Source organism: Primulina tabacum, chromosome 5 (genome assembly GCF_025594145.1).
Source record: "Primulina tabacum isolate GXHZ01 chromosome 5, ASM2559414v2, whole genome shotgun sequence".
NCBI lineage: Eukaryota > Viridiplantae > Streptophyta > Magnoliopsida > Lamiales > Gesneriaceae > Primulina > Primulina tabacum.
Genome location: NC_134554.1, coordinates 39,246,306 through 39,318,394, shown reverse-complemented (window position 1 = coordinate 39,318,394; position 72,089 = coordinate 39,246,306). Strand labels below are relative to the sequence as shown.

Sequence of the window (72,089 nt, the reverse complement as noted above, 5' to 3'; positions counted from 1 at the left end):
AGAACTAGTTATTACTCAAAGACATTCTTACACCGCTTTAAAGACAACAAATTCTTACATCAGTTCCAAGATTGATCTACATTTGATTATCTTTACCATCTTTACCAGAAAAAGAAAGACCAAGCATAGACATATAGTTCTGCTGCCCAAAACAGTTTCCTTAAAAGGAACTCCTCAAGAAAAGCAATTCAGAACGATGCTGTGCAAAAGGAATATTAAATGCGTCTATCAAAGATCATTTAATGCTCAACATATCGATGGCAACACGTCTGTACAGAGGATCAGGTTAACGTTGTTATGTCCTTTCCGACCGTTAAAGAAATCGTTTATATTAACGGAAGAATATGCAAGCAGAAAAGATAGAGATTATCAGCTGCATTATTACAACTCGCTTGCTACTCAAAAAGATCTCAGAGCGCTCTTACAAGTTCATATACTCCATCGCTCAATCAGCACGCACTCAAGAGAAATTTATCTGCTCATCTAAAGGATCATTTTCGTGCTACTAAATCAAAACCATTTATTCATATCATTAACCCTTTGGTTATTTGATTCAGTTGTGTTGTCTGGTGAACTAAGTGTTCTTAAATATCCAGAAGTGTAAAGTGATCACTAAAAGTTCCAAAACAGGCAGAGTGATAAGTCCTGATTGGACCGGGTTGTTGCAAGAAGTTTGTAAAGCCAAAGTCATTTAGTGGAATCCTTCCTAAGGAGGAAGAAGGGGTGACGTAGGAGTTGTTAATCTCCGAACATCCATAACAAACCTGTGTCACTTTACTCTCAGCAATTACTTATCTGTCTGAGTCTCTACTCATTGTTTTAGCCTGTTATTGTTTTTTTAGCTGCATCAAAGATTGTGAACCGTTTTCCGCACTTAATAGTAGTTCACATTCTCAACCGTTTGAGAAGACGTTTTCAACCACCTAAAAACGGTTGAAATCAGTGTTACATGAGAAAATTTTAAAAGAGTTCATTCACCCCCCCCTCTAAACACTTTCCTGATCCTAACAGAGCATGTGTGGAGGTTAACATGATTATGAAAGGAAGAAGTATGTGACTTTGTCCTGGGGAGGTGTAAGAGGAGCAGAGAGGAAAGTTGGAGGATGCGCATGGTAAGGCTTCAAAGAGACCCTGAAATGCTTACCACCTAAAAAAATATTACTCTTGAATTTATTGTTGATGTGTTTCGTTTCTGAATTTTTCCTACAGAATCGGTTGAAATTTAATAAAATCAAGTTCTTTTCAGTTCATTAATGTTGTTGTATTATGAAAGTGAGAAAACTTTATTTTCCTGCTAAGGCGTCGCCTAGCAGAGGAGTTAGAAGGTAATGGTGGAGAATCTTTATTTTCCTGCTAAGGCTTCGCCTAGCAGAGGAGTTAGAGGGTGATGGTGGAGAATCTTTATTTTTCTATTAAAGCGTCGCTTAGCAGAGGAGTTAGAGGGTGATGGTGGAGAATCTTTATTTTCATGCTAAGGTATCGCCTAGCAGAGGAGTCAGAGGGTGACGATGTGAAATTTTGATTTTCCTGCTAAGGCGTCGCCTAGTAGAGGAGTTAGAGGGTGAGGGTGGAGAATTTTATTTTCCTGCTAAGGCGTCGCCTAGCAGAGGAGTCAGAGGGTGAGGAGTTGGAATTAAGTTTTTATCCTGTTGAGGCATCACCTAGTAGAGGAGTCACGGGGTGAGGAGGTGGAAGGTTTATTTTCCTGCTCAGACATCGCCTAGCGGAGGAAGTCAGAGGGTGAGGTGGTTTAAGTTTTATTTTTTCTGCTAAGGCCCGGCTTAGCAGAGGAGTTTTGAGATGATGATGTGAGAGTTTGATTTTTCTTGCTAAGGCCCGGCTTAGCAGAGGAGTTACGAAATGATGAGATGAGAGTTTTATTTTCTTGCTAAGGTATCACCTAGCAGTGGAGTTAGAGGGTGAGGAGGTTGAAGTTTTATTTTTCCTGCTAAGGACTATTTTAGCAGGAGAGTGAAGGGCGCAGGGAAGTGGAAATTATTTTCTTTCAAAAGCTTAGTAGAGGACCTTGAAGATGGGGGCGACGAGGGCATACCGTGTTAGAAAAATTTATTTGGTTTGTCGATAACGAACGATGTTTGCCGCTGCGAAAATTACGGGGATCGACCAGCCCGATCAGATCGTGGGGGTTGCCCCCAAAAGCTCTTCAGAAAGCAAGGGGCGTGCTGGGCGAGCGTGCGAAGGGGCAGGATGTATGGGCACTGGGCGAGGCGAGGGTGATGGCGCGGTTGCACGGGCGAGGCGAAGGGTGATGGCGTAGGGCGAGGCGAGGAGGGGCTGTGGGCGAGGCTGGAACATGGGGCGAGCGTGCACTCGGCAGAGGGCGAGGGTGGACGCGCGCTGGGGCGGACTCGCGAGCATAGCTGGGCGAAGGGTGAGAGCTTGGCAGAGGCGAGGGTGGGCACTCGACGAGCATGCGAAGGGGCAAGGGCGGAAGGCGAGGCGAGCGTGCACTTAGCAGGGTGAGCAGGCGAAGGGAGCGGGGCGAGCACGTGGCAGGTGTTGTGCTGGGCGAGCGTGCATTGGCTGTTCGCGCTGGGCGAGGGCAAAGAGGGTGCTTGGGGCGTGGATGCGGCGTGATGGCAGGCGAGCGTCGAGAGGGTGAGGGGCGAGGGTGAAGCGCGGCAGGTGAGGGCGAGAGCGACTAGGCGGGGCGAGGCGTGCTTGGGCGAGGGCGAGGGCAAGGGCGTGGGAAGGCGTGCAGGCGAGGGTGGTTTAGGCGAGACGAAGCTGGTGTTGGCGGGGGTGGATAGGGCGACGGTGCATGATAGCATGCTCGGGCGAGGGCGAAGGTGCATTCGTGCAGGGGCGTGCTTGGGAAGGGCGGTTGGCGAGGGCTTGACGAGGTCGGCGTGGGTGATGGCGCGAAGTTTTTGGGGACTAACGTGCAGCAGGAAGAAAATGCACAACTCGCACCCGGTGAACCGAGGACAGACCAATTAATCGAACTTTGAATCTACGATTCAGATCGACTCGGGAGGGGGAGACTGGTGATACCACATGGATGGGCCCACTACCCTTGGTCCATCCCTAGTCCAAATGGAAGACAAGCCCATCAAGGACTCATGTATTCTTCTATAAATATCAGGTTTGAGTGTTCAGTTAATGGATTCACTATATTGTTTTCAGCAGCATTCCTTAGCTACTCTTCACTCATATCCTCAGTCACTGATTTGAGTGTCGGAGGGGCTACGTCATGATACCCTCCTGGTCCTCTTCTAACGGTCTTATTCGTGATTTCATGCTCGGGACAATTTTGAAACTTGCGTCTGTACTAGTGACACTTGCTGGAATCGGACCCTAAATTTCCCGTGATTATCAAATATGAATGTTATATGTTATTTTTTCTATTATTATTATTATTATTATTGTTTTACTTTATATATTACGATAATAATAATTTTAGATTTAATGTAATTTTGTATATATTTTGTTTCAAATTTAATTTTAAATACTATTTTTTAAAAATGTAAGTCACGTAGTTTTTTAAAAAAATAAAAATAAAATGTCACGTTTTTTTTACTTGATTTTTAAATATTTTTTAAAAAATACATTATTTGCCTTATTCGCAGTATAATTATGATCTACAATAATGATATATATGTTTTTGTTATTATTAATTTTATATAATTATATGTTACAATAATAATAATTTTAAGTATAATATGATTTTATATGTGTATTTTTGTTAAGTTGTCTTTCTTTAAAAAAACGCGCGACTTATTTTAGTTTTTTTAAAATAATTATAAGATTTCACGTCTTAAATATTTTTAAAAATAAATTCTTGGTCTCACCCAAGTTTTCTATAGATACTAACTACAATAATGTTAAAATAATTTAATTGTTTGAGATAAATTGGAAAATTTATTTCTACTTGTTAAGTGACGTCTTAAAAAGGGTGACTTGATTAACCTTTTTTTAAAAAAATAAACTAAAGTCATTTCATTTGAGAATGCGTTATTATGTATTTGTTATTATTATTATTTGTGTAGATCTTCAAATTATTATTTATATCATTAAATAGAATAATTATTTTATTCGATTTTATTTATTTTGTCAAGCCAACATCCACTTTTGATGAACGGATCTATTTCTGAAAGTATAAATAGAAGAAGAGTTGAATTCAGATAGTGACCATCATTTTTCACTATCAAGATTAAGCATTCAAAATCCTTAATATACATGAGCAAAAGTGAATCAGTTCAGCACACCTTAAAAGAATTATATTTGATCGTTTAAGGATCACTTTGTGCTAAGTTAGTTTCATTGTGTATTACATGTGTAATAGCAGTTTGTAGATTGTTTATTAATCAGTTGAGATACTAGGAGTTTCAGTTTGGTAATGTTTAAGACCAGAAACATATATGTCCTATTTACATTTGAGCGTACCCTTTCCTATGCATTATGTGATTTGTTCAAATATGTTATTCTAGCTTCTTTCCACACTCATATGTAGGGGTGGGTAAAGGTCGGTTTGGTCCGGTTTTACTCTACAACGGTTCGATTTTTCGGTTTTCGATTTTGAATATCTCTAGTCCAAAACCAAACCATTTTATTACGGTTCGGTTCGGTTTTTTGTAATACGGTTCGGTTTATACGATTAGCTAAAATTTTGTAAAGCAATAAAATTCTACGACACTTTATGCCTCTAAAGACTAAATCATAATATTTGTCAAACATTTAATTTATATATATATATATATATATATAACTAATTAAGATACGTAATCCGACCATGATAATTGGTGCCAAGTCGAGAGAAAACTAATGTCCCAAAGCATTGACAATTGACATGCTAAAAAACCATAATCTATTGAAACAAGGAGGGAAGATACAGTTAAAAAACGACTAGGCCTATATCCACAGAAATAGTGGTTCATTCACTTTGCAGGGCCATCTCTTTTAAAATATTTGAACTTCCAATTCTCAAACTCTAAAATCCTGTCAAGCAAAAAAAAAAAAAAAAACAAAGACATTAAATTCATTACAATTATAAAGTTATTATGAATCACAATTTTGAAGTAATAACTTAACTTAATGAAACTAATTGCAAAGATCTTTCACAAAGTCATATAAAAAAATCCAATTTTTATGGAAAAATAATAAATTCATTACAACTAGTAACAATAAGTGAAAATGCTTAAACTTAACTAGTTAACTTACAATATTTCATTATATTGGTTGTGTAAGAATCTCTTCCAATGCAAGAATCCCTTCCAATATTGATCAAATCTAAAAAAATAATAAAATTATTACCAACATTAAATAACAAAATAATTCTAAAATAAAACAGAAAAAATACACAAATTTCTTACCAGATTCAATTTCTTCAAGATGATCTGAGTCTTCTTATACTTTAATGGGAGAAGATTCTTTTCGGAACCAATCTTGAAGGCAAATGAGAGCTTGCACTAATCGAGGTGTTAATGAACTTCTAAATGAATGTAGGACACGTCCCCCGGTGCTAAAAGCACTTTCCGATGCCACAGTAGAAATAGGAATCGCTAACACGTCACGATTCATCTCAGCCAGAGTAGGAAATCTGGAAGAGTTAACTTTCCACCAAAGCAAAATATCAAAATGTTCATTTGCAACCTCAACATCTTCATCGAGATACTTATCTAACTCAGTCTTAGCATCCATCTTTCCACTTTCAGCCTTATATCTCAAGTATTCTTGTTGTATTAGTGTTCTTTTATGAATATTTCCTGTGTTTATACATAATGGCTCAACTTTACTAGTAGATGATCCTTGAGACATTTTTGAAGTGACCTTCCTATCTTCTTCAAACAAAGAAGTCATATACAACTTTATTTCAACTCTTAATTGCTCCCCTTTCTCTTGCCCATACATCTTCAAAAGCACAAAAGCCACATAATCAAATTTGAAACGAGGATCAAGCACACATGCAATAAAAATCATCTTATTCATTTTTTTCTGGAGCACCCCAATATTTTTCAAATTTAGATTTCATCCTTTTTGCCATCATAGCCAAAACACTGTCATCACTCTCTACTAACAACTTTAAAGCACAAGAAAGCTCGCCAATTTCATGAAAGTGGATATTTGAAGTAACGTATAACGAACCTGAAACTCTCAAGGTAAGATTATAAAAAGTTTCAAGAAACTTCTCCATTTTTCTCACATTTTCCCAATCACCACTTGTCAATGCACCTACATCCTTTCCATCTTCACAAACATGGGTAAGAAGATGATCCAACAATCCAGGATCATCAATACCAGAACTTACAAAAGCATTTTCAAATTCCAAAGCATTTTCAACATCAAGTAAGTAGAATTCCACCTAGTAACAACATCCAAACACAAGGACTTCTTACTTGTTATCTTTTCAATTTCACAACAATCTTTGAATCTTTTAATCCTTGCAGGAGATTGTCTAATATATCTTATAGCTTGTCTAACTCGTCTCACAGAATCTCCAGCTTCTTTCAAGCCATCTTAAACAATGAGGTTGATTATATGAGCCACACACCTCACATGAAGGTGTTTACCATCCATCAAATTACTTCCCCATTTATTGAATTGGTTTGACATCTCTTTCACTGTAGTATCATTCGAATTAGCATTATCGATTGTGATAGTGAAGACCTTATCCAAACCCCAATCAAGCAAACATTTAGTGATAAAAATTGCCATATCATCACCTTTATGACTAGATATCGGAGAAAAATTTAATATTCTTTTTTGCAAATTCCAGTTTTTGTCAATGAAATGAGCAGTAAGACACATATAATTAATTCTCTGTATTGAAGTCCATGTGTCTGTTGTGAGGCAAACTCTTAGATGTGTCTCCTTGAAAAAGAGTTTAAGATTTTTCTTTTCTTCCAAAAAAAGTTCAAAACAATCCCTTGTGATAGTCCTACGAGATGGAATTCTAAATAATGGTTGTATCACATTTATAAAGTGTCTAAATCCTTCCATTTCCACAAAACTAAAAGGTAATTCATCGAAAAGTATCATCTTGGCCAAAGCTTTCCCGCAACCTTCTTGATCAAATCTCCAAGCATTGATTGTTATTTGATCTTTTGAAATGTTTTGAAAGGCTATTTTTGCTTGTTTAGTTTCCAAATTACATGGATATTTTTTAAACTTTTTCAAACGAGCACCCAAAGATGAAGTAATATTTAAACTTGAATCGGCAGCATAACTTGAACCACAATAATTACATTTTGCTCTAGGTGTCCCATTAGAATCCTCATATTTCTCAAAATGTTCCCAAACAAGAGATCTAGATCTTACAGATTTCCGATTTTTCCCAACATCAACTGAATCTGCAGATGAAGAATTAGGTGCGTTAGCATTTGAACTCTTGCTTTCATCGATCATACCATCCTTTTCTGCCATCTATAAAAAAATGAAACAAATAACTTGTCAAGAAACAATAATGATAAATATGATGACAATAAAAGGCAAAATGGAACTGTTAGGCAAAACAAAACAAAAAAAGCAGGATAAAAAATTGAAGCAAAATCCAAATCATTTGTGATCAATGCTTAGAATCAGAAAAGATAACTGTACAAAAAGACGAATTCCACACGCCAGCAACACATACATCTTATCTTAACAAAGAAAAAAACCAGATTCAACGAATTGAACGGATGGCTCAAGACAATGAGCTGAAATCTAGGAAACAATCTATTCATCATTAATGCATGATAATGGCATGAATTAACTTAAAAATTTTCAAGAAAACTCAACTCACAGCTCGTACTTCACACACACAAAATCACGAGAATCACAGATAGTCAAAAAGTTCGAAGAAAAATCGAATAAAACCACCTCAATAAAGCCATGTACTACACGAACTGGCACCGGTAATCCAATAATTAAAAAGAAATAAAAAATTACACATCACCCGTGGACAAAAACGAAAAGAAAGAATCATCAGTAGTTTGTACATAAAGAATCTCTCACCCCAGATGTCAAAACCAACAAGAAAATACTCAAACAAGAAAGATTCAAAAAATCACGAACCTTTTAGTCTATATTCTAAGCTCTGCGCGATGGAAAGTGAAGAAATCAAGAAAGAAAAAGTATCGTCAACTACTCAACTCCGATTCCTAATAGGCCCATTACACATAAAAAATCTTATATTTAATAATAATATGGCCCATTATACATAAAACTCTATATTTAACAATAATACGTCCGGTTCGGTTATTTGGTTTTTTAGGTGAATAAAACCGAAAACCGAATTTCATAAATTTTAAAACCGTAACCGACCGAAAAACCGATAAAACCGAACCATTTAAACCGAATTATTCGATTCGGTAGGTTTTTTACGATTTTATGCCCACCCCTACTCATATGTTAGCAAACTGACATATGCACTCGAGAATAATCAGTATAGTTGCCAATCTATCTAAACTAATTGAAGAAACTCACATATTGTGTTTAACTATTTAGTCAACCCCCTTCTAAATACCTAATCAATCCTACAACGAGTGTGAATTTGAGATATTTCTCAATTAAATATTCATCCAAATCTTTAACTTGAATCAAAGAGTTATTTAACATTTTATAGTTGTACTTTCTTATATTTAATAGAATTTAATGGAGAATTGACATTTTAAATATCTTTAAACTTTTGTAAAATATATAAATGTCAAATTTAAATATCACATGATTTTTTAAAATTTTACATTAAATACAATTATTTTTTTATTAAATACTAGTCACCGAGGCACACGCGTTGTGTGTGTCATGAAAATATTGGATTAATATTACAACACCATGACACCAAAATATTTTGTATTTGAATCATGAAAGATGATTGATTCCAAAGCTTAAATAAATATGACAAACTCAATTTGTTACCTTACATGATATAAGTTTTGATCATAAAAAATAATATTCTTTTGAAGTCGCAATATCATCTCATATGGAATAATGATAAACTTCAATGTAAAAGAAATAAACAAATAGTCAAATGATTTTCCAAAAAATATCATAATATCATCAAACTAAAATTTGTTGAATATAAAAACCTCAAATTTGTCTTCTAAATTCAGCTAATAAATTGATCAAAAAACAACTAAAGCTGTATTTATCTTTAGGTATTGTATTGCACAAGTTAAACCCTTTCTGTTCTAACATAATAATAAAATATTCATTTTATCGAATCATACCCAAGTACAACACAAACATACAAAATAAATAGAGCAATCTATTAAAGTGTGAGATAACAATTTGATATGACATGACAAAATGTGAACTACTGCAGTGATTTCTCTAAATACATGAAAAATAAAGTACATATTGGCAAACTCCTTTAATTTTCCAAAAAACCAAAATATTGTAAGTAGATCACTTGCAAAGATGAAGAATACAAATTCTATCAATAGTGACAAAATTAAATCATTTCTGGAATACACATACTATGTTTTGCTTAAGTTGAAATAGAAATCAACAAATTAAGTAGATAGAACAATGAAAATAATAAATTTGCAAATCCATGATAAAGTCAAGTTTATTATTGTAATACAAAGAATTTTAAAAACATACGGCGTTGGCTATTTATGGACATTATTGATCGGATTCTGGCCTCCATCATCCACATTTTTCATGTATGAATCGTTAGATTTAAATACGTATGCAACAAAAATTCAAATATGCCAGATCAGTAAAGATGCAAACGTGCCAGATAAAAGTTAAGATTTTGATACGGTACTCTGCCAGAATAGGTGTCACATTTGAACAAAGTGTCCACCAATTTTTACCTTTTGTTCCTGTATTAATACCAAATTCAAAATTATGTAAGAATTGAATGGAGAAAAGAATTGAATGGAGAAAACAAAACCATACAGGCATACACTAAGGGGACACGATACAATGAAAAACAGTTCAAAACAACTATCTTGAAACGTAACCCGAATCATCATTTATAAATCATTCACATACTATATATTGAAGGACCAAATAACACACCATATTGTTAAGTTGATATGAATGATAGAATGAAATAACATCAAAATATATCATGTTCCACACCTTCGTCCAATAGAAAAAATAACATCAAAAGATAGAGACATACATTTGAGAATATTCAATTCTTGAATGTTCTATCCAAGAATGTTGATAACACATGAATCATCCAACCATAGACAATCCATAGTCAAACCGAATGCCCATTCCCAGTTACGTATATTTTTAATAATAAAAATGAAGTATAATAACAGCAAGGATAGAAGAAGGTTTTGACACATAAAAATTTGAGTAAATTCAAGCATTTAATTTTTTGTTTATTGTTTATTAGCTGTAGAAATTGTAAGATGAATGAATGTTGTGCTGTAGAGGTGGTGGAATTCGAGCCATTGTGCAGGATTCTATTGAGCCTAATTAAACACTTTTAGCTTTGCTACGATTTGTATAATCAATAAATAAAATATTTGAAATATTTTATTTACTGCTTTTTAATGACCAAGAATGATGGCCTTTTTCATCAAAACAACTATAAGTAAGAAAGCATGCCATTAAATCCTATCGAGATATAGTACAAAAAACACTTCAACATTACACCTCAGATCATAAAACCAGTTCTGAACAACATTTAAAACTTGAAGAAGCTGATCACAGACATTTATATTTTAAAAGTATTATTTTTCATTTTAAATATGAATCGGGTTGACTCGTCTTACAGAAATAAATTCGTGAGATCAAATTAAAATATATCAAATTTTGAATTAAATAATTGGAAAGATTAATAAACACCATACTAAAAATAAAAACATAGAACATAAAGCATATATATTCCGTTGGTTGTTTATTTCTAGCGAGAAAATATAGAAAACTTTTTTAAGGCTAAAAATAAAAATGTGAAAAACTTAAGAATGTTGTGAAAAGTAAAAATTTATGGTAAAAAGTAAAAATCTCAAACTCTCAAAATTTACCAAACTACACACTTTATAATATTTTTCTCTCTACTCAATTGTGAATTTCTTCACAAATGGTAAGGCTATTTATAGAATTTTTTTACAAATAATCCAAAAATAAAATACATTATTACCTACATCATCACACACAAATTTTCAATATTTACAAATCTTATTTTCAACATTCAAATATTCAATACACACATTTTAAATATTATTTTTCAACATTTAAATATATTATTTTCAACACTCCCCCTTGTGATGATGATCATGATACGATGATGTCTTCATTACGTGTTTTTGTACTGCCTCGTTAAAAACCTTACTAGGAAAAACCCATTGGGATAAAAACCATAGTAAGGGAAAAAGAGTGCAGTCACGTAAACTCCCCCTCATGTTGACACGAACAATTCTTCACAAATTTCGTAGATTGCGCATCCCAATATTATATATGTGCTTCTGAATATTGACGTAGGAAGTGCCTTTGTGAAGAGATCTGATGAGTTTTCACTTGATTGAATGTGACGAACATCAATACATTTATTCTTCTCTAGCTCTTTGGTGAATGCGAAGAACTTAGGAGGAATATGTTTAGTTCTGTCGCTTTTTATGTATCCCTCTTTCATTTGAGCAACACATGCAGCATTATCTTCATATAGTATCACAGGCTTCTCGTCGAATGATAATCCGCATGAGATTTGGATATGTTGGGTCATTGATTTTAACCACACACATTCACGGCTTGCTTCATGTAGTGCAATAATCTCGGCATGGTTTGATGAAGTTGTTACGAGTGTTTGTTTCTGTGAACGCCAAGAAATTGCAGTGCCTCCACGAGTAAATACATATCCAGTTTGGGAACGTGCCTTGTGTGGATCAGATAAGTATCCAGCATCAGCATAACCAATTATACTTGGATTAGCATCTTTTGAATACAAAAGTCCCAAGTCTGTCGTTCCTCGTAGATAACGGAATATATGTTTAATTCCGTTCCAATGTCTCTTTGTTGGATATGTGCTAAATCTTGCCGACAAATTTACGGCAAAAGATATATCAGGCCTTGTACAATTTGTAAGATACATAAGGGCACCGATAGCACTTAGATATGGTACTTCTGGACCAAGAATATCTTCATCATCTTCACATGAACGGAATGGATCCTTTTCTATGTTTAATGATCTAACAACCATTGGAGTACTTAAAGGATTTGATTTATCCATATTAAAACGTTTAAGGATCTTTTCTGTATAATTTGTCTGGTGAACAAACATTCCACATTCTTTTTGTTCAATTTGTAAACCCAGACAATACTTGGTTTTTCCAAGATCCTTCATTTCAAATTCTTCCTTCAAGTATGACACAACTTCTTGAATTTCCTTATTCGTTCCAATGATGTTTAAATCATCAACATATACAACAATAATTACGCATCCGGATGTTGTTTTCTTAATGAAAACACAAGGGCATATTGAATTATTTACATATCCCTTTTTCATCAAGTGATCACTTAGTCGATTATACCACATTCGACCGGATTGCTTTAACCCATATAATGATCTTTGTAATTTCACAAAATAACATTCTCTTGTTTTGAACTTTGTGCTTCAGGCATCTTAAATCCTTCAGGGATTTTCATATATATATTACTATCAAGTGATCCATATAAGTAAGCTGTAACAACATCCATAAGACGCATTTCTAAATTTTCAGATACCGCCAAGCTAATCAAATACCGAAACGTAATTGCATCCATCAGGGGAGAATACGTTTCTTCATAATCAATTTCAGGCCTTTGAGAAAAACCTTGTGCAACAAGTCGAGCTTTATATCTTACTATTTCATTTTTCTCATTTCGCTTTCTAATAAAAACCCATTTGTATCCAACAGGTTTTACACCTTCAGGTGTAAGGATTATAGGTCCAAAAACATTACGTTTATTTAGCGAATCCAATTCAACCTGGATGGCTTCTTTCCATTTTATCCAATCCTGCCGATTTTTACATTCACCAAAAGATTTTGGTTCATGATCTTCATTATCATTTATGATGTCGATTGCCACATTATAAGAAAATATATCATAAATTTCTTCTATATCTTTTCGGTTCCATATTTTTCCAGTATTAATATAATTGATAGAGATTTCATGATTCTCGTCAGTTTGTGGTTCTGACAGAACATTTTCATCATCATGTGTTTCTTCAGGAACACCATTCTCTATTTTGTGATCATCATGTGTTTCTTCAGGAACATCATCTTTATTTTGTGATCATCGTGTTTCTATATGAATTTTCTTTTTCGAGGATTTTTATCCTTGGAACCGACTGGCCTTCAACGCTTCAGGTGTTTAATGACATCATGAGTATTTTCAATTTGTTTCTTCGGAATTTCAATTCGAGCAGGGGCATTTGCAGCATGTATATATGATTTAGTTACCCCTTTTGTGTCTGCAAATACATCTGGTATTTGATTTGCTATTCTTTGCAAGTGCACAATTTGCTATACATCTTTTTCACATTGTTTTGTTCTTGGATCCAGATGTAACAATGATGATACATACCATGTAATTTCCTTTTCGGTATGTTTTTGTTCTCCCCCTAACATTGGGAAGATTTCCTCATTAAAATGACAGTCAGCAAAACGTGCTGTGAACACGTCGTCTGTCTGAGGTTCAAGATATCGAATGATTGATGGACTATCATAACCGATATAAATTCCAACCTTTCTTTGAGGTCCCATTTTCTTTCGTTGCGGTGGTGCAATAGGCACATACACCATACATTCAAAAATTTTCAGATGAGAAATGTCTGGTTCTTTACCAAATGCAAGCTGCAATGGGGAGTATTTATGATATGCACTTGGTCTGATGCGAATTAATGAAGCATCATGTAAAATTGCATGTCCCCATATAGAAATATGGAGCTTTGTTTTCATAATCATTGGTCTAGCAATCATATGCAGACGTTTAATCAATGATTCAGCTAATCCATTCTGTGTATGTACATGAGCAACATGATGCTCAACAATGATTCCCATAGACATACAATAATCATTGAAAGTCTGGGAAGTAAATTCACCAGCATTATCAAGTTTAATTTTCTTGATTGTATAATCGGGAAATTGATTCCTCAATTTTATTATTTGAGCAAGTAATCTTGCAAATACAACATTTCGAGTTGACAATAAACATACATGTGACCATCTGCTGGAGCCATCAATCAATACCATAAAGTATCTGAATGGTCCACATGGTGGATGGATTGGTCCACAAATATCACCCTGAATACGTTCAAGAAACATTGGTGATTCAGTTTGGATTTTGGCTGGTGATGGTCTTATAATAAGTTTTCCAAGAGAACATGTTTTACATTGAAACTTATTATTTTGAAAGATCTTCTGGTCTTTCAGCAGATGACCATGTGTATTTTCTATAATTCTTCGCATCATTGTTGAACCAGGATGTCCCAATCGATCATGCCAATTGGTTAATATTGAAAAATTATCAACTACCATGTTTGATTCAATCGGACTTATATGTGTATAATGCAATCCAGTAGGGAGCATTGCTAGTTTTTCAATCACATATTTCTTTCTTGATTTATATGTGATAAGACACATATATTTCTTATTCCCTTCATTCATTGTTTGAGTATCATACCCATGGGAATATATATCATTAAAACTCAACAAATTTCTTTTCGATTGTGGTGAATATAAAGCATCATTGATCAAAAATTTTGTACCATTAGGTAACAAAAATTGTGTTTTACCACATCCTTCAATCAAGTCTACAGAACCTGATATTGTATTCACCGTTGTTTTTGTTGGTTTTAGTTCCAAGAAATATTTTTTATCTCGGAGGATAGTGTGCGTTGTACCACTATCGGGTATGCAAACTTCAGCTTTGCTCATAGCATTTTCCATATTTGAACTTCAAAAAAAATATGCAATGAAATAAGATTACTGACAATACATATGTAAATATAACACATATCATAATTGTACAATAAAACATTATTATATGAATACATGAAAAATAAATTATTGTACATTTATATTCTACCATTATATTGTTCATTCTCAGAAAAATCATTGAGAAAATCAGTAGCATCAATATTGTTCATTTCTACCCCACCAACATATTGATTATTTCCAGAGAAATCATTTATAAAATTAGCAGCATCAAAATGAGTTGAATCACTCAAACAGTCACTGCGTTCAGTGAAGTTGGTCTCTTTTTCTTTCCCCTTTATCGATTCTTTATAGAGCTTGCAAAGGTGCTCAGGGGCTCAACAAATACGAGACCAATGTCCTGGAGTGCCGCATCTGAAACAAGAACTTTCAAATCTTTTCGAGTGATTTTCATTAACACTCATGTTCTCATGATGCCTTTTCTGTGGGTGGTTTGTGACGCCCTTTTGAGATGAGTTATAAAAATAACTATCTCTATTGTTTTCAAAACCACGGCCTCGACCACGACCACGACCAATTCCACGTCCACATCCACGTCCACGACCTCGACCAAAACCTTGTCTTTGAATTTGATTTTGGTTTCCAGGTTTAAATTCATTTTTAGTTACAGCATTTACTTCTGGAAATGCTGTTGATCCAGTGGGTCGGGACTGATGATTTCTCATTAACAGCTCGTTGTTCTTTTCCGCCACAAGAAGACAGGCGATGAGTTCAGAATATCTCGCAAATCCACGCACTCTATATTGTTGCTGTAAAGTTATATTTGATGCGTGAAACGTGAAAAATGTTTTTTCAAGCATTTCCGATTCTGTAACCTCATGTCCACAAAATTTTAGCTGCGAGATTATTCGATACACCGCTGAATTATAATCACTGACTTTCTTAAAATCTTGGAATCTTAACATATTCCATTCATCACGGGCGGTCGGAAGTATAACTTCCCTTATATGTTCAAATCTTTCTTTCAATCCTTTCCACAGAGCCATGAGATCTTTTTCGATGAGATATTCACATTTTAAACCTTCATCGAGATGTCGACGCAAAAATATTATAGCTTTTGCTTTTTCTTGTGATGAAGATATACCATTTTCTTTAATGGTCTCGCTTAGACCCAATGACTCAAGATGCATTTCTACATCGAGAGTCCATGTCATATAATTTTTTCCTGTGATGTCGAGCGCAACAAATTCGAGCTTTGTCAAATTTGACATGGTGGTACTAAAAAAATTACGATGCATTTTATTAGTTAATGAATATTGCAATACAAAGTAATGGATAAACAACAAGTACAAGCATTTGTAAAAATAAAGAAAACACACGAGGATGATATTCTCCGATAAATAAAAGACTCGTGAGTATGATAACCAAAATAATTAAAAATAACCTTGAGAAAGTCATCTTCTTTTTTCTTCGAAAAATTTGATGAAGAATAATTTTTAGAGAATAGGAGAAAGTTGGAGTGATTGAAAGAGTTTGTGATATCATATTTATAGGGCAAAAATTAGCCGTTTTGTTACCGTTTATGACAGTTGGTGTACAAAAAAATAAATGTATATATATGTATAATTTTATGGTAATAATATGGTGTATATAATATTAATCATGTTTAAATAATTATGTATATCATATCACATTATTATAATGATGTGTCATAAGTTATTTTGTTTAAAAATCTTATAGGCTTTTATACTTGTCGTATCCTTACCGGGAGTGTGGGTTGTCGTCTTAACATCCTCCCAGGATTTATAACAAGTTTTTGAAAAATTTATTTTTATTATTTCTAATAATAACATTATATTATATATTAAATATATACACAATAAATAAATAACAGTAAAATAAATATTATTACTTTTGTTACTTTTTTCTTATGTTTGGAGCTTGGAAAAGTACGGAGGACTTTTAGAGCTTCGTGCTGATAACGTGTTGTGAAAAGTAAAAATTTATGGTAAAAAGTAAAAATCTCAAACTCTCAAAATTTACCAAACTACACACTTTATAATATTTTTCTCTCTACTCAATTGTGAATTTATTCACAAATGGTGAGGCTATTTATAGAATTTCTTTACAAATAATCCAAAAATAAAATACATCATTACATACATCATCACACACTAATTTTCAATATTTACAACTCTTATTTTCAACATTCAAATATTCAATACACACATTTTAAATATTATTTTTCAATATTTAAATATATTATTTTCAACAAAGAAATCCATATATACACATTTTTAATTGAGAATAAAGTTGTGACAAATCTAAGAATCAATACACTTAAATTTCTTTTGGTTTGATCTATACGCCAACCGAACAACACCGTAACCTAGGCACTTTGCCGTTGCTCCAAGAAACCCGAACGATCTTTGTCAAAACCCCCTCAGATCTCTACGGCGGATTCCCGATAAAAATCTGTTAGATGGCGGCCGCGGCGACGATGGTGAGTTCTGCCGGAGGGCTTCTGGCGATGCTGAACGAGAGCCATCCGGCTCTTAAGCTGCACGCACTCTCCAACCTCAACTCCTTCGTGGACTATTTCTGGCCGGAGATCTCGACCTCCGTTCCGATTATGTAATATTTTTTTTTTATTTGCCAAATACGTGAATTAGGGTGGTTTTCAAGCTCGACGTATGGTTAGGGTTTTTTCATACGAATGGGGGTTTTGGTGAAATGGGTTTGAGTGGATTTCCCCTGTTTGGGTGCAAAGCTGAGTTTTTTGTGTGAGATGGAGTTTTGGGGTGCCATGATATATATTTATATTTGATCCCCATGTTTCAATTTTTGTTGCCTGATATTGATGATTAGCTATTTTGAAGCAGGGAAAGATTGTGAATTAGTCTTTGTTAGAAATGTGTTGTTGCTGCTGCAGTGTTTTTATTCTTAGCGTCATTAGAAGCTTGAGGTGGCAAGGATTTTGTTTTATGCCGTGGGAGTGGACAATGTAGTGTTTCAATATGAGAATATTGGGTGATCTCACTTTTTGCTTATGATTGATTATTGCTCACCACCTCTAGTTGATATCTTGGTTTAAGCTTTGGTCAGCTTTGCCTTTCTTTTTGGTTTTGTCTTCTTCCAAATGTGGTGTACTCATCAATTCACTTTTTCTATATTTCCTGTGCCATTGTGGTATTTTTCTTACTTTCCAAGTGTCTTATTATATATGTTTGCTATTTGGTTGCAGAGAAAGTTTATATGAAGATGAAGAGTTTGATCAAAGGCAACTTGCTGCCTTGCTTGTTTCAAAGGTGAAACCATGTTTCTCACAAAGTTTTTTTATTCGTCCATATTTTTTGGGAGTTGTTTATGCTGTATTAGTTACTCTGATAAATTTATTAATTCCTATAAAACTCAGCTAAGTGAGGGAAATCATGTTCAGAAAAGTAAAATTGGTGTTGTTTTGATTTGTTCTTTTTTTTTGAACTTCCTCTTGGTCACACTTAATGGAAAGATGAACCGAAATTCTTGATTCCATCATGTGTCTATTCTATTCACTTTTTAATTCTTCACAAGTTTTGGTGTTTTTGGGTCAGGTTTTCTATTATCTAGGTGAACTTAATGACTCGTTATCCTATGCTCTGGGAGCTGGCCCTCTATTTGATGTGTCAGAAGATTCGGACTATGTTCATACTATTCTTGGTAAGAGTTCATTTCGTGCTTTTCTCTTCACAAATTGTCTGAGACTAATAGTAATAGCTCCCAAGATGGATCCTGATGTGAAGCGTATGTAACTTGATTGAAATAAGCGTGATCTGTGGATGGGACACAGGAAATGCTTGTTAAGAACTAAATGAGTGTCACTGAAGTTTTTGCTACTGCTTCGTGTAATTAAAGCTTCTTATAGTTTTCATCTTGCTATTATTTCACGTAGCCAAAGCAATCGATGAATATGCTAGTCTCAAGACTAAGGCAGCTGAGACAAAGGTTGAATCCACGAAGGTTGACTCTAGACTGGAGGCGATCGTTGAGAGAATGCTTGATAAGTATGTTAAGTTGTCCGTGTTGCTATAGGCAGTTCATGTGGCGTCTTCTTACTAGCTCATGTCTTGATTACCCTTTTTGCCAGATGTATAGTTGATGGGAAAAACCAACAAGCTATAGGAATGGCCATTGAATGCAGACGATTGGATAAACTTGAGGAAGCAGTTATAAAGAGTGATAATATTCATGCTACTATCAATTATTGCATCGATGTCTCGCATTCGTTTGTGAATCGAAGAGAATATCGCCGTGAGGTGAAATCATTTAGTGCATACCCGAGTGATGTTTCTATCGCCTTTTCTCTTACAATAATTGTTAAGCTCATACGGTTAATATTGTTTTGCACTTTGGTAGAAGGCAAATTTGAAGTATGAGGAAGCTATTGCTCTTTACACTAACATAGACATGTATAGTAAACTAACTTGACGTGTCTAATGCATTGTTAATCTATAGTTGCTCTAGGTTGTAATGGTCTATATGAAGTGATGAATTTCACACTTTATTTATTTTGACATGTAGAGCACAATGAAATGCATCCATGTAGTTTTGTGAGTTATTTTATATGTCAATTCAATGAGCTTTACTTTTATCAACACCTTACTTCCTTACTATTTTTTAGTTATTCTAGATGTCAATTCAATTTGGATGCCATGAGCTCTAGTTTTATCAACACCTTACTTCCTGACAATTTTTTGTATCATATGATTATGAAAATATCTGCTGGAGAAGAAACTTGGTCTTCTCGAACCTATTAAGTTTCTAAGCTTTTGTCCGATATACTCTAGGCCATCTTGCTGCCTCAAAAAAGTAAATAAACTTAATGCTCCGATCCTTGTAATTCGTGTGCAGGTACTCCGCCTGCTTGTCAAAGTATATCAGCAGTTGCCTTCTCCTGATTATTTGAGCATTTGTCAGCGCCTAATGTTTTTAGATGAGCCTGAGGGTGTAGCGATTATATTAGAGAAACTTTTAAGATCAGAAGTTGAGGATGATGCACTTTTGGCATTTCAAATAGCATTTGATCTTGTGGAGAATGAGCACCAGGCTTTCCTTTTGAGAGTGCGAGATCAACTTCCAAGTCCTAAGCCCCAGCTTTCAGCCACCACACAGTCGGGGTCTAATCAACCTGATTCTGCTCAGAGTGGAAGTGCAGTCCCATTACAGGATGTTCAAATGACAGATGATACTCAAGAAAGTAGTAGTTCCTTAAATCTAGATCAGCACGATGAAGTTTATGCAGAGAGGTTGGCAAAAATAAGAGGAATTTTGTCTGGGGAGACTTCAATACAGCTGACTATGCAATTCTTGTACAGTCATAACAAGTAAGTTTTCTTACTATCAGATTAACTCTCGGCCAAATTTTCTGTTACATGTTTAAATTATGTGATTCAAATTGTGATGGGCATTTGGTTGCTTATCTACTTACAGATCAGATCTTCTCATTCTTAAGACCATAAAGCAATCTGTTGAGGTGAGAAACAGTGTTTGCCATAGTGCAACTATATATGCTAATGCTATTATGCATGCGGGAACAACCGTGGACACATTTCTTCGCGAGAATCTGGTAATCTACTGATTATTCTCTGGTTTCCATTTACTGTTTAAAATTATTTTGATGTTGTCTCTGATCGACTTGTTCTGCCAATTGACAGGACTGGTTAAGCAGGGCTACAAATTGGGCAAAATTTAGTGCCACAGCAGGTCTTGGTGTTATCCACAGAGGTCATCTGCAACAAGGAAGATCTCTAATGGCTCCATACTTGCCGCAGGGTGGAACTGGCGGCGGTGGCGGTAGTCCATATTCTGAAGGTGGAGCTTTATATGCTCTGGGTTTAATTCATGCAAACCATGGGGAGGGAATCAAACAGTTTCTTCGTGATAGCTTGCGGACTACTAATGTTGAGGTTTAACCTTTGTTTTACCTAATGATATTATTCTGTTGTCACCATGTTTCTCCACCAAGTTTTAGCTAAACTCTGGGAAATATTTCATTGTGCAGGTTATTCAACATGGTGCCTGCCTAGGTCTTGGTTTGGCAGCCTTGGGCACTGCTGATGATGACATCTTTGAAGACATAAAAAATGTGCTGTATACAGACAGTGCCGTTGCCGGTGAAGCTGCTGGCATTAGTCTGGGTTTACTGATGGTTGGAACTGCAAGCGAGAAAGCCAGTGAATTGCTTGCATATGCACACGAGACCCAGCACGAGAAGATAATTAGGTAATATTGAATTTTGCATTGTACTGGGACAGGTATGTTCTTTATTCATCTTTCTTGTTACTATCTCGTTGTGTATGGCTTGCCAGGGGTTTGGCATTGGGGATAGCACTTACAGTCTATGGGAGAGAAGAAGAAGCCGATACACTCATTGAGCAAATGACTCGCGATCAAGACCCTATATTGCGCTATGGAGGCATGTATGCATTGGCTTTGGCATACAGGGGAACAGCAAACAATAAGGCAATACGTCAATTGTTGCACTTCGCTGTGTCTGATGTGAGCGATGACGTCCGGCGAACTGCTGTTCTTGCCCTTGGTTTTGTTTTATATTCTGATCCTGAACAGGTAGGTACCTTTTTATTTCGTCGAGGCTTGTTTTTTGAAGATTTCTAAGTTTTTGAATCCCATCTATTATTTATCTAGCTTTTGGCAAGGTGTTTAGAACCCAAAAACTACTTGGCATTATCCCCTGATACGTGGCCTACTTATAGCTAATGTTGTATGTGCATAATATTTTACAAAGGGAGTTTGCGGTAGGGATGTTGGCTGGATCTTTTCCAATGCAGTTATCTATTTTCTTATTGTTGCAGACTCCTCGTATAGTTTCCTTGTTGTCCGAGTCCTACAACCCTCATGTTCGATATGGCGCCGCATTGGCAGTCGGAATTTCATGTGCTGGCACTGGTCTTAGTGAGGCCATATCATTGCTGGAACCTTTGATGTCTGATGTTGTTGACTTTGTGCGTCAAGGTGCTCTAATTGCAATGGCAATGGTTATGGTTCAGACAAGTGAAGCCAGTGATTCTCGTGTTGGTACATTCAGGTATTGTCTGTGTATACGTTGGTAATATTCAGTTGATCTATTCATTCGCCTTTTTTCTGGTAACCATGTTTTAATTGTTAGGCGGCAATTGGAAAAAATTATCGTTGATAAGCATGAAGACACAATGAGCAAGATGGGTGCAATTCTGGCTTCTGGGATCCTAGATGCTGGTGGCAGGAATGTGACAATCAAGTTACTTTCAAAGTCGAAACATGATAAAATTACTGCTGTTGTTGGTCTTGCTGTGTTCAGTCAGTTTTGGTATTGGTACCCACTTATTTATTTCGTTAGTCTAGCATTTTCACCAACTGCCTTCATTGGTTTGAACCACAATCTTAAAGCGCCAAAGTTCGAATTCTTATCTCATGCTAAGCCGTCATTGTTCGAGTACCCTAAGCCTACTACAGTACCGACAACAACTACCTCTGTTAAGCTACCTACTGCGGTTTTGTCCACTTCAGCTAGAGCAAAGGCCAGGGCTAGTAAGAAGGATGCAGAGAAGGCATCTGTTGCAGAACCAAGTGCTGTCCTTGGATCTGGAAAGGGGAAAGTTGTCGACAAGGATGGGGGGGATGCTATGCAGGTTAGATCGCTTTCTGCTTTTTATGTTCTGGACCTTTTCCATTTTAGTGGGACATGGTGCTTATCCTGGATTTTTCATATGCTTCTTTTCTTTCCTTTGGTTACCATTATGGCATTGATGTCTCCTTCTCTCTCTCCCCTACATACTCTTGCTCTCACACAGACACTTGTTCAGATACTGTAGAAATTAGGAGTGCAAAAGGTCGAACTCAGCCTAACGTAACCCAATGTTTTTGTACGTGAACTCAAAAGATCGATATTTACTAAGCTAGAAGAAGTTCAACTTTAATTAGAGCATGAACATAAATTTGTTGATTGTGCCTTGTAGAGCAAAGTTTGAAGTATGGCGCTAGCTTACAGGTTTACGAGTTTTTTAATATACTTTTAAATAGTTGAACATATTAAAGCTCCAGGTAGCTTATCGAGTAAAATAATTTTGTCGCAAAGTTGATTCAAAAAAGTTTAGAACATGCTTGAGCTCAAGTTAACTCTGATTTTTGAATTTAAATAAAATATAATTCTAGATGGCTCTGAAATCTGGTGAGCCTGGTTGATTCATTTGCATTCATGTTAAATCGTTTTATAAATTGAATATGATTAAAACCCTGAAGAGATGATTCTGAATGTCTGCCGTTTGTCAGGTTGATAGCACAGCAGAAAAGAAGGCTGAACCCGAGCCATGTTTTGAAATCTTGACCAACCCTGCCAGAGTCATTCCCGCCCAAGAAAAAATTATCAAATTCCTCGAAGAAAGCAGATACGTTCCGGTGAAATCTGCTCCCTCTGGATTCGTACTGTTGAAAGATCTGCGTCCACACGAACCCGAACAGTTATCTCTCACCGATGCACCCTCATCAACAACATCAAATGCAGGTGGATCATCAGCTGGACAACCGGGTTCAGCCTCTGCAATGGCTGTTGATGACGAACCCGCCCCTCCGCAACCATTTGAATACACGTCGTGAGTTTTTGTACTGCTCGGTTCTTTGTAAGTTTACACAGAGAAGAAGCTCTTTAGCTTCCACACTGTCTGCAAATGACCGGAGCACAACAGACACATCTTTTCCCAACTTTGATCTTAGAGCCCATTTTATAAGCTGGTGGTTATACAGGAAAAATATTGGGGAGAGGAGATTCAAAAAAGTTGAATTGCCATTGCCATCGAAGTCTTAAATGTAATTTTTCTGATTCTCCATCCAAAAGAAGAAACGGATTTGAATCTGCATTTTCCCTGGATTTTTGGTGTGTTCATTTTCTATGTGTTTTGAATTCTTGAATTGTCTCTTTATTTTTTCTAGTTTAATTGTCCATTTAAGTTCATTATCTTGTGCTTTATGACGAGCTGCGGTTTATGGTTACTGTTTTCTCCTGGATTTGCTTATCAGTTATCGCTGCCAATTTGAATTTTTAAGTAATTTGAGGGTTATCTTTTGATAGAAGTATTTGATTTGGATGAGATCCGAGTAAAGACTAGAAGAACTTGAACTTGAATATCCATACAAAGTTGTCTCAATAAAATCTAGAGTGGGTCTCTTGTGAGACGGTTTTACGAATTTTTATCTGTGAGATGGGTCAATTCTATTGATATTTACAATAAAAAGCAATACTCTTAGCATAAAAAGTAATATTTTTTCATGGATGACCCAATAAGATATCTGTATCATAAAATACATCTCACACAAGTTTTTGCCTAAGATCTAACTCATCCGGCAAAACTGAAATCTCCGTTAATTTGTCTCAGAGGGAAAACTGGCAAAATTAATGCACAATAACCTTCACCTCAATTTAAAAATCATCATCAATCTAGTCAAACTTTTTTTTCTAATACAAGAAAGCATTTAGTGATAATGACACAGTCAAACCATAAACAGTCTAACAGTCGTTTTGGTAAAATAATAAATATTAATGTATCCAGGAAATTGGTAGAGACACCACAAAAGAGCCACACCCGTGAACACTCGGTCATTAACTTATGTCAACTTCCTTATCTATGCCGGTCCATTGGTTAAGTCATATCGACTTAGCGTCAATATCTTAAATCGTGCACTATAGGATTGACGACAGTTGATGAAAAAATAATATTTCATGGACATGTTTTGGTCTTTTTATCGTTTTATTAGTTGCTGATTTTTTATCTCATTGCTAGGGAGGTTCAGATTTTTGGAGTATTAATAATATGCATGTGATGTTAGAGATTTTTCTCAAAATCATTTTTCTACGTATATATGAACATGATATATAATAGGCGGAAGCTTAATCGAGTGTTACATTCGACCATTGAAAAATTTTGATTTCTCTGTTTTTCCTTCCGATTGAAGTCTTCTAAGCAATCCGTCCTCTCGATAGATGACGTATAATTTTCTTATGAGGTGTGTGCTTAGGGACCTCAATCGCTGTTATTTATAGGCGTTTCTCATATCATCGATGAGTGTATCGGGAGCCGAAAATCAAAAGAAGAATCGTGTACGCATCTCAATTTCTAAAGTTGCGACGGTGCATGTATAATTTTTGTCAAAAGTTGTAGGCAATGACCATCGCCATTTCCTACACGTCTTTCCTTCTTCTGATTGATATGGGTCATTTTTCTTACATGTGATACACTTCGTTTGTTTACAAGGTAATGTGTTGGAATTAATTCATACGTTTAATTTTCTAAGTTTGTGTAGTTGCTGAAATTTTTGGGAAGTTGTGAAGAGATTTGAATATATTTTCTCATGAATTATTTACGTGTCTTTCCATGCATGTTTTAGTTGTAGTAGCAATTTTGGTGAAATTTCGAGAAAACGTGTTCTAAACTCATTTGATGTTGGATAAAGTTTGATTTGAAAATTTATCTGTTGCGATTTTCAAAGAATTTTAATAAACACATTCTCAATATATAATATACATGTTGAGCATTGGAGTTAAATTTTTATATAGTAAAACTCAATAAAGTAACTTATGAAATAGATATCTTCTTGTTTGTCCAATCATAACTTTATCCTAATTCCATATATCACATAATTTTGCATACTAACAAAAGACATCAAAATGATTCAATAAAAACAAAAACTCTCGTGAGATGAACCTCTGATCAGACCTAATGACTTGACTAAAATGTATTACATTTTAATACGAAAGTGTAATTTTTTTTAGTTATGTTAGTACGAAGAAAAGGGAAACATTCTTTTACCCTATTGACTTGTGTTGTAAAAAGTATTACTGCAAAAGATATTTTGATTAGATAGTTCTAATCTGATATGTTGTTTCAATAAATAGGAATATCTTTTGGTTTGCTTTGTAATATATTCTTAACATTTTTTTGTAATATTTATCGTTATGTCAAAAAATAAAAAATATTACTTTTTAAGTCTAAATTATTGAATATCATTATAAAAATATCATTTTTTTGTTAGTTATGTTATTAATAAATTTTGTGTAATATATAACGAAAAGTATTTATTTTAATGTCAAAAATATTAATTTTCACTATAAATATATCATTTTTTGTTAATTATGTTACGAAGAAATACCATGTAATAAATGAACAGATTATTCTGATCGTGTCGAGTTGACACATTTCACGTATCCGTATAAAAGAATGTTAGTTTACCTTATCATCTTCCGAGAATCGTATCATAACTTTGAATTTAAGATGTTATCGTTCATGAAAATGCACATCACATACATGAGTTTACATCTTATATATTATACATAAAGGTTAGACCCCCTATAATATCTTTTACACAAATGCGAGAAATGAAAAAATATCAGGCTGTCATTGCAAACAAATACTCTTTTTTTTTAAAAAAAAATACCAAAGAATAAATGCTTATTTTTCCAGAGTAAAATACACAAACTAACTCTTATGAACACATCACAAGAATACTAAAAAACAAAATAAAAAAATGAGTCGAGAATAAGAATTTTCACCTCTGTAGTATTCATCAATTCTATCATCATCAAGAACTTTGAAGAGACCACTTATCATTTCTCTATTTCCACATCTTGAGACGAATATAATGATCGAATTATGAAAATCGATATCGTCGCCTTTGTTGTCAACCAGAAAACCATGGTCAAGAATGTTGATGAAGACAGAAACTTGAGCAATTTCAAAGTCATAAAACACAATAATACTTCTCGACCTCGCTCTCACAGATTTCCCTTTGAACAGAATATGCCATAATAAAGAAAAGAAAGAGATTCTTATTTGTGGAAGTCATAAATCCCAGTTATTTACTGATAGATTAAGTAAGAACAATACAAACCTGAAAAATGAATCCGGTTCATTGCAAAGGGACAAGTCAACCTCAATAACTAAGCTCATTGAACTGTCAGGTGCATAACATTTGGAAAGTCCGGCTTATGTATCTATCATCTTGACATGTCTTTGTTTCTATCCCAGCTTATGTATCTATCATCTTGACATGTCTTTGTTTCTATAGTGCATCTTTCTCAGATTCCTGAGAGTTTTTCTGAATTTTCCATCGCATTTAACAAGTGACCGGTGCGGAACTAAGCTGACGAGTCCCAACCAGCACATCAACATAAACAATGCTCAAGTCCTCTACTCCATCTCCACAAGATTTCTGCAACTCAGGACCTATTTCCTTCTCAAGCCAATCCTTAGTGGCATGTCCACCATTCGGATACACAAATATAACTGATTTATTTGAATATGAAAAAAACAACAAGAGGGAAGAATAGAACATGTAGGGCAGATTTCCTGATGGAGGCAGTCTTCAATTCATATATTTGTGTTGTTAAATTAAATAAATTGTTCAGAGTCAGGTGAACCTATCAGCTAGGCTCAAAGGTTTGATGCCTTCGAATTCCAGAAGACATTCAAGAATTTATATTGGGTCCATTTGATAATAAAAATAATCTAACTTTTATATTATAGATATGATATTGGCTTAATGATATTTATTTGAATAAAATATTATTTAATTCCCAGATTTAAACATTATAGTACATTAAAAAGTTTTTGCTAGTTCAAAATTGAACCAATAGTTATTTTGAACCAATTGGATATAATTAATTGCTCAACTCAAAAAACTTGAAGTTTGTTTTGAACCAAATCAGTTATTTTGGATATTTGATTATTTCGAAAAATGACACGACATGAGAAAAAAAAAACGACATATTTTTCATAGAAAAAAATCAAAATTTTGAATAATTTGTGCTAAATTTTCGTGTTCGATAGGTTATTTTGGTTTTAACTGTGTTTTCGATATCAGAATAGGTAGTCCAAAAAAGTTTAAAGCCCATTAGCTAATTTAACAGTAAACTAATATGGGTTCGATAGCAAGAAAATAGTTCACGAGACAGCAGCCAGAAACCCTATTCTCTCCATCCACCAGCTCGCCGTTTTCCCCAATCATACCTCTTACAGAGAGGAAACAATGGTGTCGGGTTCAGGTATCTGTGCGAAGAGGGTGGTGGTGGACGCGAGGCACCACATGCTTGGTCGTCTGGCCTCCATTCTAGCCAAAGAACTTTTAAATGGGCAGAAGGTGGTTGTGGTTCGCTGCGAGGAGATCTGCCTATCCGGTGGCCTTGTGCGACAGAAGATGAAGTATCTGAGATTCCTCCGGAAGCGTATGAACACCAAGCCCTCTCATGGACCCATTCATTTCAGGGCTCCGTCCAAGATACTGTGGCGTACGATTCGTGGGTATGGTTTAATGCTTTTTATTTCTGGAATTTCTTGCGTAGTTATTTCGTTTAAAGTATGTATTTTTTGGTTTTTTATTGTGGGTTTGGCGTGGAAATGTGTTTGATTGAGATGGGTGTTTTTGGTACATGACCTGCTTGATGATTAGATTATCTGAGGTATATGATGTTAGGTAAGTTAGGCCATTGTATTTAATTGTATGCAATGTATTTTGCTAAATACATTTCGTCCAAGCCGTGTCCAATTGGTTGATGGCCGCAAGAAAAAAGGAATATTGCTTCCTTTGTTCACACGAAAGAATTCACCTATAAATACATGCATAATTTGCATTGTACGGATCATCCCAAAAAGCAATTACAAAGCTTTGTAAAACAAGAGAAAACAAAGAGTTGTGAGTATCTCTTGTGTGAGTTAGAGAAAACATTTTCTCGGTTATACTCGGGTTGGGAGTGTGAGATATTTAGTGTATTATTGTATACACTTATTGTAATATTTCTCCTGTTATAAAAGATTTGCAGTAGCTCCGTGGACGTAGCCTATCTTGGGTGAACCACGTAAATCTTTGTGTTCTTGTTGGTTATTTTATTCCGCAAAATTTTTTGGGTACTATATTATCATCATGGTCGGCATTGCTTCGGTATAATTTCCCAACAACTGGTATCAGAGACTTGTTGTGAAAATTCTTAAAAATTCTGAGTATGCTCTGTGGTTGCAGCTTTGTCTGATCTTCCACATCAGAAAAGATTTTTTAGATTTTTTCTAAGGCTAGAGAAGCGATGGCCGGAGATGATGGATCGGGACCGGGAATCAACAAGTTCGACGGAACAGATTTTTCGTTCTGGCGGTTACAGATAAGAGATTATCTGTCAGTAAGAAGGTGCATCAACCTCTATCAGGAAAGAAACCGGAAAAGATGGAGGATGATGATTGGGAGCTCCTTGACCGATAGGTGTTAGGTGTGATATGATTGACCTTAACGAAGAATGTGGCACATAACGTTGCGGATGCAAAAACCACAGAAGAGATGATGTCCATTTTATCGGATATGTACGAGAAGCTATCAGCAAACAACAAAGTACATCTCATGAAAAAGTTATTCAACTTGAAAATGGTTGAAGGTGGTTCGGTGGCTAAACACATCAATGAGTTCAACACGATTGTTTCTCAGCTAACATCGGTTGAAATTAATTTTGATGATGAGATTCGTGCACTTATTCTTTTGACGTCTTTACCAAATATTTTCTCTAACTCATACAAGAGATACTCACAACTCTTTGTTTTCTCTTGTTTTACAAAGCTTTGTAATTGTTTTTTGGGATGATCCTTACAATGCAAATTATGCATGTATTTATAGGTGAATTCTTTCGTGTGAACAAAGGAAGCAATATTCCTTTTTTCTTGCAGCCATCAACCAATTGGACACGGCTTTGACGAAATGCATTTTGGCAAAATGCATTGCATACAATTAAATACAATGGTTTACTTACCTAACATTTCTTCCAACTTGAAGACTTGATTTCAATCATGTCTTCACACCATTGTTGGTTATTTTATTCCGCAAAATTTTTTGGGTACTATATTATCATCGTGGTCGGCATTGCTTCGGTATAATTTCCCAACATATGAAGCTGGAGGAATGTGTTTGGATGTTAAAGCAGACACCTTTTATGATGATTTAACGCAAAATTTAGTCGTATATCGGTCCATTCACTTTTAGTCTTTGTGCTTTAGACATTTTTGCCTAAAAGTTTGAACTTTTTCAGTTTTCGTGAACTGAAGCTTTGGTTGTGATGGGACAGGGAAGTAATGTTCTTAGTTTACTTTATTTCATTATTTGTGTGCTTGTAGAATATGCGATATCTATTGATACTTTTTATGGTTAGATTGATTATAATTTTATTTAGTGTTTGCCTTTTCATTTGCTCTTTGGTTAGATTGAGAGTGCATTGCTAGAAGTTGAAGGCTAGGGGTTTTTTCTTAGTTTATTACAAAACAGCCTCAGATTGGCTCAATATGTGTGAATTTGTTGTGTTTACTTTTACAACGATCCACCGTGATTCTTCATTTCTTGTAATTTTGAAAAAACATAATTGGTGAACCTATCCAAATTGTTTACCAAAAAGTTATTAAAACAATATTCGGTCCACGGATTCCGCCAAGTTTTTAAAATTATGTTATGTGGTCAACCGATCCATTGGATCTAGTTCACCACAAACAGTAATGACAGCCCAGTTTTCTTTTTTTATTGAAAAAATTTTGATTTTCTCCTACAAATACCCTCATCCACCCAGGCCGCCCACAAGCTGGATGCAGCTGCCCCCTTGTCATTATTATTTATGGTGAAATGATCCAAAACGAAAAATAATTAAAAAAACTGGGAGAAACTTTTTTTGTTGAACCGTTCCATGGATCCATTCACCAATTTTGTTTTCAACAAAAAATAAGAAATAAAGAATTCGCCACGGGCCGCGATGGATTATTGTATAAAAGCAAATGCCCTATGATTGCTAACTGGAAATTTAGGTGCAAACAGGTGGATATTACCCACTTGCTAGAGTCCATGGCTAGTATTTGGCCACATGAGTCAGATCAACGATGATCTGACCCATGTGACCAGATCCTGACCATTGATGCTAGCGGGTGGATTTTAACATCGACCAATTAACAACCTGCTAACATCAACCTTACCTTGCTAAATATAGCAAATATGTGTTGTTTTTCTAATAATAAATGGCCACGTGAGTCAGATCAACGATGATCTGACCCATGTGACCAGATCCTAACCATTGATGCTAGCGGGTGGATATTAACATCGACCAATTAACTACCTGCTAACATTAACCTTACCTCGCTAAATATGGCAAATATGTGTTGTTTTTCTAATAACAAACTATATTAAAAAACCTGAAGGCTGGTGCTGTTACAAATTTATTTGAACAGTAATGGGATGTAGAATTTTGAATGTGATCTTGACAGCTCTGCATCTCAGATCATTGTGCATTTTGGCATGTAGAAAATTGGCCTGCCTTTTCAATTCATTAAACAGAGGATAAATGTAAAGTCTCCAAGCTACTAATACTGGAAATGAGTATTCTATCTGTGAGTTGCATTGGGGGCTACAAGGTTGCTTAATATTTCTATGATACATTGTCGTGATTTAAATTCACCCTTGTGCTATATATTGAATTTTATATTTAGGATGATTCCACACAAGACTAAGCGAGGAGCTGCTGCGCTTGCTCGTTTGAAGGTGTTTGAGGGTATTCCTCCACCTTATGACAAGATCAAGAGGATGGTTATTCCTGATGCTCTCAAGTGAGTTACTTTGACAACCTTTTTCAGTTTTTTAAGTGTTCGTTAGTTATTGAGTCATATGTAAGTATCTTTCTAAGCTGCTGGCCGGTGTGATAACCAGGGTGCTGAGGCTTCAGGCTGGGCACAAGTATTGCTTGTTGGGCAGGCTCTCATCAGAGGTTGGATGGAACCACTATGATATTATCAGGGTGAGTTACATTTTATTTTTGTACGCTGCTGTATACATTGACTTTAAATTATGTCTCTGTTTACATGCCTAATATTGTAGTTGCCAAATTGCGTTTATCACTGTTAGACCTTTTATTCGATCGGTCACTTTATCTTTCAGCTCACCCGTCTGAAAATCTCATTTTCGCCATATTTAAGAATGTAGCCAATATTTTAATATTACCCTTTCAAGGTTTTTTCTCTTATGCTGCTCTCGCAGTAAACTTAAAACCCCAAGACTTGTAGTTAGGTACAGTACTTGGCAAGATGTAGCTCTTTTTCCTGGGGTGCAACCAGTGTTGTAAAAATCGACCTAGGAGGACTTAGACGGCCCTAGGCGACCGAAAATTTTTAAAAAAATTGGGCTGTTTTTTTAATAAGTTTTTTTGGTTAAAAGCCGAATTATAAAAAATAAAAATACATTTTTTTACAAGCCCTAAACTAAAGTCCAACAAAAAAATACTATTTGTTGGATTGTCCTAACACACCAAACTTTATTTTATTATGTTGATACTCTGGAATCCGCCTAGCGGGCTCCTATACACCCTAGGCTCGGGTCTGGCGTCCAGCTAACGTCTAGCAAATTTTAGAATCTTGAGTGCAACCCTCTTTAGGGAGGGAATTATGCTCATTAATAGGCTCAGGATATGCATTAAATACATATTAGATATGGATATTATAAATCCAACTTGATATTTATTCTTTTTAAGGAGCTAAATGTGTTTGAAAATTACACGAGAGATAATTTGTTTAAATTTTTGTCACGTTGTCTGTCTAGTTTCTGGAATATCAAGTATCACAGCTCGCTTTGGAAAGGCTTGGATCTTACCTTCAGATAGCTTCAAGGCCGTGTGCTCTTTCATATCATTTCAATTTATTTTTTTTATGAAAATGTGTTTTATGTTTCTTTACATCCAGCGGCTTACTTTCTTATTGAGTCGCTAGCTGAAATTTACAATGTAACATCATCTCATGAATTCGTTTGATCAAAACGTTGTTTTTATGCATTCTCCGCAACGTTTCTGTTTACTGTAGGAACTCGAGAAGAAGAGGAAAGACAGAGCTCAAGCCACTTACGACAGCAAGAAGCAGCTGACAAAACTTAGAGTAAGAGCTAAGAAAACTGCTGAAGAGAAGCTTGGTGCCCAACTTGACATTATTTCTCCAATCCAGTATTAAAACTGCATACTAGTTTTTTTTTTTTTAAAAAAAAAAACCTTTTTACACCTACGATTTTGGTGAATAATACTTTCTGTCCGTTTTTGCTTATTAAAATATGGAGTTCACATTTTTCATAGTTTTTTAAGGAATTGAGTCTATTTTTGACTGAGTGGCTTAATTTTTTCTTTACCGGATATATTTTCCCGTGATTTATTTTTTTTTACCCGAATCTCAAGTTATTTTTGTCATTTATTCTTTTGGCTTTGGATTACATCCAACTAGCCTGCATCTATTTATATTTTTCATGTTGGCATTGTGAATTTGACCCTGGTTCAGCTTATGAGCGGCTCGATTTTTAGAAATAGGAAACCAATATCGAAAAAGGAACTGGTAAGCCGGACCCGAGTTTCGCCGAATTATTCACAGCGTCTACTTGTGCCTCAACCTCGAAGTATCGACACAAGGAAGGGGAGCTTTCTCCACCCCTATTCTTGTGTCTAAGAATAGATAGGTATATGGAAAATATATTTTTATTTTGGGTTTAATAGATTTTTTTATTTATATGATTGATAAATTATTTAAATAAATTAAATTTAAATTATACTTTTATTTTTAATAAAAATAATGAATATCTAAATTATTTATATTATAGTTGACAAAATAAATTAAATTAGGTTTGATGATTTTGTATTTATATGAATTGTATATCATCATATAACTTATATGATATTTCTTTCTTTTCTATTTGTCTATTATGCACTATTATCATATGTTCTTTTGTAATTTTATTAATCCTTTTATTGTTACTTAATATTGGCATATAAACCTTTGATTCACGAATTTCTAATTCATCGTCTTGTTTAGATGGACAAGTGAATTTGAAATTTGTTTTTTATTAAATTAATCGATTTCAATTTCAACATTAATTATGTTGAATTTTAAATCATTCAATACGAGTGTTATTTAAAATGTATTTTTCATTATTTTTTTTCGAATCAAATCTTTTTTTCTAAATCGAAACCATCAATCCAAAACCAACACAAATTTAAAATTCTTGACTTTTTTATTGTATCATTTAGATGTTTATGAGATTCTTTGATTTGTCACAAGCAATGTAATGGATTTATGATCTCAAGGGAGGAATCGTGAATATGAAATCATTTTTTCCTTTTTATTTAAGTATTTTACTTCGAATACTAATGATACGTTGATTGAGTAATTGAAATCACGAAACTCAACTGTATGCAAATATAAGTAACATAAATCTAGAATTTTTTTAAATTTCAAATCCTTTAATCCAAAATTTTTTTTTGCAATATTAGGCGATTCAATAATATTTCGGAATTTAATAATTTTTAACATAATAATTAATGATGGCACAACACCCGACATGAATCATGCAAAGAATGCCAGCAAGTAGCAAAGATACTAGGGACAATGGTTAAAACATATGCATTGTTTGTCCTAAATGAAAAAAGGGAATTCAAGTTACGTAATTGCTATGTTTTAATAAGTATAAAATACATCAATTCTCCTTGGTTGATTAAAAAATAACTTATTTGTGTTTTCTGGGATCTCTAGAACAAGACATATAAAATTTGATGTTTGTGTTAGAGTAGGTTTCTGACTTTTGAGAGTAAACTTATGACTTGAGCTTTAGTTTCTCTTATGTAAAAATAATCTTTATTCTAATAATAGTTTACAATTTTATCCGATTATGACATTTATTTTATCTGTATACCCATGCAAACTGCAATAGATAAGGTCCTTAAATATACAGTAGGTACCATACGGTCTTTCTCTCAACGTAAGATCGTGAAACTCATTAGAAAGTGTACCATATATTCTAAACATTTTCATATTCGAATCAGCCGGCTAAAATAAGGACAAATGTCATTTAAGTTTGAGACTAATATATGTGATGTAAGCACCGTGTTTCATTGGTAAGGGCATGGGGATATTCATTCATACAGATAGATATTTATTTGATGATTCTCTAAACAATCCTCCATCGGACTATCCAAGTGGTTATCACTTATTGAGTATAATAATATGTGTTATGGTTATATACCATTAGTTATTTGATACGAGACAACCTGAAGGCTCTGCGTACTAGCACTGCACTTTGACTCGTTTTTACCGACTCTGATGCGATCAAAAAATTTGCATCCATTAAAATACCTTGAACCAATTATCACGAACTGAATTCTTCAATGGAAAGGAACCGAACCACCAAAAAATTTAACTGTGATTCATTTGTCAAGAAGCACTAGAACTATTGATGCTATTTGGGTGATTGTTGATCGATTGACGAAAGTTGCACATTTTATACCCTATAGTTGAATAGTACGTATTTGACGATGTCACAGTTGTAAATACGAGAGATTGTACGGTTGCATGTGATTCCAGTGTATTATTTCTGCTACATATCCTCGATTTACTTCTCATTTTTGGTAAGGACTACAGACTGCGATGGTGACAGAGTTGAGATCGAGTATGGTTTATCACCCTCAGACAAATGATCAGACCGAGCTTACTATTCAGACGCTGGAAGATTGTTGAATAGTGTATGATTTTAACGAAGTAGAGAAGATTATAATGATGTTATTTTGAATTATTCCCAATTTATTATAATTAGGGATTTTAATTGTTGAATTGAAATTGATGAGTTGTTTGTCAGTTGTTATTAATTCTGATTATATATTCGGAGTCTACGAAATATAAGCTACATGTTGATATAAAGTTTTCGTATTTTAACGAATGTTGTAAAATAACATATTATTTGAAGTTAATTTATTAGAGTGTATTTGATGTTAGTAATGTGAATTAAATATACCGAGTCATAGATGATATGGACTTTTGTGAAATATGACAATTATGTTTGTGCATATCCATACAATATTTTGTAATATCTCTAAAATATAATTGATGATATAATAGGATTTTTACCCTACCATCAGGCTCCATTGAAGGTCACTAGATAGTAAGGTTGGATGTAGTTTCGAAATATGTAGAAGCCAATATATTGTAGTCGAAGATTCACCGTTTATCTACGGGTGAAGATATCATATGTTATATGATGAGTTAATAGTAGAAGGAATATCTGCCAGAGTAAGATAGTGCTTTAGGAAAGGTGGTTCTCCATTTGCACATCTGATATCGGCATTATTACTAATGATATATCACATTGTTATAGAATTCATTTGCAACTCTCGATATACCAATGATTGCAGATTCGATCGAGATATAAATGAGTTGAAGGGACCATATTTTACGTACTATAACTTAAGGTTATCGAAGACACTATCAGTGATACCTAGATGATCATGAGGCAATACTACTAGATGCTTTTATTATGATCCGATGAATGCAATCAGACTTGAGTTCTGACGTTCTTGATCAAGATGTTAATGAAAAGAAAGAGGCTAATAAGGGTGAGCCCAAATAAGAATAAATGTAATTCTAAATCACATGAAGTTATGAACTCACGACTAACTGTATCTTTGAATTATTGAGGACCACACAAGTATCAAACTCTGTGTTCTTGTTGATATAGTTAAATCCAAGGAGTTGAATTTAGCTACTATTGTTTGATGGAGATCAAACATATTGCTTATAAAAAAGTTTATAAGTTTATTTCATATGATGAAAGATATAAAAGTTATTTTAATTGGTAGTGAGTAGAGCAAAACTGTTTGTTTTAGTGAAGGAGTTCAAAAAATTGGATCAGTGAAAATTTTGTTATTTGAAATTTTCATTTTTCATTATATGAACAAGATTTATACCATCGACATATTGGCGTCTAGATTATCATGAAATATTGTAGAGGAGTCTAGAATTAATTAATTATATAATAGTTAATTAAGAATTAAATAATTGTTATTTAACTTATATGAATATATATATTTTTTGTATATGGTTAAAGTTTTAGGGACATATGAAATAACATAATTTTTAAACAAAATTTTCTCCCTCTCTCATTCACACCAAATTTCGGCCAACTCAATTTTTAAGAAAAAAAAATCGGCCACCTTGTTCCACCTTATCGCCAACACGACGCCATCGCACCGTCGTCGGATTTCTGAAATTTCGACGATTTAATCTCGATGCAAACTTCGTTTAGATCTCTAGTACAATCTATATGATGAATAAAATTTTTGATCCTGAACTAGATCTGACAATTGAAGAAACGAGGAGATCCGTTCATATATATTAACAAGAAGAGCTATATCAGCTTAACCTGGAATAGTTGAAGCCGATGTTATATACTCAAAGATAATCATATCTAAACACCATATGAATGTTTTAAATCATACGACGTCAATGAATATTTTGAAAGTCAAAAACAATTTTTTTTAAATTTTCGTTGTATCTTGAGTGCGAGAAATAATAACGTATTTGATATATTGATTAAATTTGAGATAAAATGATAAATGATAATTTTGTCAATTTCAATAATTAATAAATATAAATAATATATAGATATATAATACTATTCAATTTAAGTTTATGATTTGATTCACGTGAGATAAAATAATTATTACAAAAAATTGCAATCAAACATTTATTAAATGAAATAATAATTAATCATATCATGCCAACCAAAAACAACCGAAATGAATAATAAATTAATATAGCCAAAAAAATGGGTCTCTTATCTGTGTTTTTGAATATAGAGGCAAAGTTCCTTTAATTTTATTATATTACATTTGGTTTCTGTATCACATAATTCTAGTAGTCGCCAAAAGAAAGTTAATTTCTCCAATAAGAAAGAAAAAAATTTATGAAATACACATAATCGAATTATTTTTTGTTTGGTTCTAATTTTTTTATATAAATTTTAACTTCGATTGTAAATTCTACAATACACCTTCAATATTTTCACAATATTTAGATTCGACAATTTTTCATATATATATATATGAATATAAATAGTCTTTAGCAGCACTATAAAGACAATGCTGAAAAAATAAGTGTTTTCAGATGTCAAGCTATTGAATTCTTTTATCGATTACATATATAAGTTTACTTTAAAATAAATTATTCGAGAATTATTAACTGTATAATAAATAATAAGGCAAAAATTTGTGTGAGACGGTCTCACGGATCGTCTTTTGTGAGACATATATCTTATTTTGGTCATCCATGAAAAAGTATTACTTTTTATGCTAAGAATATAACTTTTTATTGTGAATATCGATAGAGTTGACCCGTATCACAGATAAAGATTCGTGAGACCGTCTCATAAGAGACCTACTCAATAATAATTAGATGGTGATTGATTGAGCTTATAAACTCGTTAAAATATTTTATTATAAGTTCGGGAGGATTGATTTCATCCTACATGTAGGGGCACTACCCCCATGATAGAATCAAGGGCCCAAAATTAGCCACACATACATGAGGTTCACTAATTTTTGTAAAATCACATATGTGTGTGAATCTTGTCCATGCAAACCATGTGAGGGCACTGCCCCCACATGTAGCATCGAAGCAACCGTTTGGGAGCTATCTATTTTAAATATTTTAAAAGAACATAATATTCTCAGAAATTTTGCTAATCCCAAATATATACTTCCAAAATTCAATGACATGGATCCCAATATATCCAAAAAACATTCCTAGTTAAAAAAAATATTATATATACCAAATATATCAAAATATTTAAACTTCTTTATCCTATTTTATCAAAAAAATTAACACCTTTTTTGATAAATAAGACAATAATTTGTATGCTCCTATCAAGAGCAAGCACAAGATGTAAGAGTATATAAACAATTTAAAATAAATTTAAATTAGAAATTTCGATTACAACGGTTTTGTTTTTGTTTTTTTTTGTCGTCTGTAAGAATTTTAAACGGTAAAGAGTGTAATCAAATTCCTAGAATCATGTTTGATTTTGATGACATCATAACTCCCCTATTTATTACCTCAAGTGGCTTGCAGAATTCCCTCCGATTAATAATCAATCAAGAAAATATTCCTCTATATAATCAAATTATTTGAGGCAAATATAACTCATTTAGTGCCATTGTTTAGTTCCTTCCAAATCCTTCGAAATGAACCTAAACATTTATTGTTTTCTATATATAAATGAAGTTATCGGCTTTTTGAACACAACAATTAGCTAATAATAACACATTCTTGATTTATACTTCTTCCATGTCCAATATACCATCTTCACCATAATTTTATGGCAATTTTTTTTACCTTTGACGCTCAAAAAATGTCCCTTTTACAATCTTTTGTCGGGTTAATTATCGTGGTTTTATGTTTATCTCCAAATACCAATGCTACTACAGAAAGAAATATACATAAAAGATTTGAAGATTTCCCAACAATTTATGTTGATCACTCTGGAAGAGGCAATTTCACAAGAATTCAAGCTGCCATTGATTCAGTTCCCTCGTACAACAAGAACTGGATTTGTATTTACATCCGGGCTGGAACTTATAGGTACTTTTATCAGCCAAAAAAAACAATTTTAATGGCACTTTTCCTTTTTATTTTCTTGGTTTTTTACAAATCTTTCAAGTTTTTCAGTTCCCTATTAGTAAACAAATAAGCTTCGGCTAAAACAATTTCCCTTTACTTGTTTTTTTTAAAATATATTCACACTGTTTTTCCTGAATCCAATGCAAGAAAATACAAGTTTTGTATGTATATAAAATATATATTCTTGTATATATAATTATACAAGTTAATTTCGTTATCCAAATACATTACATTAACGTAAATTAATTTCCATTAAATTCTAATTTGAATGGTCTTTTTCTTATATTACTTTATGATTGTAACGTCGTTTCATTTCATGTAGAGAGAAAATTCGGATTCCGTACGATAGGCCATTGATATACCTTAAAGGAGAAGGGAAGCGAGCTACTACTGTTACTTGGGATGACCATGAATCCATCGAGACAAGCTCTACTTTCACTTCCTTTGCAGACAACATTGTTGTCAAAGGCATTAAATTTGTGGTAAGATTATTCTTTTCGTTTCCATACAGAGACTGACCCAAAAATTTAGTCGAGTATGATGTAATATGTATGATGAAACGTCATATTTGGTTTCAGAATTCTTACAATCAACCTCCGGGGAAATCCGGTAACCCGATAACGCCAGCGGTTGCAGGCAATTTTCAAGGGGATAAGTATGTGTTTGTGGACTGTGCATTCATAGGATATCAGGATACATTGTGGGATGTTCAAGGGAGGCATTACTTCAAATCATGCACTATTGAAGGATCTGTTGATTTTATCTTTGGTTCTGGCCAATCCATTTATGAGGTAAAACTAAAAGACAATACTACACGCACCTAGAATTTTAACTCTAACTTCCTTTAATATTTTAAATTGATTAACCCAAGCTAATATCAAATTTATCCAAAATTATACAAAAATTTACATAAATTTTTTTTTTAAAAAAATGGACAGCCCGGGCGCCCGGGTACAAGAGGCTGTAGCTCCGCCTCTGTACACGCGCGCACATGCACACACACATATTTATATATATATATATATAGACTTCAAGGGCATATAAAAAATTGCTTTTAATTATTAGAGTATAAGTGTGCCATAAATGCTGAAGTTTCACAAAGCCTCAAACCCATGCAATATAGTCTTTAGGCTTGGGTTAGTGTTTGAAAGTTGTCAGCTATTAATGGATTTTTGTGAAATAAGAGGCTACCCAAAACATTGTTTTAGGAGGCGGCGAATATTTATCAATATATGTGCGGATCTATATTTTTCGGTGTACCCCGTGTGAGAAGAAATATACAGCTTTAAATAAAACTTTAAAGCATGCATCACTCTAAAGGTAGGATTTCGAAATTTTCTTAATTACATAGATTAGTTAGGTTCGAATTTTGGAATAAAATCATCATCTCCACTTTGTTGGATATATCATGTTAAACAAGTATATGCGGGTATATCATGTGCTTGTGCTTCCATTTTATGTGCAAGATTTACTTGCCATGCAATGGAAAATTTAGATTCAATTATACACACACTTGCGTAACAAGAAATTTATATGGAGTACAAGATTTCATTCCTCGAACTAATTTTGTAAAAACTTTATAAATTTTTTTTCAATATTTATGTCGTAAATGAGTGTGGTGATTTAGACCCTTAATTACGAGAAGATTTATATTTAATATTCATTGTAATCTGATTTTATATTCACAAAATCTTAGAATGGATACCCTTAATCTACTCTTAAAAAAATTTCTTAATTTGATTTAATATATATATGTATATAAATTTTGATATGATGTCTATCTAGCTCCGTGTCCACCGCTCATCTATTAGATATACAAATTGGATATGCTTCGTCAAATCTAATAGATGAGTGTCACCTCATTGGGGGAACATGGAAAGTGAGCAACACATATATACACACACACACACACATAAATACATCTTTTATGTTAAACGCGCGCGTTCAATTTCTTTGTTGCATGTTTGTAGAGATGTAAACAAATCAAGCTGTTGGCGAGCTACTCGGAGCTCGGCTCGGAAAAAAGTTTGAGATTGATAAGCTTATCGAGCTCGAACCTGTATATACCTTAAACGAGCCGAGCTTGAGCTTGAGCTTGACAATATTCGGCACGTTTACATCTCTATATGTTTACATGTGGAATCACAATAATTTTTTCTCATTTTAGAATCCAATTTTCTTTTAAAACATTTTGGGATTTCGATAAATTTATTTATTTTATTTTTGGATAGGGATGCGTGATTTCAGTAGTAGCAGGATCCCTTGGAGTTCCAGGCTACATCACAGCTCAAGGAAGAGAAAGCCCTAATGAAGCAAATGGATTTGTATTCAAAACATGCCATATAGTTGGAAATGGAAAAACGTTTTTAGGAAGGCCTTGGAGGAGTTTCGCAAGAGTCGTGTTCGCAAACTCGTTCATGTCCGGAATCGTGGTTCCTGAAGGATGGGACCCTTGGTACAGCGTCGGACACGAGTAAGACTGATATTAAAAATTATTTTCCGAGCAAATAAATATATTTAAATATAATCGCGTCGTATGGTTTTTTTTTTTTTTTTTTTATAGAGACCGATTAACTTACGCTGAGTACAATTGTCATGGCTCGGGTTCGGATCTTTCTAGAAGGGTGAAATGGGCAAATACTGTGAGTGTAGAAGTGGTGAATCGATTAATTAGCATGTCATTCATTGATAATGAAGGCTGGATCAAAGATTGGATGGTTGCTTAGTGACCTTGTACCTTGGGTTGAATAATGAGTACATGTGCTGGATATGTATTTTTATAATAAATGGAAGAATAGATAATGTCATGGATTTTGTTAGGAAGCAAATGTATAAATGTCCCAAATTTATGAGATTGCGAATTGGTCAATTATCGTGTCTCTTTTTCTATTTTGATTTAGAATATGTCTCTTGTTAGACGGTCTCACGAATATTTATCTGTGAGACGGGTCAACCCTACCGATATTCACAATAAAAAATAATACTCTTAGTATAAAAAATAATATTTTTCATGGATGACCCAAATAAGAGATATGTCTCACAAAATACGACCCGTGAGTCCATCTCACACAAATTTTTGCCTTTGATTTATACAATTCATACATGTGTGATATTATGGATTGTATCATATATGGCATTGAACTTTTATTTATTTTTATTAATGATTGATTTACATGGACCCAAGAGGCTCTAATATCAATTTAGTATAATTAATTAGCTCACGAACATTTTAGAATGTTGCTAGCCTAACTCCAAACTCGAGTTCTAGAAGAACCATATTCGAGTGAATTTTTTTTGAGCTTCAAATCGAGCTTGAGCTCTAATTTCAATATATTTAATTCGAGTCGAATTCATAAACAAGTGATGGAACTAACAGAGCAGTGTCATTTGCTCAAACCACATACTATTTTGTTTACATATGAACAACGGTTTGAACTTCAGCATTCGAAACTTTTCATTAGGCCATTCGCACATACCCACATATGGGGAAGTATTGTCCAGACAGCAACAAAACTCTCCTAGTAAATATTAAATTGATTCCAAATAAAGGAGAACTTTAATTCCTATTTATATTCCCTGAACAGCCATGTTAGTTTGCGATCAAGGCTTCTTTCATAACTCCAAAATTTTAAAGAAGACTGTCAATGTTCATCAGATGCAGCTCAAAGTATAGTGCGTTTCAAGGATTACCAAAAAGTTTTCTAGCTTGATGATAATCGTAACAGAATAATTGCTCATGCCGCCGCCGCCGCCTTCTCTGATAAAAGAAAAGCCCACAGATTTTTCGAACAGTGAGCTTCCCATGATCTTCCGATTTTCATCCTGTGTTTGGGTAATGCCAATTCCAAGAATAAATGACCATCAATTCAAAGCAGCGGGTTTCTACTTGGTGTTGTGTGTAGGAACACTCAGATAGAATTTGGTGTTCTTGAAATCATCCAACATTGGATTGTATCCATCTTTGGTTCTCGTCTTTGAAGGGAGGCCGAATTCTTCCATAAATGAGGAAGTATCAAGCTGAATAAAATTAAAAACAGAGGGGAGAAACCACAAGACAACATCAGGAATTCTGTTGGCGGTATAAAGAACCATCTGTTAAGCATCAAGGCAGAAAAATTACAAGGGGTAAGATACTACTCCATCTACAAACTTGGTTTTTTGGCTAGGTTTAAACTCCTTGATTGGCATTGGCCATTGGTATGGTGATCTTTTATGTTTAATTTCTAATCTTTTACGTAAAATGAAGGGCTGTTTTTTTTTTTTTAAAAAAAAGTTAGTAGGCTCGTCTTTCAGCAAGGAGACATAAATTTAGAACAAGTTAAAACATCAAAAACTGGGGTCGGCACAACACAATTTGAAAATTGGAGCACTGTAAGACTTGAAGAGCAGCTAATTACCATGATTGTTCGCCTCTTTTTCCCCTTGGAAGACTTAGATTCATGTGGCTTTAGCCATCCAGAGCAGTAGTGATCCATTCTTTCCAAAAGCCCAAAATCTGTCGGAAAGAATATATCAGCATCGCCCTGTAGAAGAAAATAATATTAAAACATAAGAAGAATAACCAAGTGTCGTAAGAGAAAATCAACTGTAAGAAACTTTCAACTCAAAAATTGCTCATAGGACAGATGTATCTCTATCTGACAATACACACCCAAGTTTTCTCATCGGGAATGCACAATATCTAATATGGTTAGAATAGCTAGCTGATTATTTGATGTATACGAGAAGAGTCGCGCCATATGATAGGACACTTCAGAATGGTTGAAAAAATGAAAATAAGTCTATTCAGTTTTCAACAGATACAAACTCGCAATTTTAATTACACTGAATGTATATTAATGGTTTTGATATGACAGTCTCAGCAGAGTGACTAAATAGGACTCAATAATAAAAGACCACAGTTCCAGCAGCAATTAAGTAAGCCCACGGATTAAGGTCCATATTCAGTTGAAGAACTGGCCATAAGTCTGCATTCAGGAGCTATCAGTAAAATAAGTCAATTAAGGTCGTTTTTGCTGATATAAATCTCATTATCCAGCAATACGCTTTGGGTATATGACTTTTTCTATCCAAATTTTGTTAGCATCTTCATAATTCATAAGCCATCACATTACTTAACTAGGAGAAGGATGCGAAGTAGTTGAACATCAGAAACAACAAACAGAAAATGCACCTTTGCATCCAGATAATTATTGTGATCTGAGTTACTGCCATCTTTCTGCAACAAAAGGCAAAAGGACAAGCAGTTAAACTCCGGAGACCATCTTCCCATGGTACAACATACTTGAATTACTAATTTAAAGAGATGTCAATTTATCGATTATTTGATATACAAAACACAGTTTGACAGTAAAGTAATCAACTGAAACATTGTTTTACACCATTAAGCCACCAAGGATATGTAAAAACAGAAGGAAGATTCAGACATAAAGCAATGCACGTACCAAACTTACACACTAGGTCTATATAAATAAGTGACAGATCATATGACTCAGTCCAAGCTCTCAAACGGTCCAACTAACATATTTGATAGTATTTAAAGACTAATCCTCTACCATCAAGGTGGTCTTTTTTTTCAACTTAATCATTCATTGCATATTCTCAAGAATAAAGATTTAATCAAAACAACATGACATATAGATCAAGATGGTACTCCTAACTAAGATTTTAAGTATCATACTTTATTGGCATTTGCTGTACTTTCAATTCTAATTTTTTAAATTTATGTAGTATCTATTGTGTGTTGACATGCATTGCACGTCTATGCTGCTAGTTTACTAACAAGATAAAAAACATTATGGTATAGGTTTGCGATCCTTTCAAGCAATAACACTCCATGCGGAGAGTAAAAGAGCATTTCTATCACCTAAGTCAACCAGTAAACAAGATGTGTTTAAAGCATGAAACAACAAAGTTGAACAAAGAAATTTGTCATATAGTAACACACTTTGTTGTACCTTGCAAGCAACTAGTGGAGCACGTTCACCAGGTATTCTCACATCTGGAAGGAAACTGAAATCGGCTGTGATTAGAGACATCATTGGCAATGCACCATGCAAAACTTTGAGAAGTTTCTGTACATTAATTTAATTTCTCATTGCATCAACAGATTCAATTATATTAATAATCATGAAATAGTTGCTCCCTGTAAAAAAAAACTAGTTACTCATTGTGAATATTTTCTTACCAAACAACCAGTCGGTAACCAGGATCTCCGAGGCTTTGGCAAAAGTTTAGCCCAAAGACTTTTGGCAGATAGAACTCCCAAGGTTCCACGAGTAATGCCATCTTTTGGCAAACCCATGACCTCCATGCAACTTGTTATAAGTGGATCTTCTAGTGGCTTATACAATTCGCAGAGTTCTGACCTATCGATGAACACAACAAAGATAATTATACACAGCTTCCATGAATCGGAAATTTTTATTACAAACATCATGAATAAAAAACAATTCTTAATTTCAATATTAGCCACTGTAACTGGAGAATCAGAATGTTAAAAGGTTGGAATAGCAGAGAAATAAAATTTAAGATCGGAATCAAGAGACAGCTCCTCCAAGAAAGCACAAATACCAACGTCATTTGAACAAACTAGTCTAAAATTTATTTAGCACTGAAAAACATCAAAAGTGAATTAATATCAGGAGTGGAACTCTCTAGGAACTTAGTTGATTTATCCGGATTGGCCATGCCCCAAGATACCACTCATGGTACGGATTGCTATTCACAGGATAATCTTTCGTGATCACTATCCTGTACCTATAAAAACAGATTCATTCTTATAAGCCAAATTGAATTCCTTACTTGGTAGCAGCTCATGCTGGTCATGATAGAAGTTTAAGCACATGCTCAGTTTGTATCTTTAGTTTGTATCACAACTTTATTCCTCTGGTTGTGTGACATAATAAAAATTTCTGAAGGATACTAGATAAATTTAAAATTAAATCTGTCACTCTTCAAACTTACACAACCTACGAGAATTAAAGGGTGCACTTGTTAGTTCATGGACCAGAGAGCAAAGACATGGAATAATTTTGCCTGAATGTATGATGAAACAATCAGTAGATTTTTACATGCACAAATAGATTGTATATGATGTTAATTCATGGCAGATTATCATTAGATAGTTGGTATTTTTATTCATGTTATTTTGATGAGTAGACAAACAAATAAGACATGCACGCTTCACAACACAAGGACTTGACAATCATGCGGAGAGACAAAGAAAAGATGAGCTGATTAGTGCAAGATAGCCAACCACAGCAAATCTCTGGCATAGTTGCCTGATTATCATTTATCATATGCTGGTTGAGCAGAAAATTGCCATCAACATAAACCACCTTTGGCAAAACCTCCATGTTAAACCAACACAAAACCCTCTAGTTGCAGGAAAATAACAAGAAATCATGCGAACACAATAAACTTTGCGAGAAAATATAGATACATCACAATATAATGTCCAAACAGCATACTTGCCATGTTGCTTTTCAACCCATACTTCCATCCAATTTGAGATTTGATTCTCAGAGTAAATAAGATCGTGAGGAAGATTATCAAGCACCTATAGATATAAAAGGCATTTGGTTAGCTCATAGCTGTTAAGACTGATGTGTATGTAGGTTTGTCCTCGCATGGATTTTTCACGTCAACCATGCAAAGTTGGACAACCCACATTGATCTACCAATAATTCTCCGGTATGGAGAGAAACTTAAATTCTAAACAATAAACTTAAAAACCAGGATCTTAAAACCAGTAAAGACTATACCTCTAACATTATAACCCAGCAAGGTTGTTGCTCAATCCCTGTTTCAAAAACATAGATACTTAAAGCATTCATCATGATACTACTCTAACTCCTTTATGAGCTTGAAGATTTTTTCCTTTTTTATGAAACATAAAGGTAATCAAGTATGTAAAGGTTTTGAGGTACAAGAAAAAGCCTGCAGAAAAATAGCCAGCATACCCCATCCACTAGAGTCAGCAGCATCACGACATTCTACCTTGAACTTTTTCGAGTGACTACCTACTTCTCCAACAGTTTCTAGTTGTTTCTTCGCAAGTGAAGAACTGATTTCTACCGAGCTATGATAAATCAAAAGATTGTAGTCAATTTTACAACTAGAGCTAAAAGAAATGTACTTTTGCAAGTGGGCATACGAAGATATACAAACTTCAGTGCATCAGAAATCCTAAACCAGTGAAGGTGATAGGTGACTAGTTTTCAAAATAAAAAACACTTCGAAATTCGTTCAAAATGGCAAAGATTTATTTCAGCTATTTTGGGAAGAATTAGTTCATAATATGTGGTTAAATAAAACTCAGGAAATAAAACATTACACACATGCATGTAAAATGGACTCTTGCTTGAGCACATTACACACATGCATGTAAAATGGACTTGCTTGAGCACATTACACACATGTAAGCCATATTATCATAAACTCTTGTCGGAGCATTCAGCTTTATGTAATCCATTACACCCTTCGCACAAGTTCCTGAGCCACCTCCAATTTCATAAATCTGAAAAATAAAATAACAAAAGAAACAAATTGAGGTTTTAGAGAGGAACGATGTGAAAACATAACCCTTATAAATAGCTGCCATATACTAATTGTTCCAAAAAAGATTTTTTTAAAAAATGAAAATGTAATCAATTATGTAAAAGACCGTTATCAGATGGTCAGATGTCCAAACATGCAGTTAGAACTATGGAACATAACCATTGAAATGAAACATATCACTTGGGGATTCTGTGACCTAGACCACTATTTCCAGTTAGTCTACATATGGCTAACAATGTGATGACTAATTTTCAGAGAAGCATACTATACAGAAACCTGGCGGATGAGGCTTTCAAAATGGTACAGCGGTAAAAACAAACCACAAGGAGAATTTACTTTTGGAAGATGATGAAAAAGCATCATGGTGCATTGAAAGCAAATGGTGTAAAACAATGGTGTAACAACTAGGGTTATAAACTAACCGAGCTCCCATGAATTCGAAGTTGAATCCCATGTAAAACAATGGTGTAACAACTAGGGTTATAACCTAACAACTGTACTGAGAAAATAGGCACACTGACAACTAGATATATCATGCCATGAAATCCTAGTTGAAAAGTCATCCACAATTTATATAACCACATAAATAAGAGATAAGAAGTGCGTTTGGTACAATAATTGTCCATGTGGGGTAGAACAATCGAAACGTGGAGTTTGTCCTGCTGTACGATTTAAAATATTTGAGTTTTATCGTTATCACCAGCTGTAACTTTTAGTAAAACAGCAAAAGTTTGGCCCAACAATTGGTATTAGAGCGAGCTCGTGGGTTCAAGTCTCCCAATAAACATATTTCTATACTTCTTGCGGAGAGGAATGTTGGGTTAAACATGCATGAGTCATAGTAGTATTGAGATGAGTGACCTAATGGAAAAGTTCTCGTGTGTCAAGCTGTTGATGTTTCGCCGCTTGATCTGGTTGGTCAGGTGGACCGTAAAAGAATGACGCCAAATCTTACTAGGCCGACTATAAGAAAATGGTAAGACTGATATTTAAAAGATACGAGACAGCACCAACACATAGACAAGCACCTCCCCGGACTCATGGGTTTAACAGTCCGACCCATTAGCACCCAAGTAGGTTCACTTTGTGTTGCTACAAGTATAAGGAACTAAATTTGCGCTTTGCTAACAGCTACAACTTTTGCCCTAGTAGTACGAACTTGATCCTAACAAAATAAAACAAACAGAATTTATTTTATGGTTCTCACATGCAAATATGCAGCATCATCACTTCTTTATGTAAGAAATTCCAAGGGGTTTCTACAAATTCTTTAGAATCATCATGTTCAATTTAAGACTTTTTTGCTAAACTAAATTGGTCAGTTTCAAATGAAACCATATGAGAATAAATCAAGTAATACAGCAAAATGGCAAAGCTACGTACTTATCGTTGCAATCTGCTCTGACAAATACAGAACTCAAACTTACTTTCAGGGGTACAGAGAGGTTAGCCGTTCTCAATATTGCTTCAGCTATCCCATGAGCATACCATGGCTTCAAAAGAGAAGAACTAGAAAATTACTTTAAAATGAAAACATGAGAAACAAAATCATTAAGACAGAGAGGGATGTCATAAGTTTTTAACAGGAATGCAGGTACAAAAGGAATGTTAAACTTCCGGGTCACGCCCTTGCCATATTTTTCAGAATTGATCAAATGCCCCAAAATACTGGTCCCAATAATCCAGTCAATTATGCCCAAGGTAATCTTTGGACATGCAACTTGCCAAATGATGAAGTATCTGATAGAGGTAGTTGTTTCTCACAGATCAAGTTTCTATAACTCTTCAGATAAAAGATGCAAATAATAACAATACAGGTCAAAACAAATATAAATTGGTCAGCATGCGACCAGGATGTGAAAAGGTCTTCCAAAACTATCACAGCCAGACTTTTCAATTGAAGGGTTGTACCCAAGTAAATTTTCGCAGAGGCTAGAGCTACTTTCATGTAACTCCTTTCCACATATTCAGACAACAGTGCAACCGAACAAATGAATCGAATGACTGAAAGTTACATTCCAGCTTCCCCTCACATACCTTAAAAAGTTCGACAGGAGTAAACCACGATATATCACCCTGCTTGTAGATTTTATCCAAGTGTTTCATATAAGCTTTCCTGCCTGGAAAAAAGGCGAAACTTCTTACACAACCACGTTTCCAGCGAAAAGCAGCTGTATGACATTGCAATGTTTTATTTTTCTTTTAAAAAGACTTATGTAATCATGAACGGGCTCTTTTTAGTAATCACGAACTATGTTACTAACAGATCATTTTTTCTCCCACCATATAAAAAGTCATTAGACACCGGCAAAAAATCATTGCAGACAAGATTCTTAAACCGACAGAAAATGAGAGCAAATATTAGGTGAAGCAGAACCATTGAGAATGTCAATATAGAGGATGGCTTAATAGTTAAGTAAACAAAGGTTTCCAAGAGGCCGTATTTTTAAGTTGGTCTCAGAACTTAACTGAGAATAAATGAACCTAAAAGTTCAATTTACCAATATCTTTTAAAGGACTTTATAACCACGCATCATATTGAAATTTTTAAGATAATATAAACTATTAAACCTTCTCGGGGATGCCAGCAAAGAAGCGGAAACAATACACATCTTGCTGCGGACAGATCAGTCCTACTTCTGCCAATTCAATTTTGATAGGTGTTGTCCATAGATCTATTCCGATATACACTAAAAAATTCAGGTGGATACCCTTCTTACAGAGGTAACAGGTAATTCTGGTGTTAGGGACAACATAATTGAAATTATGGTTAAATAATTAATATTCGTTTTATACAAATCATTTGCGCCACCTATAAACAGCAGAAATATAAGTGGTATCAGACAAAAAAGTTTAATTTTCCAATAAACTGCATGGTCTTGAATTAAATTACTTGTAGTCCATATCTTCAACTGATAAGATGGGTCGACCAACTCCTTGTCATTCCATAGACTAACAAACATTTGCATAATTTTCAAACTTATAAATGTTCTTGGACAAACTTTTAGTCGAAACTCCTCCATTTCATTGTCGACCCAATTCTTTCTAATCAACGCGGATTTAATAATCCCACAACAGACACATGTTAGAGTAGATGTCCTACAAGCCAACGGTTGACTAGTGAATTTATTGACTCAAGTGTAATAAACAATCTTTATTTTAATATTATTTAATTTTTTATGGTTTCAGTTTGCTTTATCTGTATACCATGCAATCAGCAAAAATAAAGTCTTTGATGATACTTTAATACAAATGAATCGTAATTCGATATTGAAACTCATTTGTAAATACTGTATAATCTAAATTCGTTCATTGTCGATTCAGTCGTCTAAAAACAAGGATAAAGGCCGCTTGAGCTTGAAACTAGCATATGTGATGTTGTGTACCGTGTTTCATGGTAAGGGCATAGAGATGTCCAACCACACAGATGGGTAATCATACGATGATTGTACCGAACAATCCTCCCTCGGATTTTTCAAATGATTATCATTCATCGAGAGGAAAAATCCGTGGTTGTGATTGTACATAATTAGTCCTTACTACTTAGGACAACACTGAGACTCTACATACTAGGATTGTGCTTTGACTCGTTTACTGACTCCGCATGAGTCACAAGGTGGCGATGTTGGATGCAATTGCGAAATGTGTAGGAGCCAGTGCATTGTAGTCGGGGATTCACTGCTTAACTACAGGTGTGGATAACCTATGTGATCTAACGAAATAGTAGTGCATGAAATCTCTGGCCAGAGTGTGAGATGTACATTAGGGAAAGAGTTCCCTAGATGTGCATGCGATGACACTATAATATTTCATGATTGTATCACATAGCTATCGAATTAATATGCAACCCTCGATGAACCAATGGTTGCAGATTCGATCGGGATATATGAGATGAAGAGACCGTACTGTACGTTAATCATAACCGACTGGTTCTTGCAGCCATTATCAGTGATATCTAGGGAATCATGGGGCGATTTTACTAGACGCTCTTACCATGATTCGATGGGTTTAATCAGAAAATGGTTTATAACATTCTCATGATCAAATGTTGGTGCATGAAATGTGGGCAAATTAGGGTAAGCCCGACTAAAGGAAATTGTCCTGAATCATAAAGAGTTGTGAACCCACGGCTAGCTGTATCCCTAAACCATTGAAGGTCACACAAGCACTGGTTTACTTATTCCCGTTGAGATAATAAATTCAACGAGTTGAATTTATAAGAAATAAGTTTGATATAATCAATCGATAAGCTTATAAATAAAGTTTATAAAAGCTTTTTCACAAGATAGACATTGGCTCTTCCCCAATTTTCGAAGGCTGCTCTCAAAATCCCAAAATTTGCAAGAAAAAATTCGGCTTGTAGTATTGAGTCGATTTCTTCTTCGTGTTATAACTCTATGCAAAATATCTTATAATTTTATAGTGCATGTTAGACAAGGAATTAGTAATCCGGTCGTGGACCTGATTCAAATATTAAAAAAAGAGATTTGAAGAAAATTCGTAGGGATTTTCAACAAGAACTATAGCCGCTAACACCGGAATAGTTGGAGCCGAGTGAATCAATTCACTAAAGCTATATACTAAACATCCTTTGTATGTTTATGTTTAATTTAAATCATACGACTGTCCAAATATTTTTAATGTCAAAATAAAATTTTTAAATTTTCATTGCAATTTGGATGTGAGAAAACCGATGTCCCAACAACACAGACATTGCAACCATGTGTTTTGATTCCTACCCCCGAAAATCCCTCTGGACTATCAAAGCCTACCTTGGGCCAAAAAAAAAAAAAAGAACTACGAAAATAAAATTGATACTGGAGAAGCAACGCAACAAAGCTCAATAGAAATCCAAGTCAAACCATAGAACTCGTAATGCCAGTTTATCAGATGAACATGTTGAACGCAATTACAGTATATACTCGTTACCTTGAAGCTCGTTGAACTTGATGCTTCTATCAAGCACTCCAACTGATCCCGATCTTTGAGAAAAATACCCGTGATTTGGGTCATACAAAGCCGCGTGGATAAAATCCCTTACCTTCACACATTTACAAAAATAAAAAATGCCCAAGAAAAATCAAGCATCCATTCGAACAACAAAATGACCATTTTTACCACAGACACACGCGCATATATAATGAGGTGGAAATTACTAGAACCGGGGATTCACCGACAATCTGAGTCGAAAAGTAAGCTGGAGAAGCTGGAATCACTGTAAAAAAAATAAAAAATTCTGAGTTATACATAAGTAAGCGAAAAATCATTATCATCTCGAAATTCCCACACACAAATGAGACCTTTAGGAGACAATAGAAAAGATGGCAGGAGCTTGGAGGAGGCACGGCGAGCGGCCATTACAGTCTCTTCAGAGCTTTTGCTTGTTCCCTCGAAGGTTTTGCTTCAGATTCTCCGCAGGTTTAAGAATTTATTGAAAACGCGACTTTATGCACGTTAATTAAATAACAATTTTTTTTATAAATTAATATTCAAATGTAAAAAATACCAAAATTTTGATGGATATTATATTATATATAATATATTCATTTTTGAAGTTACCCTTAAAATAGCACCCTGAGGTATAATTTGGTGCATGTGATAAGAAAAAAATTGATAAATAATACTCTTTATCTTATGTTTGGTACCTTTTTAGAAAGACCATGATAATATAATGAGCCCGTGATAAATAATTTTATATTGGAGATAAAATATCCCTTTTATGAGATGTGATAATTTTAATCTAATGATAAAAACACCACAAATGACCTAATTGCCCTCAATATATAAAAATCCTAAACCATATTGTTCTCTCATTTCACTCGTAGGTAGAAATTAAAATCAAATAAATGTTTTTATTTATTTTTATATATTATATAATATGATAATTATATAAATGAACTCGAGATAATTATATAAATGATTTGTATAAATCTCAATAAAATTATTAGTATTACTCGATTAACCTTAAAAATTTATATTTGACTTGACTCACAAAATTAAGGGCTCAATTATCATATTATATAATATATAAAATTAGGTATAAAAAAATCATGCAAGCACTGTCGGCGCATGAACAGATAAGAAATATGAACTCAAGCAACACCTTTGAAATTATAAAATTTATTATGATAAGGTTTATTTTGTCATTACAATATAATATATAAATGTAATCACTCTTATTAAAATCATACCAAACATTAAATATAATATCATATATCTTATTTATCATTAACTTATCCTTATATTATATATCACATGTTTATCCTATCATGTGTAATAATTGACGTGAGCTACAACATTAAATATGCTAATAGGATCAGTGTAAGTGTTTAGAAAGAGTTTGAATAAATCTTGCTTTAATCGAATTTAGTTGTGTTAACAACCTAAATTCTGATATTCTATTGTGTCAATGTCAATTAGCTAACATATAGATTGTGCGGAATAAAGCCTGACCGACAAATAGAACAATTGGGTTTTCAAATGCAAAGGGTAAAACTGATTTGAAAAATAAATATCACAAAGTTTATTTCTGGGTGTTCGGAGAATTGAATAGCTTTTGTGTCATCTCTTCTTCTTTTTTGGAAAGGATATCAACTAGAAGAATTTGGATAATACAAGCAGTTTCCAAAATCCTAATTCAGTTTGTTCTTGACATTGTCAAATCAAAACTCCTAATATAACCTTTACAAAATGAACAGTATGCAAACTGTTACAACAATGATTTAACAAAGTAAATCTTAGCCCAATTGATTTTCAATGATCAGATAAAATTCTGTGTAGAGTGTGCTTGATTGAGTTTAGTTCAGTTTAGCTCTTGAATAATTTTTCACGGTAGATTGCAAGAATGTATGAAAGAATCAGCAGCTACTAAATTGGTCTTCACTTCTATTTATAGACTATGATTCCAACTGGTAGATTAAATGATGTAATCTCATTTGATTACGGCATTCGTGGAAGAATAGTCAATGAAACTATTGATGTAAAATTTAATTGAATTTTGCGTTTTCCTGCACTGTACTGAAAACATATCTTGAGATGGTACGTCGTGAAGTTAATCTTCTTTGTGTATGTTAATGAAGATTATATATTGTATTTATCAAACTAATTGTTTCTTTGAAGGATTCTTGCAATGCCTACTTCTCTTGTGGATTGGAGAACTATTTGGGTACTTCTATAAACTTTGTGTTTGTGTGTGCTTATTTGTTATTTTTTCCCTATGCCTACAACTAGTATTCCATTCGGTTGGATGAACATTTGGGGCCTTGGTCTGTTATTTCAACCTATTGTCATACCCAGATCGTATGTCTTAAGTTTTGTTTGTTTATAATTGAGTTTTAGTTAACAAATTTAATCAAATTTTCATTCGATGTCAATTTTTTCCTTTAGAGCTTCTTTCATTTAGTTTTCCATATTTTATTGTGAATAGGTTAAACAACCAATACATTTCAGGAGATTGTACTGTTGTTTTGTGGGAATAAGAAGTTGGGAAGAAAAGTCGAGCAAAGACTTCGATAAATTCTTTCAAGGAGGAATGGAGGATTTGGGGGAGTTACGTTTTACATGATCATAATGAGATTGCGATATCAAGTTTCTTTGACTAGTGAAAGGGCAAATGAAATTCTTGTACATAAAAGACTTGTGTTGCATATTTAGATATTCATTGATTTAGGAATGATAATTTCCCAATGTGTTATTAGAATTGATTTTCAAACCATTTATTGTAAATCTTGACGATATGCTGAAACACTGCATTTTTTTGGCCAACTGCACTTTCAGATAATGTGTACGTGCATAGAAGTATTTTGCATTAGCAATGTTTTATTTCCCGATTTGGAGCTGACATTCATTTAAAATAATGGCCACTTGCCGACTTGATCCCAAAATATGGGTATGTTTGTAGTGCAACAATATAAGTTTTAGACTTCCGTAATTGTTTTATTTCTTTAAACTTAGTTTTATCCATTTTTTTTTTATTTTATCTACTTTTTAGAATTTTAAAATTGCTAAATATTTTTTTTTAAATCTTCGTTTAAACTTTTGAATATTTAATTCATAATGTCCTAAAAATAACATGAAAATTAATTAACATAATTATATATATATGAATTGATCACGCGCAAGGAGGGGTTATTACATAATTATATTACAATAGATAAAAGAGAAACACATTAAAAAAATAAAATAGTTATTTAGTTGAATTTAATAATAATATTGGACTTAAAAAATAATTTTATTAAATGGTAAAATTGGCTTTACAACTTGATAATGTACCAATTAAACTTTTTCAATAGTTTATATATCAATTTGGCAATTAATCAATATTTCAGTGTACAAAAATGAATTGTAATCTTTTTAAAATATAAATGGTAGGGGATAAAATAAAATGTGAAGAAAAATTTAGTTATATAATTAGATGGTTAAAAGGTACTTTCAATAATATATATTATTACTTTATTATAAAACTTGAGACCTTATATATTTTTAAAAAAAAAATTGTTGTAATAGTCCGCTTGATGGTAATTTACATTCACGTTTAGTATGCTTCATATATATGTCATTAATTTCCTTTGACATTTTATAATTTGACACTTGACAAGTGGTGTAAGTGTAAAGAGTAAAGAGTTTTTCCATTGACATTTTATAATATTTATCTGTGAGACGAGTTAACCTTACCAATATTCACAATAAAAAAGTAATACTCTTAGCATAAAAAGTAATAATTTTTCATGGATGACCCAAATAAAATACATGTTTCACAAAATATGTGAGACCGTCTTATACAAGTTTTTGCTAAGTGTTAAATGCATAAAATTTAGTAAAAAGTGAATGTATATAGCCCGCCTGTATTTTTATTCAATTTCAGATTTACCTTTATTTGATTCAATAAAGAAGTTTATCATTGTAAATTTGTCAGATCAATATTTTTATAAAAATAATAATTAACTGTTCGTATGTTCGTAAAACTTTTTCTATAATCCAATAAACACCATTTTACCACTTAATATTTCATATTCCACATTTTTTTTCAATTTTATTTTCTCTCGTGCTATTTAAATTTTAAAAATAATTAACTTTCATTAAATTTTATTTTTTAAACAAACTACTCATTCCTCTATTTTTTATATGAACCACACATATATATCGCGTGTGCCACGAACTTATTATGGCATTTAAATGTTGGCACACTGGGGAATTTTTTTTATATAATTCCAAAAATATCATTCCACTACTCAACTTTATAATATTTTTTCCTTACACTTTCGATTTCAAAATTTACAAACTTTCATTTTAAAATTTCTAAAAAAATAACTACTAAAGTATTCGATTCATTTTAAAAGCATGGTCTTAAAAATTATTATAAATTACATTTTTATTTGTTTAATTTTATTAAATCTATACTATCTAATAATACATGAACCTCTCAGAATAATAATCACCTTGGTCATTTTATTGGATGGACAAAAATGTCCCTTCTTTTATACTTCAATAACTTTATTATTTAATACTTACTATCATGTTTCAACTTTATTTTTTAAATTTTTAAAAATAAAAAATGTAATTTATTTTTAGATGTAACATGAATTATTTATGCACACCAAAATCCGCATGCCGAATTACAAGTATACATAATGCTTAAAAAAGAAAATGAAAGTCCAATGATTAAAATTGAAATCCAAGAAAAAAAAATATATATATATAAATCATATATAAACAGAATCTTTGAAATAATTTTTTTAATTATAATTAAATCTGTACAAATAATTCCTAGCTAATGTTATATATATAAATCACATATTAATATTCTAGCCACGTTCTTCATGTAGGATGTAATTTTGATTTTATGGAATCTCGATATATTTTTTGGAATCTGAAAATTTCGTAAAATATGAAAATGATATAATAAATCTATAAAATCATTCCTCAATATATAATCTGAAATTTTTGTTAGTTGACTAGATAATGATGTTGATTTCTTTTTCTTTTTTTTATTTAACAGTATATTCAATTTTACAAATGCCAAAATTTGGCGGTAGATCATATAACATCTATCACCAAAATTTTCATTTAACCAAATGAATTACAAAAATCTCTTCACAAAAAGTTCCCTACATTTTAAAAATTGTGGCGATAAAGGTAATCCACCAAAGTTTCTCTAATTCAAAAAAAATCTGAAAAGACAAAAATCCATTTAAAATTTTAAAATACCTTAATCTGAAACATTTCCCTTCATATTAAAGTTTAAAGTATCGTAATATGAAGTGATAAACATCCAAATTTTTCTCAAATTCTCTCGTTCTCTCATCATTCATTTCTTCTTTCTACTCAAGATTGCTTTTTTTTTTTTTGGCTTTTGGAGGTGATTTATTTTCCTGCATGTGATTATTTCTTGCACTACCAAAATTTGTCGAACCTTCCTACATGGTCATACGGTTCTCTTGAATCTTGATCAATTGGAAATTTATAGATTAATGTAATCTGTTTCATACATGGCTCGTCACGTGTATTTAGGAACTCATATAAATTTTTGTATAAATTTTCATTTCTGAAATTTTTTTCGCTAACACCTAATTGACATACTATTTGAAGAGCAAAAAAGTTTTAATCAACTCCTTTCATCCATGATTTTATATTCGTTTGCTTTTCTTGTGTCCTTTTGAAATCAATTGCACTGATATTCCAATTAAAATTTATGCCTACAAGTCTTGAGCATTCTAAGAAATATCCGTTTTTGCATTGGTTGGCTCCCGAAATATTTGTGTTATATGATTTTGTATTGTAGTATTTGATTATTGACTATGATAATCAAGGTTTATATTCTTTATTTGGTAATAAGTTTTTTTTAAAAAAAAAAAAACTTACTGTTTTGTTAATTATATACATTAATATTTATTTTCCGCGATTTTTTTCATTATTTTTCAGGTTTGATATCAAATATGGAAAATAAAAGAAAGCGAAAATTGCTTCAGAATATAAGTGGACGATCTCGTAGAGATGATACGAGTAATAGAGGACACGAAGATTAACTCGACTCACAAATCACTTAAATCAAATTCACTATTAGACCAACGAAGCGATGCAACACAAAACAGTAAAATGGAGTCAAGACAAAACTAGGAGCATAATCGAGGATGTTAAAAATATTTTTTGAGTATGAATTGTTGCTTATGTTTATAGCTTGAAAAAAATAATTATATTTTGCATATTATTTTAGGTCACAACGAGATAACACAATCATCCCAAAGCCAACGAAAGAAACGTGAGAAAACTAATTGTGAAGGGTGTTCATTCCTTAGCACCTTGTGACCGTTTAGTAGTAACATTTAATAAAAGAGGTCAACCTTATGGAGAAACGAAGCTGACGCTTGCCAATTTTGTGATCACCATTGTTCGTGATGGAAATGTTTTGCCCCTTGATTTCTTAGATTGGAGAAAAATGCCTAAGCATTGCTTGGATAATACATGAGAACGTTTAAAAGTAAGTTGATAAATATTATATTTCATACTTAATTCGAAACATTATTATAACTTTTTAAATGTTCACAAGCAAGTTTTGATATCCTCGATCAACATAGAGCTATTGTGATGCAGATGATGGGAGTTTCATGGAGGCGATGGAAGATCAAAGTTAAAGCTACTTCTTACGATCCAAATATTTCCATTAAGTGAACTTGTGTCAATTTGTCTCATTTCCCATGACCTTACGCCAGAAATATTGCAAACTTTGTGTCATCACTGGAAGTCTAATGAGGTTGTTCTTATTATGACAGATTTTTTTTACATGATTTTGTTATGGATAAATTTGATATAATTATATTTTTTCAGAAGACTTCAAGAATAAATGGAGAAAATAGGAGTAAAAAAAGAGGGATACATGCAAAAGGACAGACATATATTGCATCTTTGAAATATAAGTTTGTAAGTATTAGATCATAAAATCTCTTCACGAGTATTTTCATACTAATGATTTATTATATTACGTGTTTTTTTTATTTTTTACTTTTGGCATGTATAGATTAGATATAAGGGAGCGATTGTTAAACATATATGATTTAGGTAGTCAATTTTGTTAAGACATTTTTCATGCTTATTATTTGAAAATATTATCAAGATTTTATCATTGTATTGATATAATTCAATATAGGTGAGTCTTGGGCTATTATAACTTTCGCATATTTAATTAAAAAACTATTTTTTCTATATTTAGTTTCAAGAAAATGGCAGAAAACCAACTCGTATTGAAATATTACATTTGAGTCGACAAAGTAAAAAGAAATAAGGATCTCTCGTTGATGATGAAGCAATACGTACGAGTCGAGGTTATAATTGTTTCCACACTTTAAAATAGCTTCTCATTATTTTTTTATTTTATTGCCAAAATTTTTTGTTAGGATTTACTAAATGATACGGTGATGTAGCGTCACCTCCAAGACAAGCCCGAGGGAACACAATCAACAGAAGTTCACAAGGAAGCATTTCGGTTATAGTTTATTTACAATCTTATTTTGTTTTTTTAAATATAATTATACATTGTAAGATACTAATTATATGTATATTTTTCAGTGAAATATTTGGACTAGAGCATTCTGATCGAGTTCAATATCTAGGAGTTGGTGCATTATCTAGCCAAGTTTTCCTAGATCAGTATGTCTAGATTATTTTTAACACAGAGTATATACCTACTTTTGATGTTACTAATAAGTTACGAGAAATTAAAGATAAAATGAAGTATGGAAGAACAGAGATGAGAAGAAATGGAGCGGATGAGACAGATACATGAACATCAACTCCAAAATTTTACAAGAGTCATTCAAAGTATGATAATTGGAACTGCTGGAGGATCTCGTGAGCCTAAATTATTACCTACACATGTAGACACATATTGAATACTAATGAATTGATTCTAAAGTACTTATATAAACTCATAGTATTAAATTAAATTTATTTTCTAGATGGCAGCTATCATGATAGATATTATGCAGCAACAGATAAATACTCCACAAAATGCACATGAAAGTCGAAGATCTCCATCAATGTCAGCGTCGGACAATGATTACAAGAAATTTGAAAAACATGTTTATTTTATCCATTGAATTTGAAATATTTTGGGTTATTTTATATTAGAAATTGGAGTATTGTTGATAATTTGTGTGGATGATAGTGCTTTATTAATTAATGGTGTCATTTATTTTATGGATTGAAATATTAAATATGAAGTTTTTTTAATGTTTATTTGATGAATATTTGTGAGGCTCATTTACTCTAATGACAATTAATGATCAAACAATAATGGTTTGACTTAAAACTGCAGCGGAAAAAGGTTTAAAATACTTTAAAACGGACCTCAGGGCCTAGAAAAATTTCGGCATGACCTCCCCGTAAATAGGACATCCCGAAAACTCAAACAACATTTTATATCAAAATATACTCCAACTAGAGTCATTAAAACAAAATCGAAATTAAACAACCTATAGCCGCACTGGCCAGGACTAAACAGACATTAAAACTTACCAAATCATAAACATCACAGAGTCGACTCAGAACATCACAAAACAACCAATTACTACTACAGATACACGGGGCATCTCCCCGGAAAATAAACTACAATACAAGACTGAAACAAACCCAAGACATGCATATAGACTAACTGGGAGACTCCACTGAACAGAACCAAGCAATCCAACCTCAATCCCGAGCTCCACTGGCCGAACCTCGGCCTGATGCTGCAAAACGACTCGGGAGATCTACCATGGTGCCCAAAAGCAAGCACAACAGCCCCCCAGTACACAACTGAGGTTAGGATTCTGGTATGAAACAGTCCAACAATAACAACAATAACTTAAATCATGCATAATCATATAATGAAATGTGATATGCAATGCATGAAGGGCTCAACAAATAACCGGGATAATAGAAGCCAACAAACGATACGATAACAACTGGAATAATGCTCGAGCAACAACACAGGTGAGCTACATCGTCATGCAGCTAAACCGCCCTGCCAAGTATGCGAGGTATGCCAAGCTGTGCTGAAATAACACCCCTGACTCGGCCTCCATACAGCTGATACGATATATCAGGATGGCACAACATAACGAACTAGATGACACAACCCCAGCGCTCACCTCAAAAGGCTGCACTAACCACGGGATTGTTCAATCACATCTACGGTCCCATGTGTATAGGCCTATCAGCCACACAATGATCCCGAGATAAACAACAGTGCCAGATAACAACGGATATCAACAATGGCTAACAAGAACGATAGGGCTCAACATGAATGTCATAACTGTATGCCCGATGCTAAATGCCAATAATATGTCATAATAATAAACATAGATTACAACGAAGGCATTTAACAATTTACAACAGTCAACAAATCATAAACACGATCCGTGTAACATAGAATGACAATTAAACATAATTTATGTTTTATCGTCGTATGTTACCGAGCTGTAACATACCTATACCACGAAAATGATATTCAAGAATGATCAACTGAACTCTCTTAGCCTCGAAGATTTCCAATGACCGAACAAGGTCGAAGTTTACTCTAGTCGCTAGCGGTCTCGAGGCGATAACCCACCGGAAACTCGTCGGAGTTACTGTTCACGAGCTGAAAAATTCAGAAAACTAGCTAAATCGAACCAACAGCAGCAGCTACAAACATGCCTCGATTTGGGCTGAAACGAGCCTCAAAAGTGGCGATTCATGGTTCAAAAAGAAGCTACTAAAGTAAGGAAGAAAACCCCTCAAACCGTTCGAGATTTCGACGCCGGACGGTAAAGTTATGGCCTCTCCAATTTGAAGGTGATGAGGGTGACGGGATTGTGAAGAAAAAGGAAAACAAAGGCTACGGGAATGAGTTTGCTTCTTTCCCCTTTTCTTTAATTTAATAAAGTGGAGTATATGTGTAATAATTGACCACAACATTTAATAAATTGAGTCCATTTATCCGGATTTTACTTATTTTAAGAACTCGTGTGTTATTTAAACTCTATATGTATTTTATATCGTTAAATTCTCCGATATTCTAAAATACATATTTTTAACACACTTTTTGAATTTATTTGGTATAATTAATTATTTTAATTTACAACTCAATAATTATTTTAATTATGCCAAAATTACCGGATAATTAATTACAGGGCCTTACAATATTTATTTATCTATTTTATTGGTTGATGAATTGTTTATAAATAATGAATATTTGTTTTAAATAAAATATAGTAAAAGAGTAAATTATTGTTAAATCGGATTTAGAAGAAATTCCAAATAATTTTATAAAAATCATTTTAAATTATCGGCTCAAACATTGATTCTATATTTTTTGTTTTACGAACAATTTGAAACAACTTTTAAATTCACTGGTTGAAATACGGTCCTAAATTGCTCCAAATTTATAGCTACATGATTGGTTTCGAAGTGTTTTTAAAATTATTATTTCGAAGAATGATTAGAAATCGTTATAATATTCTTGGCTTCAGGAATAGTTCCAAAACGTTCCTACATCCAGTACCTTTTCAAAAGTGGTTTACAACTGCTCCTAAATTCATATATTTAGAAATGGTTGAATATTACTCCCACATCGACAACGTATAGGAACGGAGGAAAACCATTCTTTTTGCCAACTGTTTCCAAAGTGGTTTGACACTGGTCCTATATTTCTTGCTCCTATATCGATGACATATATGAGTGATTTGCAACCGCTCTTCAACTACTAACATCAATAGCGGTTGAAAATCGCACTTACAACTATGACGTGTAGGAGCGTTGTAAGACCGTTCTTACACCTCATGACTGTTAGTGCGCTTTGAAACTGCTCCGAAATCCATAACTACATAAATGTTTTGAAAAAACGTTGTGATATGCACGACGTGTATGATCGATGTCATACTATTCTTTAGTTGCTACCATCAATAGCGGTTGCAAAGCACTCTTATATTGATGGCGTGTAGGATCGGTGGATGACCGTTCTTACACCTCACTCTTTTTAGAACGCTTTGAAGCAGCTCCTAAATGCACAACTACGGGAGCGATCCAAAACCGCTGTAATATTCACAATGCGTACAATTGATTTCAAACCACGCTTTAATTGCCAACATCATTAGCGGTTGCAAATCGCTCTTATATCCGTGGCATGTAGGAGCGGTGTAAGGCTGTCCTTACACTTCACACCTTTTAGAACACTTTGAAACGGTTCCTAAATACACAACTACAAAAATGATTTGAAATTGTGTGTAAATATGCGTGACGGGTACGAGCATTATCAAACCGCACCTAAAATGAACGATAGAAGCGGTTCTTCAACTTGTGCCATCGGTTGAAAAAACCGATTCAATAATATGTAAGGGCATCAATAAGAGGAGCCATTTTGCAACCAGTGGTAAAAATGGTGGAGAGGTTAAAAACCGCTCTTAAAATTGAAAAAAAAATGTTTCTATAAGAGTATTTTTTGTAATGTCAATCATTAAAGTTTTCTTTGGAGAACATAGGAATTTTGATGAATGAAGTCATGATATTCAGAATGTTTAGAGACGAGAATCAACCCTCTCTGTTATCACTTGATAGAGTCAATGTAAGTGTTTAGAGTGATGACTTCGAATAAACACTTATGTAAATTTTTGCATTAATTGCATTCAATCTTATTTGAGTCATGATTGAACTCAAACTAGATTTAAACAACTTCAAATTTTTTTTAAAAAAACTTTTTTTCGCAGATGCAACAGTCACAAAATGTCAATAATATTCAGTATGTAATGGATGAATTCGAGAAACAATTCACTAATATTTCACCATCTGCTTTTGTGGGGACCCGAACCTAATCCATCTTCTTAATCATTATTAGGATAATTTAATTAATCTGGGTCTAAATTTTTTTTTAAAATACATATACGGAAACGTAAAGTAATCACTCTGATATAAATAACAACATAAAATACAGATCATGTACAACGTATGTTTATCCCAACTAGAGTTCAGCCACTACATCAAGTACTGAAAATCACTCCTACTCTAAGTTCGGACCTCCACGCTAATCTTGAATCTCTCATTCTCTTCGTGACCCTGATCATGTCCCACCTGTTGTCATGCACACATACAAACAAGACAACAGCCGGATAACTCCTGTGAGAAATACATCCCAGTATAAATATGTAAACATACAATCATATAAAATATATATAAAAGCATGAAACAGATATCTATAACATGTATCAAATCTGAAAGACATGAATCGATATAAAACTGTAACTCAAACTCTAGACTCATTATCTCATACTCGACTCATTTCTAATCTAGGGATCCCGATCTGAATAAGAATGCAACGTTCTCCCATCTACTTTACCCCAGCTAGATGGTGGTACGTTCTTAGTTTCAGACTTTGGCTGTCTATATCGAAGATCTGCAATAGGAGTCGGTCTTCTCCTCAGTATATCGATATATATCCAAAAGTCCAGTGACTTGGCGGTTCTGCCAAAGACTAGGCGGATCTGCCCAAATCTAATTCATGTTTTCCTATAGATCAATAGACTAAGCATATCAATATCAAGAATTGCAAATATCAATGCAATAATCATTCAGTATGTGATTTTGGGAAACTCAAGTCAAATCTAACTCGAGTTGTGCAATCCCGAATCAACATTGATTTATACATTTCTCTCTGTCAATCTGACTATGTCGAAGTCTCGAACTCAAATCTATCAATACTCAATCTGACAATGACAATAACGAGGAATACAATATCAATACCCCACTCAATCAATACTGGATATAATCAGAACTCAATCAAATTCTGTTTCAACAGCATAAATGTACAATCTCAATATACCCAGCAATATAAATCAATCAGATATCTATTCCCACAACTCATAATCAATACGATACAAATCTGATATCACATCCCAGTCAAATCAACTCTGAAATTCATAACAATTCTACACGGTATCCGTTCTTCAATCTGGTTTCGATTATACGATGTCTAACATATCAGAAACACCATATATGAATCATATCCGATTCTGGAAATATCATAATTTCAAGACATATCAGAACATAAGAAAACTTACGTCCAGTTGAAGCCTGCGTCGATAGAAACTTAGTACTGAAGTCGGATTGAAAATCAGACGACGAATCGAAATATAAAGGCGTAAGGATTTTCTGAAACTATTCTGTTCTCCTTTCTTCGTTTTCTCCATTTCTGAATGAAGGAATTCGTATATACATATATATATCCTAACTTGCATGGTTCAGCAACGTGTCATTTTCTTGGATATCGGTTGGCGCTCGGGCGGTCATAAATTTCCACTCGGGCGCTTGCTCGGCGCTCGGGCGGTTAAAACTTACCGCCCGGGCGCGAGGTGTTCTGCCTCCCGATTATTCATTGGCGCTCGGGCGGTCAAAAACTACCGCCCGGGCGCCACATCTTCTGTCCGAAGCATATTTTGTTGAACATTGGCGCTCGAGCGGCCACTTTCTACCGCTCGGGCGCCAATAGTTATGTCCAAAACTTTTACAATTCATATGTTTTGCCCAATGTGGTCTCGGAATGGCCCAGCTATAATCACATCAGTTCATAATCAATAATCTCATATTAATATAATCAAAATCTCGGGCATTACATTTCTCCCCCCCTAAGATACGATTTCGTCCCCGAAATCACATGCAATCAAATCAGATATCAGAAAGAAATATATAACAGAAGCTGAATCAAAATACTCACATCAGTGAAATAACTCGGGAAATCTCTGTCTCATGTCTGACTCTGTTTCCCAAGTAGCTTCTGCGATGCCATGACGACTCCACTGAACTTTCACAAGCAGAATAGTCTTCGTTCTGAGTTGCTTTTCCTTTCGATCGAGAATCTGAATCGGCTTCTCGAAATAACTCAGTGTCTCGTCCAGTTCGGCCTCGTCTGGCTGAATAACATGTGAAACATCAGAGAGATATTTCCTCAATAACGATACATGAAAGACATCATGTATCCCAGATAAAGAAGGCGGTAAGGCGAGTCGATAGGCACGATCTCTTATTTTCTCGAGAATCTCATAAGGCCCAATATATCGTGGAGACAGTTTTCCTTTCTTGCCAAATCTGACAACGCCTCTGAAAGGAGAAATCTTCAAGAATACCCGGTCTCCTGTCTCAAATACCAACAGTCTTTGTCGAACATTGGCATATTTGGCCTGTCTGTCCTGAGCTGCCTTCATTCTTTTCTGAATCAGTTTCACTTTCTCAGTCATATCTCTGATCATGTCAGGTCCAATCTCAGGAACCTCAGAGATATCGTTCAATACAAAGGGGATCTACACTTCTTCCCATACAACGCCTCGAAAGGAGCCATCTCAATACTCGTCTGATAGCTATTGTTGTATGAAAACTCACAAAGTGGCAATGCATCTTGCCAATTAGTGCTAAAATCAAGCACTATGGCTCTCAGTATATCTTCCAGTGTCTGGATAGTCCGCTCTGACTGTCCGTCGGTCTGTGGGTGATATGCGGTACTCAGATGTAACTTCGTACCTAGAGCCTGCTGCAAACTCTGCCAGAAGTGCGAAGTAAACCGAGGATCACGGTCTGAAACAATCGACTTCGGCACCCCGTGTAATCTGACCACCTCTCTGACATAGATCTTTGCCATCTGATCATGCCTGTATGTCATTTTGTACGGAATAAAGCATGCGGATTTGGTCAATATGTCAATCACGACCCAAATCGCATCACAACCTCGGGAGGAACGCGGTAATTTCGTCACAAAATCCATGGAAATGTGATCCTATATCCATTCAGGAATGGACAAACTCTGTAATAATCCTCATGGTTTCTTTCTCTCGGCCTTCACCTGCTGGCAATTCAGATATTTTGATACAAACTCAGCAATATCAGCTTTCATTTGTTTCCACCAAAACTGTCTTTTCAAATCATTATACATTTTTCTGCCACCAGGATGAATACTGAATCGACTGCTATGCGCTTCTGACAAGATCTATCGTTTCAACTCGGAAACATTCGGCAGCAACAAGACGATTATTCACATACAATACATTATCCCGTACCTGATACTCTGATCGATGCCCTGCTCTGACCATTGAAATCGGATTCTGAACATTATGATCACTTTTTTGAGCCGCTTTAATTCTCAAAATCAGCTCTGGTTTGACTTGGACAGCATATAATCTCATCGGTCTCCAATCTGTTTTAAATACTAATCCAGACAAACAGCAATATTCAATCATATTCGAAACACCAATCGTCGATAAGGATAGAGAACATACCTTTCGACTCAGTGCATCTGCTGCTGCATTGGATTTTCCCGGATAGTACTTGATTTCACAATCAAAATCATTCAATAAATCAAGCCATCTTCGCTGTCTCATATTCAACTCTGACTGTGAAAAGAGATATTTCAAGCTTTTATGATCAGAATAAATCTCGAACTTCTCACCGTAAAGATAGTGTCGCCATATCTTCAATGCAAAGACGATGTCTGCCAATTCAAGATCATGAATTAGATAGCGAGTCTCGTGTGGCTTCAGTTGTCTTGAAGCATAAGCGATGACATGGCCTCGCTGTCAGAACACATCCCAACCCTCTGTGAGAAGCGTCACAATATACAACAAAATCACCAGTACCTGATGGAATCATCAATATTGGTGCACTGGTCAGTCTTTTTTTTTTAATTCAAGGAAGCTGGTCTCACAGTCTTCAGACCATACAAACGGAGCATTCTTCTGAGTCAACTGAGTAATAGGTTTAGCAATACTCAAGAAATCTTTAATAAATCGACGATAATATCCTGCCAAACCCATAAAACTGCGTATCTCTAGTACAGAAGTCGGTCTAGGCCAACTGATCACAGCCTCAACCTTGTTAGGATCAACAGAAATCTCATCTCCAGATATAATGTGACCCAGAAATATAACATGTCTCAACCAAAACTCACATTTCGACAGTTTGGCATACAGTTTCTCAGCCCTCAGAGTTCTCAATACAGTTCTCAAATGCTCGGCATGATCAATCATATTCTTCGAATAAATCAAAATGTCATCAATAAAAATAATCACGAAATCATCAAGATATCTCTGGAATATATGGTTCATCAGACCCATAAATACAGCTGGAGCGTTAGTCAAACCAAACGGCATGACAATAAACTCATAATGTCCATACCTGGTTCTGAATGCTGTCTTCGAGATATCAGAATCTCTGACTCTCAGCTGATGATATCCAGATCTCAGATCGATCTTGGAATAGACAGAAGAACCCTACAACTGATCAAATAAATCATCAATATGAGGCAAAGGGTATTTGTTCTTTACCGTAGCCTTGTTCAGTTGCTGTTAGTCGATACAGAGTCTCATAGAACCGTCTTTCTTCCTCACAAACAGTACATGAGCACCCCAAGGAGAAACACTCGGTCTGATGTACCCCTTGGCCAGTAGATCTTCCAACTGCTCTTTCAATTTTTTCAACTCAATCGGTGCCATTCTGTATGGAGCCCTCGAAATCGGAACTGTACCTGACATCAACTCAATGCTTCTATCTCTCGAATCGGAGGCAAATCTGGAATCTCATCTGGGAAGACATCAGCAAACTCGCAAACCACTGGAAATTCAGCCAATGATGGACTCGATTTCAGTAAATCAACTGAATAGACAAGGAATCCCTCTGCTCCTTTCTGTAACAATCGAGTCATAGACAATACGGATATCAAAGGAATTCTAGATCTAGAAACCTTACCGTAGAATTTCCATTCATCAGCCATATCTCGGTCTGAATCTCACAATCTTGTGGAAACAATCAACTGTAGCTCTGTACTTGGTCAGCATATCAATACCGATAATACAGTCAAAATCAGACAACCCAAGTACGATGCAATCTAGCTCAATCTCATGCCCGTCATACTGTAGTAAACAATGTTTCACAGAATTCACCGATATCAAACATGTCCCCAAAGGGAGGAGATAGACACTACAGATGATAATGACTCAACAGGCAATGCATGACTCAATGCAAATCTTTCAGAAATAAATGTATAAGAAGCACTCGTATCTATCAATACATAAGCAGGGTAACCACATAAAGAACAGTTACCTGCAACAACATCATCTGGTGCTTCCTGAGCCTGCTCCTCTGTCAAAGCAAATACTCTGGCCTGCTGTCTAGGAGGCTGGCTCACGGTCTGGACTACCTCCTGGCCTCTGTTGTGACGGAGTAGTTGGTGGTGGCTGAAAGGAATGAACAGCTGATGATCGTCCACCTATCTGAGCCACTGATCCAGATGACTCCGCTCCCTGAGATCTCTGGGAATCTCTCTGTGGACACACCCTAGCAAAGTGTCCCTGCTGTCTGCAGATGTTGCAACTATCAGTCACTCCCTGGCATTGCTCAGTCGGGTGTCTCCCTCCGCAAGTCCTGCCATACACTCCAGTATAGCTCTGGCTCTGTCGGGCACCACCGGAGCTAGAAGAATTGCTCCCTGACTTCTTGAATTGCTTTCCTATAGCTTTCGAGAAGTCTTTCTTTCCACCACTGCTGCTGCCACCCTCAAATCTAGGAGGTGGTTGCTATGGTCTCGGTGCTGAAGGAACAAACGAAGCTCCTTTCTGTCTCATCAGACCGGCTTCTGCTCCTTTGGCTCTGTTCAGGGCGTCAGTAAAGTTATTCGGTCGCCCTGTGTTCACCAATGTAAAAATCTCGGGGTTCAAGCCATTGATGAACTGATCAGCAGTAGCTTCCTCGCTTTCAGCAACATGTGGAGCAAATCTCAACAAGGTAGAGAACTTGGACACATACTCCTCAATGTTCAACTGACCCTACCTCAGATTGGCAAACTCTGGCCCCTTGTCTTTCATGTACGACAGCATTTCAATATCATCTAACCAACACTCACAGTCAACAGAAGTCTCTGTTCCCTTCAAGATTGGCGGTTTAAACGACTGAAACCTCTTCAGTAACGTTTCCATCGGAGTTGCTGTCACATCCATCGGATTTGCAGATGTACTACCCTGTTCAGGTACTCTTCGAGGAGGCATATCTGATTACCAAAAGGGTTAGCAACCAAATACCATAAACCTGTTTCAGTCCTCCTCTGATCATCTTACTGCTGATCAAGAATCGGTTCTAATTCATTCTCAATAATACACGTTACCAAATCAAATCAGATAAACAGGTAAACATGCATTTCAAAGCAGTAACTCATGCTAGCAATCAAAAGCAAGGAAAGAAAACTCATTCTACCCCGCTCACCAGCTCCTATCTCAGGCTAAGGTAACCTACTGCTCTGATACCACCTGCTGTGGGAACCCGAACCTAATCCATCTTCTTAATCATTATTAATTAATCTGGGACTAATTTTTTTTTTAAAATACAAATGCGAAAACGTAAATTAATCACTCTGATATAAATATCAACATAAAGTACAGATCATGTACAACATATGTTTATCGCAACTAGAGTTCAGCTACTACATCAAGTACTGAAAATCACTCTACTCTAAGTTCGGATCTCCACGCTAATCTTGAATCTCTCATTCTCTTCGTGACCCTGATCCTGTCCCACCTGTTGTCATGCACACATACAAACAAGACAACAGCCGGATAACTCCGGTGAGAAATACATCCCAGTATAAATAATGTAAACATGCAATCATATAATATATATATAAAAGCATGAAACAGATATCCATAACATGTATCAAATCTGAAAGACATGAATCGATATAAAACTGTAACTCAAACTCTAGACTCATTATCTCAGACTCGACTCATTTCTATTCTAGGGATCCCGATCTGAATAAGAACGCAACGTTCTCCCATCTACTTTACCCCAGCTAGATGGTGGTATGTTCTTAGTTCCAGACTTTGGCTGTCTATATCGAAGATCTGCAATAGCAGTCGGTCTTCTCCTCAGTATATCGATATATATCCAAAAGTCCAGTGACTTGGCGGTTCTGCCATGGCGATTCTGCCAAAGACTAGGCGGATCTGCCCAACTCTAATTCATGCTTTCCTATAGATCAATAGACTAAGCATATCAATATCAAGAATTGCAAATATCAATGCAATAATCATTCAGTATGTGATTTTGGGAAACTCAAGTCAAATTTAACTCGAGTTGTGCAATCCCGAATCAACATTGATTTATACATTTCTCTCTGTCAATCTGACTATGTCGAAGTCTCGAACTCAAATCTATCAATACTCAATCT

At 34.4% G+C, this 72,089-nt stretch overlaps 4 protein-coding genes and 2 long non-coding RNA genes across 9 annotated transcripts; 5 read left to right on the top strand and 1 right to left on the bottom strand.

Moving 5' to 3' along the window:
- Positions 1-17,151: 17,151 nt before the first annotated feature.
- On the top strand, positions 17,152-23,805 carry LOC142547636 (26S proteasome non-ATPase regulatory subunit 1 homolog A-like). Its single transcript, XM_075656009.1, has 13 exons — positions 17,152-17,453; positions 18,064-18,127; positions 18,413-18,518; positions 18,751-18,862; positions 18,946-19,114; positions 19,710-20,182; positions 20,289-20,424; positions 20,513-20,764; positions 20,860-21,080; positions 21,167-21,425; positions 21,671-21,903; positions 21,985-22,486; positions 23,127-23,805. The coding sequence occupies exons 1-13, from the start codon at positions 17,302-17,304 to the stop codon at positions 23,448-23,450; spliced, it is 3,003 nt and encodes a 1,000-aa protein (XP_075512124.1). The 5' UTR covers positions 17,152-17,301; the 3' UTR covers positions 23,451-23,805.
- Positions 23,806-27,764: 3,959 nt separating this feature from the next.
- On the top strand, positions 27,765-33,105 carry LOC142547635 (large ribosomal subunit protein uL13w-like). 2 transcript variants are annotated; one of them, XM_075656008.1, is made up of 5 exons: positions 27,765-28,144; positions 31,343-31,459; positions 31,560-31,647; positions 32,702-32,857; positions 32,893-33,105. In XM_075656008.1, the coding sequence occupies exons 1-4, from the start codon at positions 27,873-27,875 to the stop codon at positions 32,843-32,845; spliced, it is 621 nt and encodes a 206-aa protein (XP_075512123.1). In that variant the 5' UTR covers positions 27,765-27,872; the 3' UTR covers positions 32,846-32,857; positions 32,893-33,105. The 2 variants fall into 2 exon arrangements, with proteins under 2 accessions (XP_075512123.1, XP_075512122.1); XM_075656007.1 differs by lacking the exon at positions 32,893-33,105 and having other exon boundaries at positions 27,767-28,144; positions 32,702-32,867.
- A 5,795-nt stretch (positions 33,106-38,900) lies between these two features.
- LOC142545003 (putative pectinesterase 29) lies at positions 38,901-42,166 on the top strand. Its single transcript, XM_075651993.1, has 5 exons — positions 38,901-39,283; positions 39,645-39,804; positions 39,901-40,113; positions 41,554-41,795; positions 41,886-42,166. Exons 1-5 carry the CDS (start codon positions 39,021-39,023, stop codon positions 42,046-42,048), a joined length of 1,041 nt encoding a protein of 346 aa, XP_075508108.1. The 5' UTR covers positions 38,901-39,020; the 3' UTR covers positions 42,049-42,166.
- Positions 42,167-43,145: 979 nt separating this feature from the next.
- On the bottom strand, positions 43,146-53,316 carry LOC142547633 (protein arginine methyltransferase NDUFAF7 homolog, mitochondrial). 3 transcript variants are annotated; one of them, XM_075656004.1, is made up of 14 exons: positions 53,185-53,316; positions 53,041-53,099; positions 52,814-52,925; positions 49,922-50,004; positions 49,312-49,377; positions 47,743-47,843; positions 47,287-47,405; positions 47,089-47,126; positions 46,795-46,883; positions 45,510-45,690; positions 45,280-45,396; positions 44,496-44,540; positions 43,720-43,845; positions 43,146-43,339 (listed from the first exon to the last, which is right to left on the bottom strand). In XM_075656004.1, exons 1-14 carry the CDS (start codon positions 53,240-53,242, stop codon positions 43,205-43,207), a joined length of 1,329 nt encoding a protein of 442 aa, XP_075512119.1. In that variant the 5' UTR covers positions 53,243-53,316; the 3' UTR covers positions 43,146-43,204. The 3 variants fall into 3 exon arrangements, with proteins under 3 accessions (XP_075512119.1, XP_075512121.1, XP_075512120.1); XM_075656006.1 differs by having other exon boundaries at positions 53,058-53,099; positions 53,185-53,275; XM_075656005.1 differs by having other exon boundaries at positions 53,003-53,099; positions 53,185-53,274.
- LOC142547634 (uncharacterized) lies at positions 50,011-52,681 on the top strand. Its single transcript, XR_012820707.1, has 2 exons — positions 50,011-50,968; positions 52,595-52,681. It is a non-coding gene; the product is annotated as an uncharacterized LOC142547634 (long non-coding RNA).
- A 1,542-nt stretch (positions 53,317-54,858) lies between the features above and the next one.
- On the top strand, positions 54,859-55,394 carry LOC142545002 (uncharacterized). The gene is made up of 2 exons (XR_012820189.1): positions 54,859-55,049; positions 55,311-55,394. It is a non-coding gene; the product is annotated as an uncharacterized LOC142545002 (long non-coding RNA).
- The last annotated feature ends 16,695 nt before the right edge of the window (positions 55,395-72,089 follow it).

Coding starts and splice junctions, on each gene's coding strand:
- LOC142545003 (XM_075651993.1), top strand. CDS start 39,021: ATGGCAATTTTTTTTACCTTTGACGCTCAAAAAATGTCCCTTTTACAA. Junction 39,284..39,644: donor ATCCGGGCTGGAACTTATAG/GTACTTTTATCA, acceptor CATTTCATGTAG/AGAGAAAATTCGGATTCCGT. Junction 40,114..41,553: donor CTGGCCAATCCATTTATGAG/GTAAAACTAAAA, acceptor ATTTTTGGATAG/GGATGCGTGATTTCAGTAGT.
- LOC142547633 (XM_075656004.1), bottom strand. CDS start 53,242: ATGGCCGCTCGCCGTGCCTCCTCCAAGCTCCTGCCATCTTTTCTATTG. Junction 50,005..52,813: donor CAAGTTCAACGAGCTTCAAG/GTAACGAGTATA, acceptor CCTTTTTTCCAG/GCAGGAAAGCTTATATGAAA. Junction 49,378..49,921: donor CTCCTGTCGAACTTTTTAAG/GTATGTGAGGGG, acceptor TCTCTTTTGAAG/CCATGGTATGCTCATGGGAT.
- LOC142547636 (XM_075656009.1), top strand. CDS start 17,302: ATGGCGGCCGCGGCGACGATGGTGAGTTCTGCCGGAGGGCTTCTGGCG. Junction 19,115..19,709: donor GAAGAGAATATCGCCGTGAG/GTGAAATCATTT, acceptor ATTCGTGTGCAG/GTACTCCGCCTGCTTGTCAA. Junction 21,426..21,670: donor TATATTCTGATCCTGAACAG/GTAGGTACCTTT, acceptor TTATTGTTGCAG/ACTCCTCGTATAGTTTCCTT.
- LOC142547635 (XM_075656008.1), top strand. CDS start 27,873: ATGGTGTCGGGTTCAGGTATCTGTGCGAAGAGGGTGGTGGTGGACGCG. Junction 28,145..31,342: donor CTGTGGCGTACGATTCGTGG/GTATGGTTTAAT, acceptor TTTTATATTTAG/GATGATTCCACACAAGACTA. Junction 31,460..31,559: donor GTTATTCCTGATGCTCTCAA/GTGAGTTACTTT, acceptor TGTGATAACCAG/GGTGCTGAGGCTTCAGGCTG.